This window comes from Bolinopsis microptera, chromosome 12, assembly GCF_026151205.1.
Source record: "Bolinopsis microptera isolate Bmic1 chromosome 12, MBARI_Bmic_1.0, whole genome shotgun sequence".
Classification (NCBI taxonomy): Eukaryota; Metazoa; Ctenophora; class Tentaculata; order Lobata; family Bolinopsidae; genus Bolinopsis; species Bolinopsis microptera.
In genome coordinates, this window is record NC_087083.1 from 11,385,117 (window position 1) to 11,447,495 (window position 62,379).

The 62,379-nt window shown below is 37.8% G+C and overlaps 3 protein-coding genes and 1 long non-coding RNA gene across 4 annotated transcripts; 2 read left to right on the forward strand and 2 right to left on the reverse strand.

Annotated features, from left to right (window-relative positions):
* Nucleotides 1–1,777: 1,777 nt before the first annotated feature.
* On the forward strand, nt 1,778–10,138 carry LOC134823903 (uncharacterized). Its single transcript, XM_063835501.1, has 7 exons — nt 1,778–1,873; nt 6,405–6,544; nt 6,740–6,830; nt 7,048–7,127; nt 7,534–7,639; nt 7,833–7,989; nt 8,947–10,138. Exons 1-7 carry the CDS (start codon nt 1,778–1,780, stop codon nt 9,165–9,167), a joined length of 891 nt encoding a protein of 296 aa, XP_063691571.1. The 3' UTR covers nt 9,168–10,138.
* A 6,656-nt stretch (nt 10,139–16,794) lies between these two features.
* On the reverse strand, nt 16,795–53,305 carry LOC134824574 (uncharacterized). Its single transcript, XM_063836483.1, has 5 exons — nt 53,302–53,305; nt 18,757–18,879; nt 18,033–18,170; nt 17,475–17,535; nt 16,795–17,146 (listed from the first exon to the last, which is right to left on the reverse strand). Exons 2-5 carry the CDS (start codon nt 18,848–18,850, stop codon nt 17,029–17,031), a joined length of 411 nt encoding a protein of 136 aa, XP_063692553.1. The 5' UTR covers nt 18,851–18,879; nt 53,302–53,305; the 3' UTR covers nt 16,795–17,028.
* Nucleotides 24,817–27,416, reverse strand: LOC134823905 (uncharacterized). The gene is made up of 4 exons (XM_063835502.1): nt 27,332–27,416; nt 26,667–27,140; nt 25,515–25,676; nt 24,817–25,238 (listed from the first exon to the last, which is right to left on the reverse strand). Exons 1-4 carry the CDS (start codon nt 27,414–27,416, stop codon nt 25,120–25,122), a joined length of 840 nt encoding a protein of 279 aa, XP_063691572.1. The 3' UTR covers nt 24,817–25,119.
* On the forward strand, nt 30,706–34,813 carry LOC134824421 (uncharacterized). The gene is made up of 4 exons (XR_010161410.1): nt 30,706–30,784; nt 31,602–31,729; nt 33,645–33,796; nt 34,360–34,813. It is a non-coding gene; the product is annotated as an uncharacterized LOC134824421 (long non-coding RNA).
* Nucleotides 53,306–62,379: the final 9,074 nt, after the last annotated feature.

Below are 62,379 nucleotides of genomic sequence, written 5' to 3' on the forward strand. Positions count from 1 at the left end.
CATTTGTTGCCTCGTCTTATTTACTTATCTACATGAGACACCTGCATTTTGTAAAGCTCGTTTCCATGAGTTGCTGACTAATTACTACTACTACTACTACTACTACTACTACTACTACTACTACTACTACTACTACTACTACTACTACTACTACTACTACTACTACTACTACTACTACTACTACTACTACTACTACTACTACTACTACTACTACTACTACTACTACTACTACTACTACTACTACTACTACTACTACTACTACTACTACTACTACTACTACTACTACTACTACTACTACTACTACTACTACTACTACTACTACTACTACTACTACTACTACTACTACTACTACTACTACTACTACTACTACTACTACTACTACTACTACTACTACTACTACTACTACTACTACTACTACTACTACTACTACTACTACTACTACTACTACTACTACTACTACTACTACTACTACTACTACTACTACTACTACTACTACTACTATTACTACTAATCATGTCAAATTTAAGTTTTACGCCTTGTTAGACCTTTAGAGGTTTGACACAGTCACGTGTCAAAAATCTGCATCTCCTCCCCCCAGAATCTACATCTTCAGCTTATACGAAATAAATAGACTTAGTCAGTGTCTCAGAGTATCTATCTGAGTCAACCTTAGGGCTAAGAAAGCGACATTTGCAAAAAATTCCTCTGAGTATTAATACTTGGTCCCTGGATTAATGTACGTGGGGTAACTAACTGGTTTTTTTTATCACCAGAGACTTTTTCAGGTCAAGAATTAATATTTCCCGAAATCAGACAAGGAATGAAATTCCAATTTAATCTTTATAACATTGGTAGAATATTTTCTTAGACTTTACCCTGTTTCTGTCAACTAGGCGAAGGTGTAATTCTGATAAAAAAATTTACACGGTCTGATATTGACATCGGTGGTAAATTCTAGCTGGTGCTCTTCTGGAATCATTGAACTTGGAACACTGATTGTGCTAATTCAACCTGGCAACGCAGTAAAACTTTAAAAACGTACAGAGTCAATTAGTTCAATTTCCCTCTAGTCGAACTGCAATGATGTAGAAAACTTACAAATATAGGGACGTCTAGAATTAGTATTAGAGTATTTATAGGCTAGTTAGGTATGCGTTAGGTACAGAGTAAGTATTAGAAAGAAACTGAACGTTGACACGACTAGGCCACGTCAACTTTGTAAGTTTCAACTTCTTTTCCTCCTCTCCTACACTAACATCTGCTCCTTCATAAATATTAACATCTGGCACAATTCTACAGAATCTTGATAAATTTACTAATGTTTTTCTACAGAATCTTGATAAATTTACTAATGTTTTGTAAACCCCTATAATAGTGCTATAGTGCGAATAAATGTGCTTTAGTTGAGAAGTACATTAAACTTTGGCACTATTTGATGATAGTTGCACCAGTGAAGTGTCTCTGATACTAGTGAAGTGTCAACTGTTGTCCTCTAATTATCAATAGAGGAGATGAAGCTTATAATATCAGTGATATTAGTCATATTCCAGTTGTAAAACTATCATCACGTTTATTTAATGGCCCTGTTAATTCTACAGGTGTCCAACGTAATGTCAGGTTTTCTCGGGGTTTGTCGGTATAAGTGCAACGTTTTTGTCATATCTGGCTCCAAGTAACCTGATCGCATATGATACACCACGCATTTTTGTAGTAGTATAATTGCTGAAGCACAAGATAGTAAACATGTATTATTAAGAAACTAGATAGAAATCTATCAATGAATGTCAGTCTTTGGAGGTCTCTCGTATTGATCGTGTTTCTGATTCCGGTCTTATCTACTAAAGCTATTGGTCAAAGTGATCGCTTCAAGAAGGTAAGTTGGAGAGCAAATTATAACGTGGCACTTTATCATTTCTTTGTATTTTAATTAAATAATTTTTTTAGCCATTATACTTATTTTGAATTACTTGCAAAATCACAATCAAATTCACACGTTGGTGCAAACTAAAATGATTTATCGAATTGTAAGGTTTTTCAATTTGATTTAAAGATTTAACGAACAAATCATATCAGTGATGAGATCAAATAAATTGATAAAATCCCATAATTCATTAAAATTTCAACGATCAGTCAGATGGTTTGTGACATTACAAAGCTGCTGTTAAGTGTTAACTGTAATTCAGTCGCTAATTCGTATCACGTCATCTACAATTAACAGTACTGATACCAATCAGGCGAGATAATTACAATTACCACACTTTAATTATCGAAGGTTAAGAGCAATTTAGTTTCTGTTAGGAAAAACCTGGTTATATCTTTGTAGGCAGTTTTAGTCTTTCGTCAGCGTCTGACGGTTAATTAAGTTAATTATAGGTTAATTACCTTACAAGACATTTTTGTGGCGGACCAATGTGCGACGACCGAAATTTTGGCGGTCCGAAAATATGGCGAAATTGAACAAAAACCGTCACATTTCGGACGTCACAGAAAATAAGGGTATTTTTCATCATTTTGTTTTCTGACACAAAGGAAATTCAAAATTTTCTAAAAATCGGTAAAATCATGTTGAAACAAAATGAAACTTATAAATCGATTTCTTCATCTTCCTCTAAGGGGTCCGGCTCGAATCTTTCAGTTTCACTTATTGAGTTTGGTATTAAATTGTTTATCTTGACTTAGTCTATAAGACGTTTATGTTAGCACATAAATGTAATTTATTGTAAATTTAAAACGTATAACTTGACATTAAATTCATCATGGAATATTGTGTTTATTTGTCCCACCATCATATCACTAACTTTTCAAGAACAAAATGAATCGATGAAGCCACAATTATTGGAATAAGCTAAAAATAATGCGACGGATTCTATTACGACGACCGAAATTTTGGCGGTCCGAAAATATGGCGAAATTTCGGGAAAACCGTCGCATTTCGTACGTTATAAAAATGTCTTGTAAGGTAAGTCTGACAATTATAATTAAGTCTGCACTCCGCAATTTTGTTTCAGTCGATATCTCGCATTTAAATCAAGCAGTCTTTCTACCCGTTCAGTGATATTTAGCGATATGAATTTAAATTCGTCTGAATTGTTATGATTCAAATATGTGTGGTACTGTTAGTCTTGTGTCTTCAAATAGGAAACAGTTCTCTATCTTACAAAAAGAGTGAAGATATTTGGGGATATAATCCTGCTTTCGTAAGTTCCTGCAGCTGGTGTGACATTAGTGTGACATTAGTGTGACATTAGTGTGACATTAGTGTGACATTAGTGTGACATTAGTGTGGCATTAGTGTGACATTAGTGTGACATTAGTGTGACATTAGTGTGACATTAGTGTGACATTAGTGTGACATTAGTGTGACATTAGTGTGACATTAGTGTGACATTAGTGTGACATTAGTGTGACATTAGTGTGACATTAGTGTGACATTAGTGTAACATTAGTGTGACATTAGTGTAACATTAGCTGTGATTAGTGAACATTATGTGACATTAGTAGTAACATTAGGAGACTTATGCACATTAGTGAGATTAGTGTGACATGTAATAAGTAACATTAGTGTGACATTGTGTAACACTTAATGTGACATCAGTGAAATTAGTGTGACATATGCGACTTATGTGACTAGTTGAATTGTGACATTGTCAATTAAGCCGTTCATTCTGTGGTCAAACTAATTTTTTCATAAACCCTATCTTGGTATCCGTTCAATCACTTGTATTCACCAGTTTGGTAACTATTCGAACCTATCGGCCATTATTGACGCATTATTAACCTGGAGGTCTACTCAGGTTAGCTTTGCGTCTCAGACCTTAAAGGTCCCATGTTTAAGTTTAGTATCTTCCACCACGGGATACTGTAGGATATGACAACTTTTAAATGGGGCATGTGTATAAAGCATCTCTGCAGGTGTCCGAGATGAACTGTTTCGGTGTTGAGAAACTTCGCTGTAGAAACTGAATAGAACCAGTAAGGGTGTCAGTCAAACTCTGCTGCTACTAGATGATTGTAGAGCGTCCAGTCACACTTCAATAAAGAGTGTGGCAAAGCTAACCCGGTCCCTGAAAAGTGGTTACTGGAGGAAGAAGTGCCAGGAATTCTCGTTATCAGTGTGTCCTCGTAGTCAGAGTTGAAATCCCTAATTCTGTCTTATCACGAGCCTGTGTCTAGCGTGTGTCAGCCCTTACGCATTAGCTGTCTTAACTGAAAAGACCTGAAAAGTGGTTACTGGAGGGAGAAGTGCCAAGACTACTCATTATCAGTGTGTCCTTGTAGTCAGGATGAGCGAATTGGAATCCCTAGCTCTGTGGTGGGTGACTTCGATGGGACCTGAAAGCTGAAAGAGAATTTCCTGGTGATTTAATAGCTCTTAGAGCTAGGTATCTGTGTCTAACGTATCGTCATTTGTGTGTGAACTATCTTGTAACCTGATATCTGAAAGAGAAATTTCCTGGTGCTTGGTAGCTGTTAGTGTTGACTTCCTGGTTCCTATGGGAACTTTGGGTTGGCAAGTCCCAACCTTAGTACTCAACAAGAGAGCACACCACCCGTTAGTGCCAACCAGGCCACACCACGTGGAGGTTCGGAGAGGATTTCGTGACCCGTCGCTAATTCGTATCACGTCATCTACAATTAACAGTACTGATAGTGATACCAATCAGGCGAGATAATTACAATTACCACACTTTAATTATCGAAGGTTAAGAGCAATTTAGTTTCTGTTAGGAAAAACCTGGTTATATCTTTGTAGGCAGTTTTAGTCTTTCGTCAGCGTCTGACGGTTAATTAAGTTAATTATAGGTTAATTAAGTCTGACAATTATAATTAAGTCTGCACTCCGCAATTTTGTTTCAGTCGATATCTCGCATTTAAATCAAGCAGTCTTTCTACCCGTTCAGTGATATTTAGCGATATGAATTTAAATTCGTCTGAATTGTTATGATTCAAATATGTGTGGTACTGTTAGTCTTGTGTCTTCAAATAGGAAACAGTTCTCTATCTTACAAAAAGAGTGAAGATATTTGGGGATATAATCCTGCTTTCGTAAGTTCCTGCAGCTGGTGTGACATTAGTGTGACATTAGTGTGACATTAGTGTGACATTAGTGTGACATTAGTGTAACATTAGTGTGACATTAGTGTGACATTAGTGTGACATTAGTGTGACATTAGTGTGACATTAGTGTGACATTAGTGTGACATTAGTGTGACATTAGTGTGACATTAGTGTGACATTAGTGTGACATTAGTGTGACATTAGTGTGACATTAGTGTGACATTAGTGTAACATTAGTGTGACATTAGTGTAACATTAGTGTGACATTAGTGTAACATTAGTGTGACATTAGTGCGACATTAGTGTGACATTAGTGTGACTAGTGTGACATAAGTGTAACATTAGTGTGACATTAGTGTAACATTAATGTGACATTAGTGTAACATTAGTGTGACATTAGTGCGACATTAGTGTGACTAGTGTGACATTAGTGTGACATTGTCAAATATATGTGCCGTTCATTTCTGTGGTCAAACTAATTTCTTTCATGATCCCTATCTTGATCCGTTCAATCACAATTTAGTTCAACCAGTTTGGTAACTTTCTGATACCTTATCGGACCTTATTTGAACGGACATTAATTAAACGCTGGAGGTCCTACTCCTAGCGTTCATCTTAATGTCCGTTCAAATAAAGTCCGTCCGTTTAAGGTCCGTCCAAGTTAAAGTCCGTTGAGATTTTTTCCAAAATTATTCCACTGCGAACTCATGTTTAGGATATGACAACTTTTTAATTTCATTTAATTGTAATTTTTATCATCGGATTCGGACTAAACTATATCATTGGATCAACGAAAAACGAGTTATTGTACAATATAAATATTCTAAGTATCACATTATGGCATGATCACTTTCTTGATCTTCGGCTTCCTCGTTCACTTCTTCGGAGTTATTATTTACCTCCACATCTTTTAAAAGTTTACACTGAAATGCAGGACCGAGGTAGTCGAATACAAAATTGTTTTCAAAAAGCAGGTATTACTGATATGATGCTTTAAGCATGGAATATTTAATGCACGATAACCCATATTTGAGGAAGATGACCTGTGATATGATCATCAAATCTGGTCATATTTCGTATCTGTTGTTTATACACAACTTCCATAATCAAATACACTGATCTACAGATATTTTGACATTTTTTACTGCTTAACGACTGCCTTTCTTGCTCATTCATGTATGAAAAATTAATTTACAAATTATCTGCTAAAATTTTAAAAACGCCAAAAAAAATATTCATGGACCCTAAACAGATTTTAATCAAAAATTCAAAACGTTAGATATTTCTTCAGTTTCAGGGCTGTTACTATGTGTGTTACCATGGTTACTATATTTTCTCTATTTCAGGGCATCTTCTGTGAGGCATGCGATTTGTTGAATATGAGATATTGTTACGAACAACGGTGTGACAGGTCCCACTTTTGCTACAAGACAGAAACTGCTAGCGGCTGCAGTAACCCCTATATGCACAAAATACAAGAATGCAGGTGTTTTTTGATCTTTTACTTTAACCATTAACTTATATGCACAAAATACAAGAATGCAGGTGTTTTTTCATCTTTTACTTTAACCATTAACCAATCTTTTACTGTGAACAATTCATGTTTATTGTTGCCAACTTGTATTTTATTAATTTAAAAAAATGAATTATCTGATTGCCTAAGTACAAATTTTCTTTTCAGGAATATGCACAGAGGAGACTGCTGTTTTGCCAGACAGGATCTCCATGGAAAGAGATTTAATACTACGCAATGTGCCCACCATATACCTAAAGTAAATCTAAGCTTTAATGTTGTTACTCTAAAAGTCTTGAATAACGATCTGAAAAGTATCAGGATCCTAAGGATCCTAAGGATCCGATTCTTTAAAAAGTATCCTGCTAGATTCTCAAAAGTTAATTAATTCCACCGTGTTTATAAGAAGATAACACATCATAGCTAATAGCTATTCAGATATTAGTTACCATGGCTACCACATTTTCCCTTATAAGGTCATGTGCCACTCATGCACCAGGATGGGAGGCTGTAAACCAATAAGCTGTGGAACTGGAAACCTCTGTTACGCTAACAGGTGAATACCGTGATACTTGAAGGTGGTCTCAAGCTGCACATGTCGCTCTCAAATCCAACGATAAGCAGTGACTTTCGGAACTTGAAACCCCCTTAATTACTACTGATTTGTTTACCATCGATATTGTTTGATTGTGCCGTAAAAATAAATAACTGTTTTATTATTACTTTATTAGTAGAGGATACAGATAGACACAGATTCTCAGCTATTTCATAGTTATATGTGAACTTTTCTTGGTAACCGGAATTTTAATTGGTCGGACATAAGACATTACGTAGACGCAGAGTTGTCAAATGTCCACGAGAAATGTGATACCTAAAAGGTACCTAAAAAACATACCTAAAACACATACCTAAAACACATACCTAAAACACATACCTTAAAGCTATACAACTCTTATCAACAGGTTTGAAAGTGGCTGCGCTAATACATCCTCCTATGAGGAGTGCAACTTTAAAAACGATAAATGCTGTGAAGGGAGAACTGCTTTAAGAGCTTGGAATGCCACACAGGTTTAAAAAATCTTATTCATGGTATAAATAATGGAAACATGAACTGAACATATTAAAATATTAGAAAACAACCAGTAGAACAGTAGAAGTACATCCATTTATAGCTTAAATAATCACAGAGGTAGAAAACTAACCGAGTACTAACAGCATGATAATAATTTATAGATTTATTTATTCATTAACTCTCCCTCAGTGTCAAGCAGAACCAGCACCAGTCTGTGAAACATGTCCACCCCAGAGAACAACAGGAAGGTTAAAGGACTGCTCCTCTGCGTCCTGCCCGGGGCTGTGTTTTATCAAGCAGTTCAATTTCACCAGAGTGGAGACGTCGAAACCTAATTATACTACAGGTTTATTGAGTGTTTCATTGAGTGTTTTATTGAGTGTTTTATTGAGTGTTTTATTGAGTGTTTTATTGAGTGTTTCATTGAGTGTTTTATTGAGTGTTTTATTGAGTGTTTCATTGAGTGTTTTATTGAGTGTTTTATTGAGTGTTTTATTGAGTGTTTTATTGAGTGTTTTATTGAGTGTTTTATTGAGTGTTTTATTGAGTGTTTTATTGAGTGTTTTATTGAGTGTTTTATTGAGTGTTTTATTGAGTGTTTTATTGAGTGTTTTATTGAGTGTTTTATTGAGTGTTTTATTGAGTGTTTTATTGAGTGTTTCATTGAGTGTTTTATTGAGTGTTTTATTGAGTGTTTTATTGAGTGTTTTATTGAGTGTTTTATTGAGTGTTTTATTGAGTGTTTTATTGAGTGTTTTATTGAGTGTTTTATTGAGTGTTTCATTGAGTGTTTCATTGCGTGTTTTATTGAGTGTTTTATTGAGTGTTTTATTGAGTGTTTTATTGAGTGTTTTATTGAGTGTTTTATTGAGTGTTTTATTGAGTGTTTTATTGAGTGTTTTATTGAGTGTTTTATTGAGTGTTTTATTGAGTGTTTTATTGAGTGTTTTATTGAGTGTTTTATTGAGTGTTTCATTGAGTGTTTCATTGCGTGTTTTATTGAGTGTTTTATTGAGTGTTTTATTGAGTGTTTTATTGAGTGTTTTATTGAGTGTCAATTTTGGTGATGAGTATCGTTTATCTCGTGATCAATGTAAAACAAATTGTAATTGCCAAGTTGTTTTCAGAAAGCAAACATTATTACAGTTGTTTATATTGAAATAACAACAAACCATCCTTCCTCAGAGCCAGAGTACACAAAAGGAATATTGTGACTTTTAGATGTAGTTGACTAAAACAAAAGAAATGACTTGTTTTATTGAAAAAGTTATTTATTTATTTATTAACTAAAGAATCCCATCAGAGTACACAGAAACAGGCTGCAGTCCCTCCCACCTTAACGTACAATCCTGCAACAGCACCCACCAGCAGTGCTGCACTTCACACAACAGCACAGACTGTTACCATAATTACCATCCTAACACTGCCTCAGCCGAAGTGCGATTCTTCATTGCCTTCTTTCTTATACTGGCTATCATGGGGTTCGTGCTGTGCTTGTGCTTCTCGGACAGCGACGACAGATAATATACGACACACGACAGATAATGTACTTACTTTGGGCGATCATCGATCGAAATCCCGTTCACTATCTTCCTCAAAACTTCTCGATCTCACATAGCAGAACAGATGATTTGATACCTGACAAGGAAATGTGTTGTTATTCATGTCATCTATAAACATCAGAAGATAAAGGACATACGGGTTCATTGTATGCGTTCTTTCCGGAATGTTCCAACTGAGACAGAGAGACTAAGACTAGAATCGTGCCCCAACTGTGCTTACCCAAAACATACCCTAACTCAGCCTCAACCACCGCTCAATATTAGTGAAGTTTCGAGTGAAATGTTTTGGGTATCATATTTTGATTCATCATTGATATGCACAGAATGGACATGAAGATAATGGACGTATGGGTTCATTTTATGCGTTCTTTCTTTGGTGGGTACAACATTAGTGAAGTTTCGAGCGAAATATTTTCGAATATTATATTTTCAGCATGGATCAAATTTGAAACGACCTTCAGCTAGCAGGATTAAATCTACTTTTGTCGTTTTAAGGAAGCAGCTCTTTTCAGCGTATAACCATTTAAACGAAGCCGTGAGCGTATTCCTGGCGAATCAGACATTATTATTGAGTTATTGGTGTTTCCAGACGTGTCTCTTTTCGAGCTTCTCGCATTGGTTATTATTACTAATTATTGGTGCTAAAATTGTAGTAAGAGCTATACTGTAGTGTAGCGATTTATAATTGGCGTTATTAAGACATTTTCGATAAGTTCAGCCAATCAATATTCAATATTCGCATGGACACGTTCATTGAAGTTTGAGGATATTGGTAAATATTAGTGGCTCTCTTAAATGGCACGATGAGATAAAATTTGTCACACTATGAAACTATATAAACCCTCAATGGTTAGGATAATCGTCTCATCTTCAAGGTAAACTTTGTCACATAACGATATCTTTATCAAATGGTAAGATATAATCGCTTAAATTGGGCCGGTAGTGTGATGTGAACTTTGTCACACTATAAAAACGTTATCATGACCCCTTACTGCCGCGTTAGACCAAATTTTCGAATTTCCAGTTCATAAGATAGTTCCATATGACTATCATCTACATATTTAAAAAATGTATACGAGGGATGTTATTGACTAATTGACATCCTGACAAGGAATGCCGAATAATCTAGCATTATTTTATGACCTGAATGTGTTGGGAATTGTTAAAATATCTTATTATTAATATTATAAGCAAATAAAAACACAGACGGCACAAATAGGTAAACTTTGTTACATATACTTACTTGATACTTGATAAGGTCTCCTCAATCATTCGAGTGGCCTGCACCAAGGAATTGCCGCTTATGTCGTATCATCTCTCTCCAGTGCTTTCGGTTTCCTGCCAACTCTCGGACCTTATCAAATACAATGTCTGGATCTCCTGTGAATGTTACTGCGTCTTCTAGGACACAGGTTCGCCAATTCTTTCTTGGCCGCCCACGTGATCTTCGGCCGTGAGCAGGGGTCCAATCAAGTAGATACTTTGGTAGCCTGGTGTCCGGCATTCTAGAAACATGTCCAAACCAGCGAAGACGGTTGGCACTGATGTAGGTTATAACCGGGTTTATTCTTGCCCGCTCCAACACTTGAACATTGCTCGTCCGGTGGAACCACTTAATTCGAAGGATTCTCCTCAAACAGTTTTGATGAAAAACTTCGAAGCGATGTAGTTGCTTTGAAGTAGTGTTCCAGACTTCGCTTCCATAAAGTAATATTGTTAGAACCGCTGCAACATATATCCGTATTTTGGTGTTAGTTTGGATATTGCGATTCTTCCAAATATTACCGAGCTGATTGAATGCTCCTGAGGCTTTCTGGATCCGTGCAGACAAGTCCCGGTCAATAGTCCCATCACTTGATATAATCGACCCAAGGTAAGTGAAGTTGCTGACTTGCTGGATAGCCGTGTCTCCTACTGTAATGTCCACTGTTGATGCTTCAGTATATGGCCTCTGTGATGTATTCTTGCCGATGGCCATAACCTCTGTTTTCTTCGCATTGATTCTGAGGCCAGCCTGAGCCGCATACTTGCATAAAAGATCAGTCGTCTCCTGGAGACCGTCCTTGGTGTTGTCCATGATAGCCAAATCATCTGCATAGTCAGTATCCAGGACGACCGTATCCTGACCAGAGCTGGTGGTAGCTCTCTGCAGCACTGCCCCGTGTGACAACACTTTGTTATCCTCAGCCCGCTGCGCAGGCAGGTTGATGCAAACATTAAAGATAGGTGGACCCTGAATATCCCCCTGCCCAGAACCAGATGTAACGTCAAACCACTCAGAGAGCTCGCCATTATGTCTGACAGCGCTGACGGTGCCGCAAAAGAATGCTTGCATTATGCGAATGTATTTACAAGGCAAGCCATAATGACTGAAAGCTTTCCAGATAAACTCCCGATTAAGTGAATCGAATGCCGCTTTAAAGTCAACAAAATTTATGTAAAGGGGGAGATTAAACTCAATGCTGTTGTGAATAATAGTACGGAGCGAATAAATCTGATCTATGCAAGACCTGTTTTTCCTGAACCCGCACTGATTCTCTCGGAGCAGTTCTTCAAGCCCCGCATTCATCCGTCGCAACACTATTATCTGATAGAGTTTTGATGCCGTGGAGCGTAGGGTAATACCCCTGTTGTTCGAGCAGTATGATGTATCACCCTTTTTCGGGACAATAACAATGATACCCTTAACCCAATCCTCTGGCACATTCTCTGTCTCCCATACACGTGCAAACAGTTTCTCAAGCCTGTCTAAAAGACCAGGAGCCCCATACTTCAGCTGTTCGTTGGAAATGTCATCAATTCCAGGGCTCTTGTGATTCTTCAGACTCTTTAAAGCTTCAGAGATCTCTGTTCTACTAGGGGGTATATCACTATCACTCAGATACGGAAAACATGGTGCGACCTCTAGACTGTCTAGGTCTGAAAGGTCCACGTCTCCTATCTGCGGGTTTAGTAGTTCAGCGAAGTGCTCACCCCATCGTTTTCGTTGAGCAGCGGGGTCAGAAATCAACTTCTCGGTTTTATCTCTGACAGCAGTTGACTTCCGACTTTTCTTGCCTGACAAGGACTTGATCATCTGCCAGACCTCTCTCTGCTGACCGTGTGAAGAAGCTGTTTCCAGATCGGCTGCAACCCGTAAAGCCCAGTTCTCATCGTCCTTCTTGCAGCTCTTCTTAATACGCTTATTAGCAAGAGAATACTCAGATCTATTGAATCCATCACTTGGGCATTTCTGCTTGACCTTACTCCGCTCCGTGATGAGATCCTTTGTCTCTTGTGATCCTTTGTCTCTTGTTACATATATTTGTATAATATCTCAACAATCAACATAATATCTCAACATTGTGAAATTGAGCAAATATTGGTATACCACCCTAAACACCCTATATTACGTACTATGGATCAATGAACACTATTGCAACCACGCACCGGTCCAATCGAAGTATGGTTATCATTGCTTCGAAATTGAACCTATTTGATCGAAACGGTTTTTCGCCGATAACTCGCCAGGGGAGCATTCTAACCTTATGTCATGTGGGGTGATTCGGAATCAGCATTAAACAATACATCGATTCATTGATTCAAGTTGGTGGATAATTTCGATTATTAAATGATTTTAGATGATTATAGATGATTTTAAGAAGGCGCAGGTTATATCTCCACCGAAAACTGAAGAACACTCCCCAAATTGCGTGCATTACAGCGTAACTCCTTTCAAACTTCATGAATTGAGATCAAATCTTTTGCAATGTATTTAGAATCAATATATGCACTTATACAAATCAATTTACTTGGAATATTTTTGAAAGAGAATAACAAGCTCAAAAACTGTCTTATTTCTCCGTAAAAATACAGGGTGGGCCAAAAGTTAGTGTACATACGTTAGGTCTTATACCTCCGCCGTGTTTTATATTTGAGAGCTGTTCCTTTGCAGATGGCATACTGTACTTTATACTGGTTCGACTTTGAGGATTCCATCGTCAAAATTTGAAAATTCGAATATTTTAGACCACGCCCATTCAATATTAAAAAACTTATATTGTTTTCTCTGAACATGCTAAACGCCTAAATTTTTCAGAGACGGTAGATTATTAAATGTTGCATATGATGTGAAAACATGAGGCAAAACGGAATAGAAATGACGAAGTTATCAAGCATTTTCTGTATCTCGTTAACAAAATTGACTGGGTGATAATGTGACACCGTGACACGACACCTTAATTGGGCACCTTTAACAATTCCCAAAATGTTTAACGGGGTGGTTAACGGGGTCACCTATCACACGTTATGAATAAACTCGTTACGCTTCATATCTCGGTCATCTGAGAAGCTACAGTTCTAATTTTTTTAGGACAAACGTAATTCGAATGGCCAAACACAATTAAATAAAATTTAGCTCGATCCGACTATCCAAACTATCAAATAAATGCAAAAATGAACCTTCATTCGAAAAGAATGAACTCGAATATTTTTCGATTTGACAAATTCCTCGAACCAGTGGTGGTAGTAAGTCATACCAGGAAGAATTTTTTTCAATTGGGCACTCATTAACTGAGCTATTAAGGCCAACGTATGTCCACTGACTTTTGGCCCACCCTGTATATAATCTGCGATATGGACACGTTTATTGAAGTTTGAGGATATTGGCAAACAAAAAACTAGAGTTTTCGACGATAGTGGCTTAATTTTAGCATCTATTAATCTAGCGTGTTCAGAATCGACACACTGTTACAGTTGAAATGAATCAAACTGAACCTGCAAATTCTACTGTTTGTGTTATCAGGTGTGTGGGAGGACAAAGTATAAATGTGTAATTCTGTAATATATTTTATACTCGATGAACTCTCCCCTTGGAACGGCTAAAAACAAATAAAGAATTTACCAGATAGTGATCAATTTTAGATCGTATGATGGAATTAAAATATCAAGATTTTTAGAAGTTAATTTGGAAAATATTTTTTTGTTTTATATATGTTTCTACAAATATACATGTTTCTACAAATTGTTTTATTCGACTAATCTCTTCAAATTTCATTCTGAAATATGAATATACGTTTTTTTTAAGTCTCTGTTATTCAACTACTTACAAAAATTTTAATGACCTTGAATTGATCAAATACAATGAAACCCCGATTTAATTCGCCCCGATTTACTGCAAACACCGGTTTACCGAGACCATCTCCTTTCCCCCAAATAGCTGGCTTAACATGCATAATGTAGACAAACAAAACCCTGATGTAGACAAACAAAACCCCGATTTACTGCAGATGTTTCCTTTCCCCAAACTCCGTGGTAAATCAGGGTTTAACTGTGCCTAGTTAAAGAAATAGGCTAAATACTTCAGTACAGAACGCTCCAATTGGAAAAAATGTACTTTAATCAACGCACGAGTTAGAATAAAGAGCTGACATTTTGAGTCCTTAACAATAATCCAGTAAAATTAATTAATGATTTTAGATAATTATAGACATGAGTTATTAGAACTTTAGAACAAAATTATAACACATCAAAACAGGGACATTCGATGGTAGTCATCGAGATATGAGTCTTAATTCTTAAACCCCAAGAAACCACGGAGAAGAATATATATTTTGTAGGAAAGACCTTACTAATTACTAGTGAGCTCTCGTGAAATTAGAAGACTACATAACATAAATAGACGGACGAGTTTCGAAAGGTTAAATGAAAAGTAACAATGCTTCTGGACGTGTAAGAATTCAACTGAGCTTCAGACAGTGAAAGACTAGGGATGTTTTGAAAATATAGGAATCTATTTTTCTGTGACTTTCAGTTACTACTATATTATAACTGTTTGGATTATTGCTACCATCTTATTTCCTCGGTTTTTGGTGTTAACACAATAATCAGTTTAATTACAATTTTACCAAGTTTTACCTAGTTTTTTACAAGTTCGTTTAGATTCAATGGGGGGGGGGGGGTTCACCCTGATTTTTGTGAAACTTGGTTTTCGAGATAGCAGTTGACCAACAAACTAGTACCGGGTGACCGAACTTTTGAGGGGTCCAGGACCCCAACCGCGCAAACGGTGCCCGCGGGAAACCACGCCCATATTTGGTCCCCAAATTAGGCCCAATTTTAGCAAATACCCCGAACAAGCCCAAAACCCTGATTTTAAGGTGCTCTACTTGTAGCTCTTAGTGGTCCCCTGAAACTCGTGTATGAATATTCATTCAGATTAGACAAATATGACTTGTTATGAGCTAAACACTAAATATGACCATATTTGGGGCATAACACACCAAATTTATCGATTTTTGTTGGCCATAATTGGTCTAATATCAATATTTTTGAACGAAATCAACTTTTATAATGATAGTAAGCCTAAACTACACATTCTCTATGATTATCAGCTCAATATCTACCTAACTGATGATTTCGGTGTCAAATAATCGCAAAACATTAACAAAATCCCCAGATCGTCAGTTCGCGATATTTGCGAAACTGATTGGCGCTCAAAACAAAAAAACTCAATATAAATAGGGTTTCAATATTTTTCATGATTTTTTATTCAAATGAACGTTGGGGAGAAAAATTGCCTCATGAACTTAAGTTTTGTAGTGGAATTTTAAGTTAGGCCTTTAAAAAAATTGGGCGGCCAAATGCAAATTCTGAAATTTGCCGGGCAGTTTTCAGATTCGATCGCCAAATTTTTTTAAAGGCCTAACTCAACATGAATTGCGCCCGTTGTTTCGTTTTGGCGGACGCTAGATTTCCATGTCACATTTACTATAAATTTAAGTATAAAGCCTCAAATCAGCTCTCTTCAATCCTCATAAATTAATAATGTATAAATTATGCATCAAATACGAAAAAATTCAGTTCAATTGCCTTTAACTTAACTTGTAACTGTAATTCAAGAAATGATCCAGCAAGGTAACATACCGGGTACAAATCAATGCCCTAACGCGTGCCACGTACAAATTGGGCGTATTACCTAATATAATATATACATTACAGCATCAAATACATTAAAACACAGTCGCGCGCGCGCATCATGAATCACAGGCTATCTATACATCACATCTCCGCATAGCAATCCTCCGCGCGCGAAACGATTTCGTTGCTTGTAAACGGACGGAAAGTAAGGAACACGACATAACTCAGACCCCACCTACTGCAATCTCCAAAAATCCACGTTTTTCTGCAAAAACCTCCATCAGTAACCTTTCACTATTTGCTTTTCAAAAGGGTGAAAAGGAAAAAATCGATCAAATTTGGTGCGTATGCCCAAATATGGTCATATAGTTTTTACTTTTTAGCTCATAACTCAGTCAGATCATTTTTGTCCAATCTTATAGAAAATTCAATATACGAGTTTCAGGGACCCACTAGCTACAAGTATAGCACCAAAAAAGCTGGTTTGGGCATGTTCGGGGTTATTTGGCTAAATGGGCCTAATTTGGAACCAAATATAGGGCGAGGCTGCCCCGCGTGGGCACCGTTGGCGGTTGGGGTCCGGGCACCCCCTCAAAAAGTTCGATCACTGCGTCCTAGTGTATCTCGAAAACAAGTTTCACAAAAAATCATGGTGAAACCCCCCCCCCCCCCCCCCCCCCCCCCCCCCCCCCTTAAATTGACACACGCAACAAATGTATGTACCAAAAAATGGGCAATTCGCTTTTCATCTTTTCCTGAATACCAAAATCTTAAAATCATAAGAAAGGTGATTTAAATTATAATAATATTGTTCAAATGTTTAAGTTATAAATGTGTTGTTATCTAAAACACAAAGAAAAATTCCCATTGCATAATGTTAAAGATACTTAAAGATGCAGAATGTTTTATCTACTACGATGTCCTGATCAACTTCCTCTCCTGGAAAAGAGAACAAGGCAGTAAAGACAGAGTGGTATCCCAACAAACACTGCCTGCATAATACGGACCCAGTTGAGTCCTTCAATCTTTGAGTGCTTACCCGGCCTGAAGCGAGCGTGTTTAATTTATTTAATTATTAATTAATTATTATTTATTGTGTCTACAGTTTGAGATTAAGTATGGTAAAATAACACGGATATACCATCCAGCGGTAGTTGAAATAGTTTTGTTGGAATATTCTTCTTACAATATATAATATCAATTATATAGGTCCACTTGAAACATTGCCAGGGAGATCACATAAATATTTACGATAATTTTTGTCGTATTCAATGAACCTCGCTTCTAGTTTCAGTGTTCGATTAAGATTTAATGGTAATCGTTTTAGTGATAATTAATTAATTAACTAATAAAATGCGATGAGTTGACTTACACTACACAATCAAGTGGGGCACTATGTAGGCCCAGTCCCAGACTAAAAGCAATCAGTCCACCTGAAATAGAAATAATTATAATTACAGTTGTCGAAAAAATTCATAAAACACATTGCTTTTGATATCTATATTCTAAATGTGATTTAGTTAATGGGATTTAGTTCTGGGTTTTAACATGACCAACGTGTTCGATCACTTTACACGACTACACTCGAATGTTGAAATTTGTCTAGAGGAGCCCGGGCAGTTTTGACCAACTAGATTATAGACGCAATCATCCTAAATGACACGGACTTGAAATTATTACTGACACGTTATTTCAAAATATTGTTATGATCGCGTGACATTACCACATAATTGTAAGCGATAGGTACAATTTCTCGGTAGGGTTGGGATTCGGGCATATTCTGGGATAAATTATTAGGCTAGGGTTAAGTTTATTGGGCCAGAGTAGAACGTTAAAAGGTAAGGGTCCGTCAGAGTCACATTGGAGTCACGTGTTAATATAGGTCACGTGTTAACAAGTGTAGAGTGCTGAATAAAAACTATCATCTTACCAATGAAAGAGATGAAAATGTCCTTGCAGTCCAAATATTTGGAGACAAAGACGACAACAAACATGGCCAGCAGGAAGAACCAGAGAATAAGTCCTTCACCATTACCTCCAACCTTGCTTACTCCCAGGCACTCACTCCCTGAATTTTAGTTAGGTTACTAAAGTAATTTATGGAGAAATTTAGTTTATATTTTCATTGGAACATTGTCATCATCGAGTCCATTCAGAAAAAAATCTGGAAATTTATTGAAAGAATCATCGGATGAGATTTAATAAAAGTACCACGTCTACATACTTAATCAATTAATTGTTAGTTAGGTTACAAAACCAATTTATGGAGAAATTGCTTGTATAGTTGCAATTAAAACTTGATTATCCTGTAATGGTAAACCGAAATATCGAGTCATCACGAATTCCTAATTTCCCCCTCAAAAATATACCTTTTAAGCTTTATATTATATATATCAAAAGTCCGGTTAAATTCAGATTTTAATTTCTATACTTAATTAGGGAAATCGCTTACTTTTTCCTGCTAATTAGTTTAATAAAATATCAATACACTTCTGGTTAGCTTTACTTAATCCTATATATAACAAAAGGACACTTAATCAAGTGAAAGTGAAGGTGAAAGTGAAAGTGAAAGTGAAAGTGAAAGTGAAAGTGAAAGTGAAAGTGCAAGTGAAAGTGAAAGTGAAAGTGAAAGTGAAATTGAAAGTGGAACTTACCTTTGATACCCAGTATCCGTACGCAAAGAGCATATCCAAGAGTGGAAAGTAAGATGAATATCTCGTCAGGTAGATAATATTTGATCGGTTGCATGATGCTAGTTACGTGACAATATACTATCTAAAGAAATTAAAGTGAAATTATGAAAAGAGACTGGTAAATGAAGAAATGATTACTTCATAATAAACCATAATTGGTAATCGAGGTACCTGTTGCATTTGCAATGGTTGATATAATTTATAATGTTGCGACACCGAAAATATAGTATTCATGAAATTATAAACAGTATTCATAAATTCACATATCGGCAACTTTAACCAGTGCGAAAATCTCAATAAACCGATAACACGAACATAGCGACACTAATTTTTCAGTTTGTATCAAATTTGTGTCGCTTCATCGTATGACGGATAATACTATATAGTTCGTGAACAAGTAGATTGTTTGATTGATCGGGAAGCCAATTAAAGGTTATATTTAGAAAACAATACGAAAGCCGGGCAAGGCTTTTTTCTTTAATTTAAACAATTATGATGGCATTGTTTTCTGATACGAAGGATCACACGCATTTGGGTTTATCTCAACACATGCACAAGTAAGTCTCTTCTAAAATTGGAGAAAAATAGCCAAATAAAATTGCTTTCTCTACAATTAAGACTTTCCTTGACACGCTCCATTCGAAAGAAATAAACAATGTTTCTTCTAATTAGATCACCATATTAGCGACAAAAGAATTGCAATTGTTGGACGTGAGGAGAGTGAAGACTCCTCAAACTAAATTGATCTAATTAAAATAAACATTGTTTTTACTAATGGATTTGTTCCGAGTGCCGAAAGGAATCAGAGTGGCGCCGACTAATACATGAATGGAGTAAAGAGTATACTGAAAGACGGGACGTTCCTTTTGCTACACCTCGAGATAAAAATAATAGTATGTTACTACGACTAGCTTACAATCTCACAAGATCAAAAGCGCTGATCCAAAGCGCTGGAATAGGTAGTTGTCCCATCCCAGCGCTAGTTGTCAGCGGTTGATATCGCAAAAGAACCAGTCTATGTAGATAAGCGCCATGTTGAGTTGGCCAAAAGTTTTCAATAAATTTGAATAAAAAATAATTCCTACCTTGTAGCAATTTCGTTAGCAATTTAACCTGAACACAAGGTGTGAAAGTATAAACAAAACTACATACATACATGTTACATGCGAGATCTCCATCCAAAAGGATAGTCCCCCCCCCTGCGTCATCTGCGTCATACTTGTATTATACAACTTCGCGGGTAATATTTTCTCCATCCTTTCGATCGCAGCCAATCTTCTCATACATTCAATCGTGATCCATTACATCCAATCTCTGCTCAGCCATCTTCCAATAAATACATCATTTAAGCTCTCCTAGGCTGGCCTCTTGAATCCGTTTCCCATCTTGGGTTTCCATTCAAGTAGAGTATATTAGGTAACCATCTTCAGCATCACTGAGCGATGTCCAACCAACGTAGCCGTTTTGTTGCTTATTATGCAGTAAGAGCAGTTATTGAAGCCCTCTTTAAAACATCTTCATTCTTATCGATGGAACCACCTCACTCTCAGGATCTGCGTAAGCTTACCTGATGAAAGACTCTAATCTCTTGTCTGCACTTGAGTCGTGTTCCATAATCTCACTCCATAGGTCAAATTGGTAAGAAACAGCTCGTATGTAGATTCGCACTTTGTTGTTAATGCTTTTTGGTTCTTATTCTTCCAAATGTTATTGAGTTGGGTTAAAACTCCTGTTGCTTTTCCAATCCTACACTTATTTCATTATCGATCGTGCCATCCGATGTAATTTTGGCACCCAAATAAGTTGAATTGAGGTGACACTGCTTTGCAAGTTTACATCGGAAAGTAATATCTAATGGTCCTATTCTCTGTGATTGGGTGCCTGCGACGTATCTTTCCCAATTACCATGATCTCTTGTTTTCTTTTGCGTCATCTTAAAAACCCCCAACCACACAGTATTTCGCAATATATTGTCCGTTGTTTCTTCTGCAGTCCCTTCGACAGTGTCATCCATGCCTGCTATGTCATCATTAAATGTCCCAAATCACTGCACAATTTTTTTTTTCCGGTTGTCTGGAACTTTGTCTGCACTGAAGATAAAACCACGCATATATTTTTAAACCTTCTCGTCAAGTTCTAATACCAGATTAAGTACAATGTTTGAAAAAATTGTTTTTACTAATGGATTTGTTCCCGAAGTGCCGGAAATGGAATCAGAGTGGCGCCGTACTAATACCATGAAGTGGTAGTAAAGAGTATACTGAAAGACAGGACCGTTCTTTTGCTACATCCTCAGGATAAAAATAATAGTATGTACTACGACTAGCTTACTAGCTCACAAGATCAAAAGCGCTGGATCAAAAGCGCTGGATAGCGCTAGTTGTCGCCATCCAGCGCTAGTTGTCGCGTTTTGACTATCGCAAAAGAACCAGTCTATGTAATAAGCGCCATGAGTTGGCCAAAAGTTTTCAAATAAATTTGAATAAAATAATTCCACCATGTAGCAATTTTCGTTAGCAATTTAACCTGAACACAAGGTGTGAAATTTTAAACAAAAATGTGGTCCTTAAATATTATAATTTTGGTACCAAAAGTTGCGTCTGACTAAGCTTATTAGTAATATTACGATCCTGTAAAAATTATTTCAAAATATTTAGAAGTTATAGGCATTTTAAGCAAATCTGTTTAATCCGTTTAATCCGTTTAATCCGTTTAATCCGTTTAATCCGTTTAATCCGTTTAATCCGTTTAATAAAGCTCGACGTTATCGTGCTACACGGTGAATTTGCATTATTCACACTTAGATGTTAGAGGCAACTTTAAATGGTACCAAATTTATCAAAATCAGAAACCAAAAATTCTGTGCTAGCTCATAGCACTTATTACTTCTGGTACCAAATTTATCAAAATCAGAAACAAAGAATTCTGTGCTAGCTCATATATGACGCTTATTACATAGACTAACTACACTTACAGAAATAAAAGGACCCGACAATCCGCAATTTAAGCCGTACTATGAAGTGGTATTACAGAGTTTACTCCCCTGGCGAGATATTAAAATAATACAGCGTGAGGCATCCTGACATGACCTCTTCTCGCGATATTGGTTTGCTTCAATCACCTTTACCGTATATATTACTATACCTGACAATCTCCGGAATAAGATTGGGATCCGAGGAGATTACAATCTGATCATAAGGTAAAACACTTTGTCTAAAACAAAGATTACGCTTTTGTCTCGGTATCATTTTGCATTTGCGCATGGTTATTCAAATTAATATCATTTCCTTTTGTTTGGGAAAGAGAGACACTGGCAGCCAGGGACAAAAGGATTTCGCGGCATGTACGAAACCGCGAAATTTCCCATTCTCCGCGACAAATCGCGATTTTTTACGTTTTCCGCGACAGATCGCGAAATTTCCCATTCTCCGCGACAAATCGCGATTTTTTCAGTCCTCCGCGAAAAATCGCGCATTTTCCTTTAAATCTGAAGACCAAATTTGCGCATTTTCCTTTAAATCTGAGGAGCAAGTTTGCGTATTTTCCATAAAATCTGTCACGTTTTCTACAAGTATTAAGTATATGAAACTAATCACATTTACAGCCTTTCGTGAGTACCGATTGTAGGTACATTCTCGATACGTACCTCTGAAGGCAGAGCTTCCGGAGCTTCCGAGCTCGTATTGCGAAGGGGAGGCCTGCCTTCCGAGATCGCATTACAAGGGGAGCCCTCGAGTCCAAAATCGTGTATCGAAGGGTATGTGTGAACTTTGAAAACCGAAAAAATATTTTCGGCTCATAATGATCAGGGTAGCATGAAACATGAACAAAAGTAGTTTCCAGAAAAACTTTGAAAAATTTTGACTTAGAAAATTTTCTGTCCGAGTCATTCTCGATACGTACCTCTGAAGGCGGAGCTCCCGCTTCCGAGCTTGTATTGCGAAGGGGAGGTCTGCCTTCCGAGATCGTATATGGAAGTTGACCAGTAGACATATAAAACTTGACCAGACGACATAAAGTTGACCAGTAGACATATAAAACTTGACCAGACGACATAAAGTTGACCAAATGACATATAAAACTTGACCAAACGACATAAAGTTGACCAGACGACATAAAGTTGACCAGTAGACATAAAAAACTTGACCAAACGACATAAAGTTGACCAGAAGACATACAATGGATTATCATTAAGAAATCGAACAGTATGTTAAATCAGTGTTGTTATTGAATCGTCACTAGTCAGATATTTCGTCATCGTTATTCGCTTGGTATTGTATTCGCTTGTTATAATGGTGAGCGCCTCCGTTATCTGCTTTTGCGTGGAGTTATCAGGTTGATATTTTTCTTTTTTGTCCAGAAATGCTGCTAGTTTTGGGGTGCCGCTCACATAGACAGCCTGTCTTTCTTCGTCATCTAGCTTCCTTTTTTTGGTGGCTTGGTTCGCGATGTCTCTCTCCTGCATAGCCTACCTATAATCTTCAGCGTGCTTGGTCTTCAGGTGGGTCCATAAAGGGTTAGACGACCAAGTTTTCCTGTTTCCTTCCTTTCCACGCTTAATCTTCATCGAGCACTTCTTGCAGCTTGCAAAAGGGGTCCCATTTTCTTCTGAGTAGAACAACCAGACGGATGATGTTTTAGATTTACTACTAGACATTGTTTAAACAAGCAGTACGTAGCAGACAAAATGTAACAAGAGTAGACACGAGTCACGACACTAGACGAGTAATTATCAGAAATGATATCTAATTGGCATATGCTGCAGAGCCCTGATTGAGCGTGTTAGTGCGAATTCCCTTTTTTTCATGCAGGTCTGCACGTGACTTACAACCAGCGGTGCCTAATAGGGTTGTTCGCAAGTCACGTGATTGCAGTAATGAGCTAATTACATAGCTACCCTGAACACGCGTGACCTTCATATTTCGTCACAATCAGAAGCACAACTGTACCCTGATTCACAGGAGTTTGCTGAATGCTGTATGCACAAAACTGGATCATAATATCAATAATAAAACGTGATAAAGATAAATACTAGAGCTACTGTTCGTAATAAGGTTCAGTTTTCCTCTAATTTAATACTGCCAAGGTTGCGATTATAGCCGGGGGCTAGCCCAGGGAGGTGGCCGAAAATATTTTTTCGGTTTTTTCTTTGTCCGAACCTACCCCTCGATACATAATTCTGGACTCGAGGTTTCCCCCGGTAATTCGATCTCGAAAATCACTTTTTTAAACAATTAATGCTACTTTATTCATTATTAGCCACAATTTTTTCCAGCCGGAGCCGGAACCGGATTTTGAAGCCGGATATCCGGCCGGAACCGGATTCAGCCGGATTTCCGGTCGGTTCCTAGTATCGATAACGAGATATGTCATACAGTACGTATGACATTGCAACATTTGATATCATGTCAAAAGTTATGGCAGCTCTTGTTGTTATGGACCCCCATCAGCCTGTATCAGATCATATGATGAGATCACATCCTCATGGGACATGAGCCGATCAAATAGAATAGTCAAAGAATATGTGAACTCTAACTAAGCACTGTAAATACATTATTTTTTGCCGCGAATTCGCCGCGATTTTTCGATTTTTTTGCCGCGAATATGCCGCGATTTTCGAAATTCCCGCCGCGAATTAGCCGCGAATTAGCCTAGTTTGGCTTGTCGCGGTGCCGCGATTTTTGGCCAAAATAACCGCGAAATCCTTTTGTCCCTGCTGGCAGCGGTCCACTCTACCCATGAGTATGAGTTTTTATCAAATACCCAATCGATTTCTCGGGACAGTTAACAATCAAATGTCGTAACGCGATTTATTTAATTTCATTTTAAATTGTTGGCACTGTTGGCACAGCAATTAAATTTATTGTTTTATTAGAAATATCTTTGAAAGAATCATCAGCAGTTTGGAATCTAAACAAATTCCTAAAAATAATTCACTTTTTATATTGGGCCAGACATTATCATATAATTTGACTTTTGAATCGTTTAAACCGTTTAATCCGTTTAGAGAAAACGATTTGTGGCGCTAAAAAATCAAAAAAATAATATTATATATAGAAGAACATTTTGATTTGCAATTGTGAAAGTGAATTTGACAAGCGTGTTAAAGTAAATTAAATTGGGCATCTAAAATAGAAAAAGCTATCAGAAATCGGACGTTGGTGGCGGGGTTTTAATTTAAAAATCAGCCTGGTCGGCCGTTCTAATTTATGGATAGATATATATATATGAAATATTCATATCGCATGCTTAAAAGTTTGAGTTCATGTTTTTCTAACGTAATGCATTGTCGTTCAACCATCCCTCATGCAGTCCGCAACAAGTTTAGATGTTCATGTTTAAAGCAAACAGGAGAACAACAAGAAGAGCGCTCAATTTGTGGGCAACTGATTGAGAGTAGTTGTGTTCAGACTCAGTCTCGTCTCCGTCTGTCTCGTCTCCGTCTGTAGAAGTAAATAATTTATTAAATTCAGTAAAATATAACACAGGCAATAACAGCTATAATTTGGGCTAAAATGTTTAAAAACATCTGAGCTATAACTATACCTATAAGGTCATGCAGTAGGGGATTAGCTAAATTAAACGGCTTAGCCCTTAGGTCGCATCTGACAGTGTGATGCCAACTTTCTACAGTAGGTACGAACATTCCATTTGTCATTTGCTTCATTGTGTAACACAACAACAAGGGAATGAAACCCAAATAACTAAAATGAACTTACTCTCTGTGCAGTCACTTTCAGCTAATCCCAACCCTGCGCCCACGTGAGTTCCTGCTGGACAAGGTGTGCAGGCAGTATCGCCGGCGTCTGCACTCCAATGATCTGCAGGACACTCTTGGCAATCAGCATCAGCATCCAAGTAATAGCCCCAATAGCATGAATCTGAAAATTTGGAATTTATAATTGTTTAACATAATATGTTAAAGCATAAAAATATATGGTATGTACTATTTTACTGTGTATACCCAATACCCATACCCTGTACTCACTACTTATTAATATGATAGCCATGATCTAGCATACAATCATAGTATACATGTATAGTATTTAATCCCGTTCATGATGAGAAATGACTTGATTTGTAATAAATTCTCCTTTCATTGCTCACTTTACTGCCAGTGACTGTTACTTGCACACAGTGGGATGAAAGTAAATCAACAAGTTTGGTAGACATGACTTAACAAATTCCTATGTCCTCCAGGGCCGGATTGCATTGAATCATTATTCAATTTAACCTCACACTCTTATAGAATTATATAGGAACGTGGTAGACTGATCAAATTGCAGTAAACCAAATTTTCAATTTTGCAAGAATAGCTATTATATCGCAAAAATGCTCCGCTGAAAGTAGCCTTGTTATTGTTCCAGAATCCAGAATGTCCTAGCAACACTGGCATAAAGATTGACTTAATCAGTCCTATAATTTGTCTGGTCCTAGTTTGGCAAACTTGTCAGTTTGGTTCTGCTCTACGGATCAGAGGCTTCAAAGAGAAAGGTCCTAACAAGCCAAAATTAGTTTCTTTATTTCCTTGACAGAGTTGATGGGCATACAAATTGCTCAGTTAAGCAATTACAATAAATCGGGATATTGCTATAAAAAGGTTGTAGGTTTATAACCTACCAGGCCGGACGCGCGCCGAGTTGGACTCGTCGACGCGGTCCTGTTTAATATTTGAAACAAATATTTTACGAGTATCACCCGTTAATAAAAAGGCAGAGACCCTTATATAATATATATTACTGGTAGTTCTGAAGCTTCACTCCCACACCACCCCTCCACCCCCACCCCACCCCATTCCCACACCTACCCCACACCCTAGAGTTAAATTATTAGGTATAAGGTGCCACCTATACCTAATTTACAATATCTACCTAGATGGTAACCGAGAAACGCGCTCTGCCATGAGTTAAATCTCAGTAGTTCAATCTCTTGTGTCCAGAAATTTCTCCAGTTTGGGTAATCACATGTATCGTCTGTGAGGAGTAAGTTGATCACTTCCACTCCGTTGACCTGGACTTTAAAAGACGGATTTGCTCCTGTGGTCGCAAGAATACTCCACAATTTCTCAGCTTCAGTGGGCATGTTCTCGGGAAATAAGCTGTTTTTATTCTTGCAATTTTTTATCAAGTAATCATCTGGTTTATTATACGTATCTGAAGGAAAGTTCACGGTTAACCCCCCTAGTCTTTCTTTATCCGCATAGAAATCCACGTCGAGTTGCTCAAAATAGTCTTCGACCTCATTGTCAGTTTTGAATTGTATTGCAGTTCTATCGAAGCTGTGGGGAATACCGGTTTGCTGTTGTGACAGGTCTTCATTTAGCTTGACTGTTTTCCATTGTATCTCTGTAAAAATGAATCTGTTTAGTTGATTTAGAGAGGGACTCATGGTACTACAGACTGCCCACCGGCAAAACTCTTTAAAAGACAAAAGTACGTACGTGCAATTATACAATTGTTTGAATCTGGTTTTATCGAGAGACCAAGAAACTCAAGTTAAGGACTCAGGGCCTTAGATACTGGGTAAAATTTGATACCTGATTTCACTGTGTCGAGTGATGCGAAAATAAGAATTACTGCTATTGGATAGATCATCTCAGCTTCTTTGCCGATACCTAACATTAGTATTACAATATTGATTCATGTCAATTTCAGAAAAAAATTAAAATAATTATGGTTAAAATTGTATCAATTATGAAGATAAAAGTGAATCGTAGAAAAGAATTTGCAATATCAGCTGTAGACAGCAATCAGATAAATCAAAAATTAACAACGCTTTTGCAATCAATGTTTCTTATGGGCATTTTCTGCTCCGGATCCCGATCAGGGTCCGAAGGAAGTTTTGGAATTTCTCAACCTGTGTATATCTAACATTATAGTTATACTGTATTTTAAACTTGAAGAAATCCCCCTGGCAACGGGGACAAAACACTGATAATCGACCTAAAAATGACCCTCTGGTGTCACCAATTTCAGCTCGCAAATGGAGTTGAAACCTCGCCATTTTTAACAGGGTTGTGAAAAAGGATAGGAATTATATTTATAGTCACTATATAGCATTCTTAGAATTTTGATTAGGGCTTTAGATTTTCTATAATAAACGTCAGAAGTGAGTTACAATAAACGTTATATTATTAGAATAATGTTGTTATTTTAGCAAAGGTAAATGGCGTCGTTTCTTAGCAACATCTATTGAGATTGCACGCGTGCGAGCAAAAACAAAAAACAGATTAGCAACGCGCGTTGCCATGCTTTATGATACGTCATAATATAATGTATAAACTTCACAACTAGACAACTTGCAACTGACAACTAGCTCACATTTACGTTTACGCTATGACTATATAATTATTCATAAATTTGGTTGTGATTAATATTTTTCGATGCGGTAGAAAGTGTTTTTTAGGGAATTTGAATATTAAGACTTTGTCGTCATTGTCAGAATCAAATAAAATCCATGATTTCTACAGTATAACTTATAGTTATATAACAGAGCTTTATGATAAAAATAAATTAAAACATAACTGATTTTTAAAAGTTCCTCGAACAAAGTTTTCGACTTGCGGGTTTCTAGTAAAAATATAATACATGCGGGAAAAATTATTTTCGAACTGTGAAAAATAAGTGAGAAGATCAACGAAGCTAAAGCATAAAGACACGACACACATCACCAGTACCACTAACCAATTACGAGAAGAGCTAGCAGTTATCTAGGGAACCAGACACGAAATATGAAATAGCAGACCATCTATAAGTATAAATTGCTAAATTGGTCTGTGAAAGCTCTATACCAATTATTGGTACCTTCAAAGCTTCAAGAAAACCTTGTTAGTTTGTCTATACTATAAAACAGACATGAACTATAATAGAATTTCGTGTCCTCTTGTTTGTGACCTTATTATTACTGTTAGGTAGGTTAACTATTATTATATAGGTTTATATTGCAGTTCCAGATGAACTTATAGACTTATAGAGTTAAACTTAAGGAGTTATAGACAGCTAGCTTGACACAAAAACCGGAACTAGGCAATTGCCTTACTTCGGCCTGATAATTGGTTTAGAGCTCATACAATATTAATTATAAACCCCAAATTTTTCTGCAAATGTTTGATAACTCCCTTTTCTTGTTGAGCTGATTGCCGTTCCCTGACAAAAGGCATTAAGTCACATCGATGTTATTTTGAGAAAATGGGAGAAACGTGTTTGTCGTTTTTTAGGTAATTTTACTCGCATAAAAGGGGTTAACTTTGACATTTATGCGTAAATAAATTATTGTCGTATGTCCTAAACAGTAAACATGTTTAAAACTTTGAAAGCTTAAATAAAAATTCACCAACACTGATAGATTTAGACTTACTGCCTTTTATCAGGATCGATTTCAACCGATTCTTCTTTATTATATATATAGAAATTGCTCTATCCAGAGCCCTTGCGCTTGCAGTAGCGCGCGCCCGCCTCACTTGACTTGTGAAACAAGCGCGCCCGAAGTGGCGCGAAAGCACATGGTTAGGTGAAATATAGAAAGGCAGTAAGTCCATTTTTCCTCAGATAATCATAAAGTTTAATTGACGATGTCAATTCATCGCAGCTCGGCGCGGCACAACAGCGCATCTCGCCGATCTAGCGAGGAGCCTCATTGAGTGCGCGGCGCGGCACACCCAGCAAATCCTACCGGCTGGGGTATATCTCCAAAAGTAAAATAAATAGAACCTTCCGGTTTTCAACAAAATTTCCGTCTCGTAAATTTAAAGTTAGCTCCCCAGGAGCAAAATTTGAGACAACTTAGATTCTGAATTAAATCGTGCACGATAAAATAAACTTGCTACAAATTTTTTGTACCACTGTTTTTTAGAGACTGTGAGAATTTTCACAATTCAAAATTTGTCATACCTTTTTGGAAAAATCAGTGAGTTTCGCCTAGGTGCCATATTTGATGCTGCGCGGCTTTTGTCATGTATTGGAGCAAAAATTGCTGTAAAAGTCGCGTAATTTGACCAAATTCGTTGATTTTTGTCGTATTATTCGGATATATTTTCGGTTCCTTGAATGAAATCATTCTGAAAATTGGCGACGACCTTCCAATAGGGCTTTCACAACTGTCCGAAAAATTTGGTGGATATCGGAGTTGATATAGTGATCAAAATGGGGCAAAATACGCTGCTTTAAGCTGTAACATAATGTTTGATGGTTAGATATGCTTTAAATTTTTCGGACACTTTCCTTGTAAGTCTTTGAGTAAGCTTACCAATTTGTTGCAATCAGAGGTCGGGAAGGATACTCAATATTTATTTGTTTGAAGAAAATTGTGCTGGCCGAAATTAGCGCTAAAAAACCATCCTACAGTCGGCACGCGCGGCTCACTGTTGATGGCGCACTTAATTCACCGCTGCGCGCAGTGTTGTGACCGCTCTTCGTCTTATTTTACACATATTTGGACGTTGCCAATTCATTCCATTGATAATTTTGAAGTTTTAACATTTTTATACTAAATTCTTTTTTAATTTGGTTCTAAAACGATTAGGCTTGCTTTCTATGAAACTTTAATGTACTTTCGTAAAATAATTTTGATGTGGCAGCGATTTGAAAAAGAAATTATTTAAAAATGATACAAAAAAATCGGACATTTTTTGATATTAAAACATATATAACTTGGGCTGTGTTGACAGTAGAAAAATTAATTAACCTCTATCCGACAGCTTTAAAAATTTTCTAGGCGCCGCGCAAATCCACGCGCGCATTTTAGCGTGTCAAAATCGTTTAAAACTATAATTAGTTGATGAAGGAGCATAATGCAGATCATACGTTGTACGTGTACGTGGTGTGATCATTATAATTTCGCGCTATTTCTTGTTTCTGCACTCGCTTTGAACTTTAGCTTTAACAGCAGTTATCGACTTAGCTGTATTACACAGTGTACTTGGTACATAATTGATCAAAAGGGCTCGTGTTACTTTAACATCACTTTTGAATTTCACGAAAGCAGATAAAAGGTAGGTTTTCGTTGAATCAAAGTAAACTAATATCAATTAGAACGAGTATAATTGTTTTACTTTAAAACATCGCTTGGTACTGTCAGCCTATTTTATAGCTAACGACATTCTGGATGATGATTAATCACTCTACACTCGACTGTCACGTGACTTTTTAAACACGTTCTCTTGGTGGCCCTGAATGACTATTCGAAATCATAGCCCTCTAATCTGATGCCAACCTTAACCCTAACCCAATCCCTAACAAAAGCATATGCTGAAACCCTAACCCTACTAGAAATTCGACCAACTTCCTTATACGGTCATATCACGTGATCAAGACAGTTTTTCGCAAATATCTCGGCAGGGGAGCATTTTAACCCTATGTCATGGGGGTGATTCGGAATCAGCGGCGGAAAATACATCGATTTAAGCTGGTTTCAACTGTCGGGGGCCCTTTTAGAACAATCTCGAAGATCGACTGTAGAGTGATTTAGCACGCTCGACATTCTCGCTTTAGGTTATTTTATATAAAACAGTTTTACCACTGTGAGTTGTTCAAGCATTGCACTAGTTTATTACAAAGATTATCAAAACCTTGCGGTAAAATTATTATTATACAAGCACCCATAAATGACAAAAGTCACTTAATTTCAACATTGCTTTTGTAATTTCCTACAGCTCTTACTTGCAGGTCGCCCCGTGGTGGTTCATGGAATTGGAGGCGTCTAAAAAAACTGACTGAACTATACACTATAATCTAATTTATATGATTAGTGCTTATTAACCTCTTCGAGCCTTTTATTAAATCTACAAATGAACTTGCAATGTTTTGCAGTTTTAGTGACGCTGCAGAAAATAGATTGAAGAAACTCCGGAATACTCAATACTGTGGATTGGGAGGAGGAGAAAGTGATAATCCTGTTATATGGACTGTTTCTAGGACACGATAAACTTCCTAATAAGGTATGTGTTTAGGATACGATAAACTTCTTGTGAGAATCGTGTTAAGAGTTCAATTTTGAGATATACCCTCCTGAGGATGAAAGTTTGGTTACCAAGTGAGATGACACAGTCAGTTACTTAGATACCGTGGTTTTAAAAAGGTGTAAATAGTTGGATAAGTGTAACTGTAAAACACGTTATTTGGCCGTTTAAGATCCTGAAATGAGTGCCAGGAGTCAGTTTTGTGGGTTATATTGCTGACTTTAAAGGGGTTTTAAAAAGGTGTAAATATTTGGATAAGTGTAAAACACATTGTCTGGCCGTTTAAGATCCTGAAATGAGTGCCAGGAGTCAGTTTTGTGGATTATATTGCTGACTTTAAAGGGGTTTTAAAAAGGTGTAAATAGTTGAATGAGTGTAAAACACGTTATTTGGCCGTTTAAGATCCTGAAATGAGTGCCAGGAGTCAGTTTTGTGGATTATATTGCTGACTTTAAAGGGGTTTTAAAAAGGTGTAAATAGTTGAATAAGTGTAAAACACGTTATTTGGCTGTTTAAGATCCTGAAATGAGTGCCAGGAGTCAGTTTTGTGGGTTATATTACTGGCTTTAAAGGGGTTTTAAAAAGGTGTAAATAGTTGGATAAGTGTAAAACACATTGTCTGGCCGTTTAAGATCCTGAAATGAGTGCCAGGAGTCAGTTTTGTGGATTATATTGCTGACTTTAAAGGGGGTTTAAAAAGGTGTAAATAGTTGGATAAGTGTAAAACACATTGTCTGGCCGTTTAAGATCCTGAAATGAGTGCCAGGATTCAGTTTTGTGGATTATATTGCTGACTTTAAAGGGGTTTTAAAAAGGTGTAAATAGTTGGATAAGTGTAAAACACATTGTCTGGCCGTTTAAGATCCTGAAATGAGTGCCAGGAGTCAGTTTTGTGGATTATATTGCTGACTTTAAAGGGGTTTTAAAAAGGTGTAAATAGTTGAATAAGTGTAAAACACGTTATTTGGCCGTTTAAGATCCTGAAATGAGTGCCAGGAGTCAGTTTTGTGGGTTATATTACTGACTTTAAAGGGGTTTTAAAAAGGTGTAAATAGTTGGATAAGTGTAAAACACATTATTTGGCCGTTTAAGATCCTGAAATGAGTGCCAGGAGTCAGTTTTGTGGATTATATTGCTGACTTTAAAGGGGTTTTAAAAAGGTGTAAATAGTTGAATAAGTGTAAAACACGTTATTTGGCCGTTTAAGATCCTGAAATGAGTGCCAGGAGTCAGTTTTGTGGGTTATATTACTGACTTTAAAGGGGTTTTAAAAAGGTGTAAATAGTTGAATAAGTGTAAAACACGTTATTTGGCCGTTTAAGATCCTGAAATGAGTGCCAGGAGTCAGTTTTGTGGGTTATATTACTGACTTTAAAGGGGTTTTAAAAAGGTGTAAATAGTTGGATAAGTGTAAAACACATTGTCTGGCCGTTTAAGATCCTGAAATGAGTGCCAGGAGTCAGTTTTGTGGATTATATTGCTGACTTTAAAGGGGTTTTAAAAAGGTGTAAATAGTTGGATAAGTGTAAAACACATTGTCTGGCCGTTTAAGATCCTGAAATGAGTGCCAGGATTCAGTTTTGTGGATTATATTGCTGACTTAAAGGGGTTTAAAAAAGTGTAAATAGTTGGATAAGTGTAAAACACATTGTTTGGCCGTTTAAGATCCTGAAATGAGTGCCAGGAGTCAGTTTTGTGGATTATATTACTGGCTTTAAAGGGGTTTTAAAAAGGTGTAAATAGTTGGATTAGTGTAAAACACATTGTCTGGCCGTTTAAGAACCTGAAATGAGTGCCAGGAGTCAGTTTTGTGGGTTATATTACTGGCTTTAAACTTTCAGAAATACTAAGTTTGACCCAGATTTAAAGGTCGCTACTGAATGTAATATTTCAGTTAACAACTCTACCTCGATTCGATGCAGTGGGAGAGGTTGAAGTTGACGTTTAAGCAGTCACCCTGCCGAACAAAAAATCTTTCAGGCCAAGAGGCTAGGTGACTAGAAACTCAATCACTATATCCGTGAAACTTGTCTGGAGCACTGTTATGTGGGTTATTTTACCTTCTAATTTCCAATGACCATGAAAATTACCCAGGTTCATGGAATGCACAAAAATGAACAAAAATTGATATTCTCCTAAAAGTGGTGAGAACGGTTCAAAACTGGCCGGAAAGCGTTTAGATTGGTCCTAGGACCACTCAAACCAAGTTTGGGAATCACTACATGTCTACAACCTATGTAACCAATGTTCCAAAATGTTCCAATTTTGTCCCAATAATTCGTTCACCGCCTACCTCGCGTTCACCAGCATGCGCTGTGACCATCATGGTCACAGCGCAAGATGCGCGCATTTTAAAATTGCGGGAACACATTTTAATTGCCATTGTACATTGTACTTGTAGTGCATAGTGGAGTGTGTGGTCTGATAGTAGACAGAGGATTTATTTGAAACATTCCCGGTGCCTTCAACTGTTCTTTGCACTGACTATTTGATTGCTTAAACGAATAGGCGAGCCTTCAAAAACATTAGTTTCAATGTTTTCATAGTTTTATGATGCAAATATGATTTTTCCATTTACATAACTGATAATACCCCCAATATCTTTTCAGGTGTGGAGGTCGGACCGAAACTAATCAGACACTAAACATTAACGAGGACCAATTATTTTACTCCTTTAATGATGAATAATTATAAAGATCGCTGATTGCTTTTACTAATATATAGTGTTAAAATGAAAGAGAAACTGTTGAGACAAAAGAGAAAAACGCACTCATTTATTTATAGTTTTATGTCTTAACAATGTTATTCGAAAGCTAATTTTAAAAGCTGGCTCTAATTCCTTGCTAAATGATTTGGGAAGGTGTAAGGGCTAAACATGCCTGTAGACATCATTTTCAGTGGGTTTTATGAAGTTTATGATTAGGGTATATTTTGGGACTGAAATAAGCGCAAGACCTTCGACGTTTCTATTCCTACTGTTTTTTTAATTTAGCAAATATACCAAAAAAAATTATACTGTCGTAAAGATAAAATGTTTAGTTATCGGATAGATACTATAAAATTAAGTATTAAAATAACCGAGCTAAGATATTCAATGTTAAACTCAAAAATGTTCACGCGTTTATGAAGAAATATTTAATTCTGCGCGTAGTTTTTTGGTCACAACTATGGCAAATTTTTACCAATTTTGTTCATAATTTCAAAATGTTATTTAGTAGACAAATTACTTTCGGACTAAATCCATATTGTTTATTCAAATCTAAAAGAAACAACATTTATTTGACTTCAAAATTGTTCAATCTGAATACGAGCTAATTACGACGAAGGGAGGTCACAACACTGCGCGCAGGAGTGTAATTGACGATGTCAATTCATGGCAGCTCGGCGCGCGGCACAGTAGCGCATTTCGCCGATCTAGCCAGAGAAGCCTCATTGAGTGCGCGGCGCGGCACAGTAACGCATCGCGCTAAAATGGCGCACTACCTACTATAAATAAAATTAAAAAAATAAAATATTTGAGAATTACAACTATCGTGTACTCAATAAGTCAATAAAGTAATTATCACTTTTGTATCCTTGTTGTATCCTTGTATCCTTGTTGTGCGAGTTATAGAGTCATTATTAATACTTCTCTGTCTCGACCAGGTGATAAGGTGATATGACCAAGGAATTGTTATAGTATACTAGTTTCTCGTATGGGTTAGGGTTTCAGCATATGCGTTTGTTAGGGATTGGGCTAGGGTCCCGGTTAGGGATTAGATTAGAGGGTTATACTTTCGAATAGTCATTCAGGGCCACCTAGAGAACGGGTTAAAAAAGTCACGTGACAGTCGAGTGTAGAGTGATATTAATCATCATATCCGCCGTACTATGAAGAGTTTACTGAGAGACAGTGTTACTATACCTATCTTGCTAGTCTATATTATTATAAGTATATTGGTCACTATTCTCACGTATAATGCGAGAAAAGAGCGCCCGGTATTGGGATTGGCGTGCCAGTTAAAAGATAAAACTGTACTACTCGAACTGACGACCTTTGATCTGAGGCTGATATTAAATAAGCTACTGAGAGGTGGCAGCGACAAGTGTGACTGAAGACATACTACTATATACCTATAATATCTGTATCAGCCTGTATCTTGGATCCAGATAACCCCCGATACAGGGAGCAGTAGGGCAAAAGTTGATTGACGATGTCAACCCTTCCAGATCGTTGCTCTGCGAAGCAAGAATGCTAGTTTGCGCGGCGCGTCGAAGCGGCGAAGTCCTCCAACATCCAAGGTAAAAGTAGCTGCTTTCTAGATGCAGAGAGCCGCACTGACAGGGAATGTCCCCGTGTATACTGTATAGGGTTAACAGTTAACAGGGTTTATATAGCTAGGTAGTGCGCCATCGACAGTGAGCCGCGCGTGCCGACTGTAGGATGGTTTTTTAGCGCTAATTTCGGCCAGCACAATTTTCTTCAAACAAATAGATATTGAGTATCCTTCCCGACTTCCGATTGCAACAAAAATTGGTAAGCTTACTCATAGACTTACAAGGAAGGTGTCCGAAAAGTTTAAAGCATATCCAACCATCCGACATAATGTTACAGCTAAAAGCAGCGTATTTTGCCCCATTTTGATCACTATATCAACTCCGATATCCACCAAATTTTTCGGACAGTTGTGAAAGCCCTATTGGAAGGTCGTCGCCAATTTTCAGAATGATCTCATTCAAGGAACTGAAGATATATCCAAATAATACGACAAAAATCAACGAATTTGGTCAAATTTGGTCAAATTTGGTCAAATTACGCGACTTTTACAGCTAATTTTGCTCCAAAAGCCGCGCACCATCAAATATGGCACCTAGGCGACACTCACTGATCTTTCCAAAAATTTATGACAAATTTGGTATTGTGAAAATTCTCACAGTCTCTAGAAAACAATGGTACAAAAATTTTTAAAATCCGAGCAAGTTTATTTTTATGGTGCACCCCCTAATATAGCTGATTATAGGCAGGGTGCATTGTTACAACATCTACACGGGTTGTGACAGGAACGAGTAATTCTACAGTACGGAATTCAATTTATGCAATTATATTATCACTAGAAAGCCCGTGGTAACAGGAAGGAAGAAAGTAGTATTTTTTTGAAATAAAATTTTAATCACAAACAAAAATATTCATCTCAACCGAGGATACAGCCAATTTAAATATAATACACTTTAAACAAAAAGTGATAACCACAAAACCGATCAAAATTACGTTAAAACAATCACTGCACATGCATGCGCGCGTTTCAACACCGTTACCATGGTTACTACTTACTATGCAATCTTTTGCTTTGTGCCTAATTTGAACGTGAACGGTCGTACATACAGACAGACAGAAAGAAATTATAATATTGACTAGATATAAAAGGCCCGTGGTCACAGGGAGGAAGCTAAAAGTATTTTTTGATAGTCATGTTTTTATCTCATCAAAAAATATTCATCCTGACCGAAAATACAGCCGATTAGAATGTAAAACATTACAAACATGAACGTAACAATAATGTAACAAAAAAGCCGATCATAATGATATCTAAAATCTTTGCGCGTGCGAGACGCGCGTAGCAACCAGGCCTGGGCGTTTGTACATACAAACAGAAAGCCCGTGGTCACACTCACAGCTAGGGAGGAAGTCTGAGGTTCCGGTGGTCTACAAGTGTTTCACCAGCTGTTTGGTCAAATCTAGCCCGTTACTTGGAATAGTAACGGGGGAACTGACAGTGTTAATAGTTTAAACTTTGTTCTATAACTGGACCTCAGGAAAGAGACATCTGGCAATGCCAGGGAGTGAGTAGCTCTTGCCGGCAGCCATCCATTGGACTGCTGCCGTTACCGACCACGCTAGGGTGCTAACCACGAGTATCAGCAACGGACCCATTACTCACTAGCTCCGGTGTTCTGAGCGGGGCCTTATTATTATTATAATTATTATTATTATTGTTTAAGACAAAATGCTTGTATTGCACGCCTCGGCCGGCATAAAACCAAATATGCTTAAATAGTTGCGCCATGCTAAAATTATTCTGTTTTAAATCTTCATATGCTTTTTTGTTCAACAATGGAACAAAGAGCGAAAACTCAACAGAAAATTGGGATTCTACAACCTCATCAAGGCAAGCTTCGGTGGCGAAACATACCTGTCGATCAACCTACGGCCACAGCAGACTAGGAGACTTGCGCAATTCAGAACAAGCTCGCATCAATACAACATCGAAACAGGAAGACACGGCATGCATCGCCATAAACTTTCGAATAGGGCATGCAAACACTGTTCTACTACAGATATGGAGTCACTCAACCTTATTCTAGAGCTTCCGAAGATGAGCTTCATGTATTGCGCACTAATTGCCCTCTTTATGAAGATTTTCGTCACTGTTTGTCCCCACAATGTAAAACATTACTCTTCTCTGATATTGGACAGATCTTCGCACACCCTACAACCATCGGAGACCTAGGGCCGGAAGTTCCTTACCAAAGCTCATGTACGAAGATTCCCTAGAGCATCCTCTCAACAAATTCCTAACAATAACAATATTGCCTAATGTAAGAATCGGAACACATTTATAAGAGTTCATTTAAATTATTAGAAAAATAAATCTCATTCTGAAGTTTTTCGGGGATTATTTCTTTGTTTATTATAGTGGTTGCAATTTTATTCTCATTCTCTTGTATATATACTTTTTGACTTTTGGGTAAATTTAGTTTTTATAGCGGGTCAGACATTACCATTGTAATTTGACTTTTGAATCGTTTAATCCGTTTATGCAATTTTTGAGTTTTTTCGGAAAAGCTGAATACCATACGTGTAAACACTTTTTTACTCAGTCTTTTATATGTGTTTAATGTTTCGTGAATAAACTAATCGTTTGATTGATTAATTCCTCAAGTAACATCAAATATTTATACCATACCTGTAAAAATGGACCTAAAGGCTTATTGTAATTTTGCAAGTTATACCATATGGTATTAGTTCCACGATAACAATGAACCTACTGGTTCATTTTTTTGTTATCAGTTTTGTTATTTTTCTAATCCACAAATGTATTTTACAATTCAGTAAATGCACAGCTGCAAGTTAAGAAATTGGCAATATATTTTTAGAAGCAATTACGGACTCACGCTCAGAGTTAATCAATAATAAAGAGCGATCCAAATGTTCATTAATAGGTGTAAAACCATGTGGTGTGTCACGTGACACTAAAATCTCTTAACTTGGTCAAGTTAAGCCAGGTCCGACAAATCACGCGACTCGTGTATCCTGATTGGCACTTGTCATGTGACCATGTTCTTCTGTCATATATCTACCGTGTGCACGTGCGAGAACACTCGTGCACGTGCGGCAACATTACCCTGTCACGTGTAAGCTACGTATTATCACTATTGTAATACACATTTGAAATTGTAATTGGATTGATTCACACGCTATCTCGTCTCACAAATGTATTTCTCATTTTCTGCAGTACCTCATAGTTTCCAGGGTCCTGCACTAGTTAGTACTTTAGTAGCTTAATGATCATTTCCTTATTGGTCCAATTTTCCAATTGTCAGCATTAATATGAACGATTGACATTTATAAATTGTCCCTTAAATATGGTAACTAGGCTGCCGTTTTCTCAGAAAAGGCAGTAAGTCCAATTTTTCGAAATATGGCAATATTGGTATCAAAATTTTCAGTAGAAAATTCTCTACAACATGAGCTACATATTAATGTATAGAAACGTTGTTGCATGCAATTCCTAAGGAAGTAAGTCCAAGTTGAGAAACATTATGTTCGGTTTCGGCCAATTATTTTCTGAGAGAAGGACGTAAGTCCGGACTTACTGCCTTTTCTGAGAAAATCTTGAAAATTTTCTGAGATAAGGAAGTATTTCCGTGGACTTACTGCCTTTTCTGAGATAAATTATCTGTGATAGGAAGAAGTAGCTGGACTTACTTCCTATAAAACCATGCTAAAAACAGAATTTTAGAAAGCGATTTCCCAAAAAGAACATAACTTTACTGCCGATTGATATTTTCGCTTGAAATTTTCAGAATCGATGTATAATTACATTTCAACCTTACGTAAGTGATCAAAATTTTCATTTAGGCCTCAAAAAAAATTTGGTGGCCGATTTTCAAAAACGCTGGATGTATTTTAGTCGCAAAACATAAACATACGAGCAGTCATTGAGCTGTTATAATCGCAGAGAATGTTTAGTTTAGGTATATCTTTTAGATCAAGTTTATCTTCATCAAAATATCGATAAGATATCATTTGATGCACTTAAATCTTTCAAAATTGGCGAGTTTGCCTAAATAAGGGCATACTATTATTCAAAAACATTTATCATATGATATGGAGCAATTTAGATTTACCTAATTGTTTATATTTTACAATATAATCCAAAATACATAGATCCCAACCTCAAAAATTTGGTAAAAAGCTTGGACTTACTTCCTTCTCAGAAAAATATTGAACAGAGATTTTTCTCAGAAAAGGAAGTAAGTCCAAGTTTTCTCAGAAAAGGCAGTAAGTCCATCCAGTATGAAAAATTAGCTCGATTATTTGGCATAAAAATGGTTATATCTAAGCTTATGGACGGCTCAAAGCTTTAATTTTTTTGACAAATTATAATTTGACTAATTATTGATAACTCAGCGTGTTTACTTTCGATCTTACGCAAAAAATAAGCGAAGAAAAAACCATAAACGCAAAAGTCGCAATATCTCGAAATGGTAAATATGGACTTACTGCCTTTTCTGAGAAAACGGCAGCAGTAGTGTAACTATGGTAACTAGTAGTGTAACTAACATGAATCCTTTGTGAAGGCCTTCTCCGTAGCAGTAATTTGTAAAACAGTAAAAATTTAGATATCATTGGAATAATACAATTATAAACCGTTACATGTCTTTTGATTGCCCTATTGTTCCCTCATGGTATACTTATAGAATCTTTCGTTACAAGTGTCTGTATTCGTTTAATTACAACCTCCAGTTCACGTGAATGTACTGTCTATTATAAAATTATTACTAGTGTAACCCGTGCCTTTGAGAGAGAGAGAGAGAGAGAGAGAGAGAGAGAAAGAGAGAGAGAGAGAGAGAGAGAGAGCGAGAGAGAGAGAGAGAGAGAGAGAGAGAGAGAGAGAGAGAGAGAGAGAGAGAGAGAGAGAGAGAGAGAGAGAGAGAGAGAGAGAGAGGGAGAGAGAGAGAGAGAGAGGTGACCAGTACTATAGTGGTAACCACTACCACCAGTACTTGGTCACTAATCACGTGACTACTATAACAACTACCACCAGTAGTTGGTCACTAATCACGTGAACACTACAATCACGTGACCACCAGTAGTTGGTCACTAATCAAGTGACCACTATAATCACGTGACCACCAGTATTTGGTCACTAATCAAGTGACCACTATAACCACTGCCTCCAGTATTTGGTCACTAATCACTTGACCACTATAACCACTCAGGTGGGACCATCAGGTTATGATATTTTTTTTTTGTAAGTTAAACTCCTTTGTGGTCCAATCAAGCAGTGCATGGCTAATTTGCCTAAACATGCACGTTAAGCTTTTCCTCAAAAACATATCCCACCATGATAATCTGCCATCTAAGCGAAGGCGAGACTCCTCCCAACTTCAAACTTGTAATTCATCATGATACATGATCTTCACCTAACATGGGGCATTCCGTGCCACTGCCGTGCGCTTGGTGTTCTCAAGCGGGGGTCTTGATTAATGGTTTTTGTAGTCAAACTCCTTTGGGTCCAATTTTGCCCCCAAAAGGCAGGGCATGGCTAATTGTTGATTATTAAACACTAACAGTGCACGTTTAATATAAAGTTTTTTCCTTGAAACATAACACATCCATGACTTTAAGTAGCCAAATGCTAAGTCAATCCAAGAATTTTTGTTGATCTTGTTAATTATGTTTGTCATGGGGCCAGCACAGGGAGGACTACTTTGTCATTGAGGCCGTCTTGTAGTTGTTGAAAGATCACATCCCAGTTTATGCACGCTGAAGACAGATACTACTTGAGCAATCATTTTTATCTAAGAAGATTTATTTCCTACAGTCACTTTCTACTTAAAGCTGGTACCCAGCTAGATAAACATTGTAATGGCAAAAAAATTGGAAATGTGTTTTCTTCTTAAAAATGTGGTTTTCCGTATTACAGTTAATTAACCGGATTTACTGCGAGATTTTGGGAGAAAGGGAACAGTTGCAGTTATCGAGGGTTTTGTGGTAAATCAGGGTTGTTGATTGGGTTTCATGACGTATGTTAAGCACTATTTTGGGGGAAGGGAAAGCTGCAGGTTTTTGCGATAATCAGGGTTTTACTAATCAAGTTGATATGCTCGACCTACTTATCCCCTTGCCTTGCAAACTTACAGCCACAGATTTATAATGGCTATGTTCTATTACTCGCCAAAGATGGTTTCCTCTAGTCAATCGTAGAGAAGAGTAAGATTTACAACCAAATTAAGGTGGCTGCATTTTGTTTTGTTTTTTATCAGTGTCCTTGGATTTTTCCTTTTGTCTTAAAGTTTTAACTTTTAAGATAACTCGTCCTTAATATTATTGTAATGCAGACACTCAGATAAGTTTATACCGAGGAAAATTAAACGAAGACACAGACTCTGGCCCAAAAAAGGGCAAGAATTGTTCCAATTATGTAACTGTTAAGTATTATTATTATATGGGTCTCAATTAGAGGTCTCGACGGCCTAGGCATCAATCCTTGGCTATCGGTATTTTCCTCTGGCCCGGAGTCAGCTGACCCGGGGACCAAGATAAAGACGGAGAGACTGTGTGTAGCATACAAAAGTGGATGTTTTTACAAGAGACAGGGCTTGCTATGCAAGGGAAGAAATGGGCGAAACATCATAAAAGTGTATATTATTATTATATCCGGGTCTCTAATACGAGTCCTCGTACTTGCTATAGGCACAAACCTTGGCAATCGTTAATTTTCCTCCTCCTGGCCCGGAGTCACTGACCCTAGGGACCAAGGGCAAACAGGGCTGCAATGCAAGGGAAGAAAAATGGGTCGAAACAAACATAAAGAGTATATTATATGAATTACCAAATAAATTTATATGAAATTAACAAAATTCTTCTCTAATCATGAATATTTAGCAAAAAACTCATGATAGCATTAGTGATGTTGAGAAGGGACCCCCAATAAGAGCCAGAGGTTCCTGGTGGCTACAGGTGTTTCCACCAGCTGTTAGGTCAAGTTCTAAGCCCTTACTTGGACTATAACGGGAAAACTATACAGGGTTAATAGTTTAAACTTTGTGCTATAACGGAACCTCTGTTGTTGTTTTGTTGTGTTGTGGGAGTGGGGGGGGGAGGGGGGGGGGGGACAGCGGGCCAAATGCCAGGGAGTGAGTAACGCTAGCCGGCAGCCTTCCTATGGACTGCTGGCCCGTTTACCGACCCCGGGGGTGCGGACCACGGAGTATTAGCCTCGGACCCACTACTCACTAGCTCTGGTGTTCTGAGCGGGGGCCCTTAATTATTATTATTTAGTACTGTATATTAACTTATCCCCAATTAACAGATGGAATAAAAGGGAAAGGCAGTCCACGACATAAAAGAAACAGAATTGGATGTATTCTGCAGCAAACCCCTCAACGATTTGTATAGGAAACATCCTGTATTGTTTTTGGCTACCTTGCCGAGAAATTAATAAGCATGCGACATAGCCATCCATCAAAACTTATTTCTGGATATGAGTGAAATCATTTCATGATATATCAACTAGTCCCATTTGAAGCAACATCTTGTGCATAATCATGAGGAAAATATCTGATAGTGCGACATGTGGATTCAATAGCACTGAAGATACAATGAATTAGATGAAATTAAAAAGCCATCAACGAGGCATTGCAGGTTTACCAGAATTAGAACAAGTGCCCGTTGGACATACAAAAATTGAAATCACTAGATGTATCCCTTCTGGAATGAAGCCTATCTGTGTCATCAGCAATATTAAAATCCAGTGCAAAGACTTCAGAAGTTATCCATGTGGAATTTTATTTCGCAGCATATATGGTAAAGGTCTGAAAATGCCAACACACGGATTGTTTCCCACCTTACAGTGGCAAGAGTGGTCAAGTAAGAGATAATAGTCCATCCTTAGCTGTGTGGCCCCATAACTGGAATTGTCATATAGAAAAGTAATGAAAATTCCTTGAGTCAATTTTACAGAGCTGTCGAAGAAAGCTGAAAAAAAGCAGCAACCTTGTGTGTCACCAAATGGTGCGTTTAACGTATGCATTGTGATAAACCGGAGCAGATGTTAGAGCGTGTCAAGGAAGCTATAACTGAGTGAGAGATAGTTCCTGGATCTGACTTTCTTCTTTGTCCTGGAACGTCCTTGCATCGATTTTCATTCCTGAAGTTGTTCCTGGTCAGGGGATAGGCCAAAAAGGTGACGGTAACAACAAATCGATTTTATTTTAAGAATTTGTAAGTTATGTTTACACATATCTTACGTGTAAACCATCTTAATTCTTATGTGTTTCTCTGTGTTTAGATTCTTGAAGTGGTCACGTCTTAATGTCTTTTCACAGAGACTTTTAAAACCTGATTAAAAAAATAAACACAGAGGAACTGGCACACAAATTGTCCCCTGATAGTGTCTTTTCACCTATATTGATTCCCAGTTTCTGATTATTGGGAATAGGATTGGTGCTACGAAATATTTCAATTCTTTCATAACAAGGTAGGCGGTAAAAAAGCAGAAAAGGCAGAAAAAAAGTGTTGTGCCAGTGGTAAAAGATGATATGGTACCTGCGTCCTGCAATCGGCAATCGGCATGAAGAATAAATCATCCCCATTAATCAATATAATCAAAACTTAGAAATAAAATATGATTTTTAGATATTGTTATAATGAGATGTTAGATTTCGATTACACGAACTATATGAGTAGTGACTGGTCTTGCACAATATCAGCATGTACAGTATGAAGTTTTTAAAGCTTTTGGCTCTTAGAAAGAAAACTTGCATGCTGTAATGACGTATTTTTCTGTCAAATTAGTTGCGCTAAATATGTTGCTATGTGGCTGATATATAATGATCGTATCTTGTTTTCAGTTGCTATCGATTTGCTTCGGGCTTGTTGATGAATGACTGTTGCTGGGGGGGGAAAAGTCGTCAAAGCATAATTTGAACTGCAAATGATGTATGTCATCTGTTCACAGTTTATCTGGACTTTATAGTAATTGGTGGAGCTGGTAATGTTGTTTAGTTTTTAAAATAACAGTTTCAGAGTCAGAGTACTCGAGAACACAGGTACGACTGTTTGAAGGCAACTCAAACCAACTGAAGACGTTGGTGATTTCTTGGAAGGTTTGGTTGGAAAGAAAGACATTAGGGGTTTAGTGGATCCATTTCATCCATGAAGTGTGTAATTGTTATGTTTATTTAAAGGAGATTACACTTTAAAATAATTGGTAAAATGTACTAGACCGGAAATTGTAAATAATTTACAATTCCACCTTGGTAAAATGATTCTTTCTCTTTCAGGGATTTAGATCGCATTCTTTTCTCCTCAGTATGTTGAAGGATACGAGTGTTAGCAAAGAAAGATAAGTTCACAATGTCTTCGCGTCTCTCGTGACAACAACCACATTCCTCGAACGTAATTCAAACTGAACACAACCATCACCCACTCCGTCGCACAACTCCAGGAACGGGACCCGACCAGCGTCTGTCCAGAACCTGTTTACGAGGTAGGAGAGACCATGATACTGTCGCAGAGATCGGCCCTGGTTTAGTGGGGTTGGTTTGTTGTTTGTTGTTCGTGAGGCTTCCGAGGGAGCTGAGGGAAGCTATTAACCAAAGTGTCCATAGTTATGTACCACAGAAGGAAGAACACAGAACGTGTTGAGCAGCGGGGTATTTAATGAAGGTGTCCCCAGAGGAGACAGGTCCTAACAAGAACAGTGATGCTTGAGAGTGACCAAGGAAGTGTGTTCAAAATCTGTACACTGTAAATGGAGTGACTGTTTTTCTTGCATTTTCGTCGTAAAATTAGTTATTTTGCCAAACAGCACGGAGCCAAATAAAGTTAAATATTTTTTTTGTGACAAATTGTCAAATTTTTTAACCCTGTTTCAGGGGTTGAAATTTTGCCAATGTTTAACATATCACACTGCCATATAAAAGTTAATGACCGCGTATGGTTGAAATATTGTTAATTTGATCCAATAGTACGTAATATAGGTGTTTAAGTTGGTATACTAATATTAACATCAATTTCACACATGTTTTGAGATATCATCCAAATTTATGTGACTAAATTTACCTATTTTCAGCCTACCTGTATTTGTATTTGCCTATAACAAATGAAATAAAGGTGAACATTTCCAAACACATTCGCTATCAAAACAATGCTAGATATCGCATTGTCTTGTCAGGAGCATAAACATCCCCATATAAATTTTCTTATATGTGTATCGGAGTTTTAACATGGTGCGAACCTTTAACGAAAACAGTCGCTAATTATGTAGATAATAGTCATATAGGGCAACTATATCGCGTATAATGGAAATTCGAACATTGGTCAACACGGCTACAAGGTCCCATATAGAAACTCTGTCACTATTTAGAGTGTGACAAAGGTTACAACGGCTCTGCCGGCCGGCATTTATAGACGAGAGCTTATTCGTCTGATATATATATCGTTATGCGAACAAAGTTATCTAGAGGATAAACGATAATCCGAAACATTGAGGGTTTATATAGTTTTAATAAGTGTACCACAATTTTACATCATCGTGCGCATTAGTAGGTCGCTAAATCACAGAGTTACCAATAATCCTCAAACTTCCATGAACGTGTCCATAATATATATATTTCCGTGCTAAGCACGATGTCCTTTCTCTTATGGTCCTAATAAAAATGTCCTATTTTACACAAGGGCTATTTTACACTACTTTTAAACGCAAGCCGAGTGTCAGAAATGAGGGACGCAAAACGGATTGGGGCTAACAATGTCAATTAAGAAACCATGCGTTGTTGAGCGACATGTGGGACCAAACAGTAATGATATTGTTTTTTTGTAGTCAAACTACTTTGTGGTCCAATCAGCTGGGCATGGCTAATTGCTAATCAGTGCACCGTTAAAGCTTTCCTCAAAAACATATCCCACTCATGTAAAGTCACCATTCTAAGCGTAAGGCGAACGTCCTCCAACTTCAAGACTTGTAATTCTAATCATGTTACAGTATCTTCACCTCACCATGGTGCTTTCGTGCCACGCCGTGCCGATGGTTGTTTTTCGAAGGCGGGAGGGTCATGATTAATGTTTTGTAGTCAAACTCCTTTGGGGGTCCCTAATCATAGCAGTAGGCATGCTAATTGTTGATTATTAAACACTAAACTGTGCACGTGTAAATATAAGTTTTCCTTGGAACATATCACATCCATGCTTAAGTCAGCCAAAGCTAAAGTCAGCCCAAGATTTTTGTTGATCTTTTTATTATGTTTGTCAGTGGGTCAGCCAGGGAGGAACTACTTTGTCATTGAGGGCCCTTCTTGTAGTTGGTGAAACAGCTCATTCCCAGGTTTATGCAACGCTGACAGAACAGATCCGACTAGACAATCATTTTTAATCTAAAGATTTATCCTACAGTCACTTTCTACTTAACTGGACCGAGCTAGATAAACATTGGAATGGGCAAAAAATTTGGAATTTTGGTTTCTTTAAATGTTGTTTTCCCTAATACAGTAATACCTGATTTACTGCAGAGTTTGGAGAAAGGGAACAGTTGCATTATTCAGGGATTGGTGGTCAAGCATGTTTTGATTGTTTTCATGTCTATGTTTAAGCACTATTTGGGGGAAAGAAAAGCGGCAGGTTTGCGATAATCAGGGCGTTTGTTACTATCAAGTTGAGTATTCTCGACCTACTTAGTCCCGCTTGCTTGCAAACTTACAGCACAGTATTTATAATGGACTAAGTTCCTCAACTCGCAATAGATGATGGTTCCGCTAGGCAATCGTAGGAGAAGAGAAAGATTGACATCAATAAGGTGGCTGCATTTGTTTGATATTAGCAGGTCCTTGTATTTATCCACTTTTGTCTTAAAGGTTTGTAACTTAAGATACACTCTCCTGAAATTATTTTAAGGCGGTCACTCAGATAAGTTTATTCCAGGACACTTTAACCGAAGAAACATTACTCTCACGCACCCCACAATAAGGGCCCATAATTGTGTCAATTTATGTAACTGATAATAAATATTAGTAGATCGGTCTCATTAAGAGTTCTCGACCTGCCTAGCTATCAAAACCTTGCAATCGGAAAGTTTCCTCCTGGCCCGGAGTCAGCTGACCGCCTGAGGGACCAGAGGATAAAGACGTTAGAGACTGTGTGTATCTACAAAAGTGGATGTTTTTATTTTACAAGAGACAAGGGCTTGCAAGGCAAGGTTATAAAAAATGGGCGAAACAATCATAAAGTGTATTAAATTTATTAATTATATCGGGTCTCAATAAGAGGTCTCGACTGACCCTATAGGCCCACCCCAACCTTGGCAATCGTAATTTTCCTCCTCTGGCCCGATTCAGCTGACCCTAGGGACCAGAGGGTCAGAACAGGGCTTGCAATGCAAGTGGAAGATAAATGACGAAAACAATCATAAAAGTGTATATTATATGAATTAACAAATAGAAATTTAATATGAATTAACAAAATTCTTCCTCCTAAACAGGAATAATTTAGCAAAATCCCTGTTAGCATTAGTATTTCTGAAGAAGGGACATAAGAGCCTGAGGTTCTGCGGTCTACAGGGGGTTCACCAGCTGTTAAGTAAGTCTAGGCCCGTACTTGGACTAGTAACGGGGAACTAACAGTGTTAATAGTTTAAACTTTGTGCGATAACGGAACCTCAGGAAGACAAGACATCTGGCAAATGCCAGGGAGTGAGTATTCTCTACCGGGCAGGCCATCCAATGGACTTCTGCCGTTAAACCCGACCCCGGGGTGCTGACCCACGAGTATTAGCCTCGAACCCACTACTCATTAGCCTGGTGTCTCTGAGCGGGGGCCTTATTATTATTAATTATTACTGTATATTAACTAAACCCCAATTAACAGATGGATGAAAAGGGAAAGGCAGTCACGTACATAAAAGAACACAGAATTGATGTTAGTTCTGCAGCAAACCCCTCAACGATTTGTATAGGAAACATTCCTGGTAATGTTTTTGCTACCTTGCAGAGGAAATTAGATAAGCAGGCGACATAGCCATCCATCAAAACTATTTCTAGATATGGAGTGAAATCAAGGCATGATGATATCAACAGAGGCCACCATTGAAGTCAACATGTCTTGTGCATAATCATGAGGAAATATCTGATAGTGCTAACATGTGGATTCATAGCACGGAATACAATGCAATGAATTTAGATGAATTAAAAGCCATCAACGATGCATTGCATGGTTTACCAGCATTAGAACAAGAGCCAGTGGACACAAAATTGTAATCACTAAGGTAATCTTCTGGAAATGAAGCTATCTGTGTCATCAGCAATATTAAATCCAGTGCAAGACCTTCAGAAGTTATTCCATGTTGGATTTAATCAGCAGCATATAGTGGTAAAGGACTGAAAATGCCAACACCGATTGTCCCTCCTTAACAGTGGGCAAGAGTGGTCCAGGTAGAATAATATGTACATCCTGAGCTGCTGTGTGCCCAAAACTGGGATGTCATATGAGAAAAGTATGAAATTCTTGAGTCAATTACAAGGCGTCGAGAAATGCTGAAGAAAAAGCAGCAACCTTGTGTGTCACCAAATGGGGCGTTTTATACTTATCATGTGATAAACCGAGCAGATGATAGAAGCTTGTCAAGAAGCTAAAAACGGAGTTAGAGATAGTTCCTGGATCTGACTCTTCTTTGCCTGGATCGGCCTTGCATCTGATTTTCATTTCTGAAGTGTCCTGGTCAGGGATCTGCAAAAAGGGACAGGTTACAACAAATCGATTTTTATTTTAGAATTTGTAAGTTATTTTACACAGAATCTTACGTGTAACATCGTATCTGATTGTTTTTCTCTGTGTTTATATTCTTGAAAGTGTCACGTCTAATTTCTTGTTTCACAGAGACTTTAAAACCGCTTAAGAAAACATAAACACAGAGGAACTGGCACCTCACAAATTTCTGATAGTGTTTTTCACCTATATGAGTTCCCCGTTTCTGATTATTGGATAGGATTGGTCGTAACGAAAATATTTCAAGTCTTTCCATGGAACAAAGAAAGGCGGTAAAAAGCAGAAAATGCAGAAATATAAGTGTTGCAAGTGGTAAGAAATAGTGATTAGATGGTACTGCGTCCATCAATCGGCAATCCGCATGAAGAAATATCATCCATCATCCCCAATAATCAATATAATCATAAACTTATAATTATAATAATGATTTTTAGATAATGTAAATGAGATGGTAGATTATCGATTAACATCGAACTATTAGTGAGTAGGTGACTGGTATTGCACAATATCAGCAGGTACAGGAATGAAGGTTAAAGCTTTTTTAGCTCTTAAAAGGTATCGAGCTTGCCTGTGATGACGTATTTTTCTGTCAATTGTTGCGCTAAATATGTGTTGCCTATGTGTCTGATATATAATGATCGTATCTTGTTTTCACAGTTGCTAGCTATTTGCTGGGTGCCCGTTGATGACATGGACCGTGATGCTTGAAAAGGTCCGTCTCAAATCATATATTGAACTTCAAATATTATGTTTCATCTTTCACATTTTATTCTGAACTTTTAAAGTAATTGGTGGAGCTGGAATGGTTTTGAGTTTTAAAATAAACATTTTTCAAGTCAGAGTAACTCGAGACAACAGGTACACTAGGTTTGAAGGGCAAACTCAAACCACTGAAGACTTTTGTGATTTCTTGGAAATAGGTTTTTTTGGTGAAAGTGAAGACATTAGTGCTTGTAGTGGATCCATTTCATCATGAGGTGTGTAATGTTTGTTATTTAAAGGAGATAACACTTATAATAATTGTAATTTACGATACCGGAAATGTAAAATAATTTACAATTCCACCTTGGTAAAAATTATCTTTCTCTTTCCGGTTGATTTTATCGCATTCATTTTTCTCCTCAGGATGTTGAAGGAGTACGAAATGTTAGCAAAGAAGATAAGTTCAAAAATGTCCTTCTCTTTGCTCTCTCGCGTGAAGCGACACCACAGTCCTCGAACGTATTCCAGACTGGAACACAACCAACACCCTCTCCGTCGCACAACCCCAGAACGGGACCGACCAGCACTGTCCTAGAAGCAGCTGTGTTTACGAGAAGAGGAGACCCATGATTGCGATCAGGCCCTGGTTGTGGGGTGGGTTTGTTATGTTCGGAGGCTTCCGAGGGATCAGAGGGGAAGCTTTATAACCAGGTGTCCAAGATATACAACAGAAGGGACCGACACAGAACGTTGGAGCCTGGGGGGAATTAAAGATGTTGTCCAGAGGAGGACAGTCCTGAACAAGAACAGTGATGCTTGAGGAGGACCCAAGCGACGTGGTTCGAAAATCGTACACTGTCAGCATTAGTGACTTGTTTTTCTTGCATTTGTCGGAAAATTAGTTATTTTGCCAACCACGAAGCAAATAAAGTTATAATTGTTTGTTCTGTGACGAAAGTGTACAAAATTTGTACCATGCCCCCCCCTGTTCAGTGTTGAAATTTGCCAATTTAACATATCCATGCCATAAAATAAAGTATATGAACCGGCGTCTGGTTGAAATATTGGTAATTGAACCATAGTAACTAATATTGGGTGTTTAAGTTGGTATACTAATCATTTACTCAATTCACACAGCGGTGAGAGATCATCAAATTTATTTGACTAAATTTACCTATTTCTGCCTTCTGGTATTTAGTATTTGCCCTATAACAATGAAATCATGGTGAACATTTTCCAACACATTCAGCTAACAAAACACATGCTAGACATTCGGCATTCTTGACAGGATGCCATAAACATGCCCCTCATATAAATTTCTTAAATGTGTGAACGGAGTTTACATGGTGCTACCATTTAACGAAAAAAGTCGCTAAATATTAGATAATCGTCATATGCATCTCTCCAATAAATTTGAATTCGAAAATTTGGTCAAACAAGGCAACAAGGGGGCCATATAAACTCTGTCACATTTTTTATAGTGGTGACAAAGGTTACAACTCATGCCGGCCGCATTTAAGCGATAGCTTATCGTCTGATAAATTATCGTGTATGCGACAAAGTTTTTCTAAGGATGAAACGATTATCCTAACCATTGAGGGTTTATATAGTTTGATAGTGTGACACATTTTACATCATCGTGCCATGTTAGTAGGGTCACTAATATTTAACCCAATATCCTCAACAAACTTTCAATGAACGTGTCATATTATATATGACCCGTGCTAATCTCGAGGGGCTTTCTCTAATGTTCAAGAAAAAATGTCGATTTTACAACTATGCCATTTTTACACTACTTTACGCAATGCCGAGGGTCCAGGAAATGAGGGGACCAATAACGATTGGGGGCTTACAATGGTCAATTTAAAACCATTTCTTGTTGGCGACATGTGGGACCATCAGGTTATATTTGTGTTTGTAGTTAATAAACTCCTTTGGGGTCCAATCAAGCAGGGCATGGCATAATTGGCTAAACAGTGCACGGTAAGACTTTCCTCAAGAAACATATCCCACTCATGAAAAGTCAGCACTATCGAAGCGTAAAGCCGACGTCCTCAACTACTTCAAACTTGTAATTCTATCAGAGACATATCTTCACCTAACCAGGTGCTTTCGGCCACTGCCGGTGCGCTTGTTTTTCTCTCAGCGGGGGGTCCATGATTAATGTTTTTGTAGTCAAACTCCTTGGGGTCCAATCAAGCAGGGCATGGCATAAGTGTTGATTAATTAAACATCTAAACAGGCACGTTTAATATAAGGTTTTCCTTGGAAACATATCACATCCAGCTTAAGTCAGCCAAATGCTACAGTCATCCAAGGCGATTTTTTTGATCTTTTTATTATGTTTTTGTCAGGGGGGTCACGCCAGGAGACGTACTTTTGTCATTGAAAAAAAAGGGCCTCTTCTTGAAGTGTATGAAAAAAGCATCACATCTCAGGTTATGCAACGCTGAAGACAGATCCTCTAGAGCATCAATTGTTATCTAAGAAGATTTATGTTCTACAGTCACGTTCTACTTAACTGGAACCCAGCTAGATTAAGCATCATTGTATGCAAAAAAATTGGAATTTTGTTTTCTTTAAAATGTGTTTGTTTTCCCTTAATACATAATACATGATTTTACTGGCAGAGTTTTGGGAGAAAGGGAACAGTTTGCAAGTTAATCAGGGTTGTGGTAAATCAGGGATTTGATTGGTTGTTTCATGTCGTATGTAAGCACTATTTGGGGGGGAAGAAAAGCCTGCAGGTTGCGATAATCAGGGCTTTACTGATCAAGTTGAGTATTCTCGACCTACTTAGTCCCCTTGCCTTGCAAACTTACAGCAAATTATTTTATAATGGGCCTAATTCCTAATACTCGCCAAAGATGGTTCCTCTAGTCAATCTGTAGTAGAAGAGAAAGAATTGACAAACAAATTAGGGTGCTGCCATTTTTGTTTTGAATTTAACAGGTCCTTGGTATTTATCCCGTTTGTCTATAGTTTTTAACTTTAAGATAACCCGTCTTATATTATTCTTATGCAGTCACTCAGATAAGATTATACCGAAAAGGTCACATTAACGACGACACATACTCTCCCCACAATAAGGGGCCATAATTGTTTCAATTAATGTGTAACTGTATAATATTATTATTATATCGGGTCCATAAGAGTCTCGAACAGCCCTAGGCATCAAAACCTTGGCACTCGGTAATTTTCCTCTGGCCCGGAGTCAGCTGACCCTAGGGACCAGAGGAGAAAGACGTAGAGACTGTGTGTATCTACAAAAGTGGATGTTTTTACAGAGACAAGGAGGCTTTGCAATGCAAGTGAGAAGAAAAATGGGCAAACATCTTAAAGTGTATATTATTGATATATCGGCGCAATCAAGGTCTCGACTGCCTATCGGCATCTAACCTTGGCAATCGTAATTTTTCCTCTGGCCCGGAGTCAGTCTGGACCCTAGGGACCAAGGGTCAAACAGGGCTTGCAATGCAAGGGAAGAAAAATGGGCGAACAATCATAAAGTGTATATTATATGAATTAAACAAATAGAATTTTATAATGAATTAAACAAAAATTCGTCCTCCTAAACATGAATATTTAGCAAACATCGCAATCTATGCATTAGTGTTGTGAGAAGTGGACATAAGATGCCGGAGGTTCGGTGGTCTACAGGTTTTCCACCAGCTGTTAGGTCAAGTTCTAGCCCGTGAACTTGGACTAGTAACGGGGAACTAACAGTGTTAATAGTTTTAAGACTTTGGGCTATAACGTGAACCTCAGGAAAAGACTCTGCAATGCCTGGGAGGGAGTAGCTCTATCCCGGCCTCCATCCAACTGGACTGCGTCCGTTACCAACCGACCCCGGGGGTGCCTGACCACGAGTATTAGCCTCGGACCCACTACTCCCTAGCTCTGTATTTCTGAGCGGGGCCTTATTATTATTAATATACTGTATAGTTCACTGATCCCCAATTAACAGATGCGAAAAGGGGAAAGGCAGTCCACTACATGAAAAGAAACCCACAGAATTGAATGTTAATTCTGCAGCAAAACCCTCACGATTTGTTAGTAGAAACATCCGGGTAATGTTTATGGCTACTCTGCAGAGGAATTAGATAAGCATGCGACAAGCCATCCATCAAAACTATTTCGTGGATATGGAGTGAAATCATTTCATGATGATATCAACAGCTTCCCAACCATTTGAAGCACAATGTCTTGTGGCATAATCATAGGAAAAGATCTGATATGCTACATGTGGATTCAATAGCACTGAAGATACAATGAATTTAATGAATTAAAAGCCATCAACGAGTGCATTGCAAGTGGTTTTCCAGCATGAGAACAAGAGCAGGTGGACACAAATTTGAAATCACTAGATGATCTTTCTGGAATGAAGCTATCTGTAGGATGCTACATCAGCAAATATAAAAGCCAGTGCAAGACTTCAGAAGTTAGCACATGGGTTGGATTTTAATAGTTCGAGCAGCAGTATATGGTAAAGGACTGAAAAGTGCCAACTGACCGATTGTTTTCCTTCCCCTCCTTAAACATGCAAGAGTGGTCCAGGTAAGAATAATAGTCATCCTTAGCTGTGTGGCCCAAAACTGGGATTGTCATTGAGAAAAGTATGAAAATTCATGAGTCAATTTACATGGCTCGAAGAAAATGCTGAAGAAAAAGCAGCAACCTTGTTGTGCACCAAATGGGTGCGTTTACGATCACTGTGATAAACCGGAGCATATGATAAGCTTGTCATGAACTATAAAACTGAGTTAGAGAGAGTTCCTGGATACTGACTTCTTCTTTGTCCTGGAGTCCATGCATCTGATTTTCATTCTGAAGTTTGTTCCTGGTCAGGATCTGACAAAAAGGGACAGGTAACAACAAATCGATTTTTATTATAAGAATTTTTTTGGAAGTTATTTTACACAGTATCTTACTGTAAACATCTTATCTAGTGTTTTCTCTGTGTTTATATACTTGAAGTGACACGTCTTAATGTCTTTGTCACAGAGACTTTAAAACCGCTTACAAAAAAACAACACAGAGGAAACCCTGGCACAATTCAAATTTCGGATAGTGTCTTTTCACCTAGTATTGAGTTCCCGCCCAGTTTCTGATTATTGGGATAAGGATTGGTGCGTCGAATAAGTTCAATTCTTTCCATACCAAGGTAGGGCGGTAAAAAGGCGGAAAAGCGAGAAAAAATAAGTGTTGCAAGTGGTAAAAGATGATATGGGACCTGCGTCCTGCAATCGCAATCTCATGAAAGAATATCTCCCCAATAATCAATATAATCATAAACTTATAAATAGAATAATGATTTTAGATAATGTTATAATGAGATGTTAGATTTCGATTACATCGAACTATTATGAGTATTGACTGGTCCTTTTGCACAATAGCAGCATGTACAGTATGAAGTTTTAAAAGCTTTTGCTCTTAGAATGACACTTGCTTGCTGTAGGACGTAGTTTTCTTCAAATAGGTTTGGCCTACTGATTTCTATTGTCCTGATATATAATAGCGTATTCTTGTTTCAGTTGCTATCTAATTTTCTGGTGCTGTTGATGATGACCTGATGCTGAAAAGGTCGTCCAAATCATAACTTGATACTTTCACATATGATGTAATTGTTCATCATTTCAACATTTTAATCGAACTTTATAATAATTGGTGGAGCTGGTATTTTTAGTTTTTAAAATAATCATTTTCAGAGTCAGAGTAACTCGCACAACAGGTACGACAGGTTTGTAGGGCTACTCTAACCAACTGAAGACGTTTGTGATTTCTTGGAAAGGTTTGGTGGAAATGAAGACATTATTGGTTTAGTGGATCCATTTCTTCATGAGGTGGGTAATTGTTTTTTGTTTAATTTAAAGGAGATAACAACTTAAAATATTGTAAATTGACTATACGGAAATTGTAAATAATTTACAATTCCACTTTGGGAAATGAATCTTTCTCTTTCAGGTTGATTTAATCGCTTTCTTTTCCTCCTCAGGATGTTGAAGATACAAATGTTAGCATAGAAATAAGTTTTCAAATGTCCTTCCCTCTTCTCGCGGTGTAAATCAGCAACACCACTTCCTCGAACGTATTCATACGGAACACACATCCACCACGTCCGGTCGCAACAACTCCAGAACTGGACGACAGCGACTGTCCTAAAGCAGCGTTTACGAGGAAGGAGAGGACCCAAGATTGCAGATCTGGCCTCTGTTAGTGGAGGTTGGTTTTGTTATGTTCGACGCGTCCGAGGGATCAGAGGGAAGCTTTATAACCTAGATGTCCCAAGTTATAACAACAGAAAGGTCCGACACTGAACGTGTTGAGCAGCTGGGGATTTAAAGATGTGGTTCCCAGAGGAGACAGTCCCCCAGAACAAAGAACGTGATTGCTTGAGAGTGGACAAGGAAGTGTGTTCGAAAATCTGTACACTGGACATAGTGACTGTTTTTCTTGCTTTTTTTCGTAAATTAGTTATTGTGGTGCACACGGAGCAAATAAAGTTTATAATTTTTTTTGTGACGAAATTTACAAATTTTTACCCTGTTTCAGGGTGTTGAAATTTTGCCAATGGTTAACATATCACGTGCCATAGATAATAATTATATACCGGCGAAGGGTTGAAATATTGTTAATGGCTCCATATACGTAATTATAGGGTGTTTTAAGTTGGTATACGCCTATTTACTCAATTTCACACATGTTTTAGACTCATAACACAGTTATGTGACTAAACTTTACCTATTTCTTTCCGCTCCAGCCGTTCTGTATTTGTATTTTTGCCTATAACAAGTGAAATATGTGATCATTTCCAAACACATTCAGCTAACAAAACATGCTAGACTATTCGGCATTTTTCGTGTCAGACTGCCATAAACAGCCTCATTATAACTTTCTTAAATGTTGACGGAGTTTACAGTGGTGCAACCATTTAACGAAAAAAGGTCGCTAAATATGTAGATAATAGTCATATGCAACTAGCCTATAAATTTGAAATATCGAAAATGTGGTCAAACACTGGCAACAAGGGGTCCATATAAACTCTGTCACATTGTTTTATAGTGTGACAAAGTTTTACAACCCACTGCCCGCCACCGCCTTTAAGCGATATCGTAGAGTCTGATAAATATACGTTATGCACAAAAGTTTTTCTAGGAGGATGAAACGCATTATCCTAACCATTGGGGTTTATATAGTTTTATAGTGTGACACATTTTACATCCCATTCGTGCCATTTAGTAGGGTCACTAATATTTACCATATCCTCAACCTTCAATGAACGTGGTCCATATATTATATATTACCGTGCAATCACGAATGGACTTCCTAATGGTCTAATAAAAATGTCTATTTTACACTATGCCTATTTTTACACTACTTTACGCAATGCCCGATGTCAGGAATGAGGGACCAAAACGAGTGGGCTAACTATGGCCAAGTTAGAAACCATTCTTTGTTGCGACAGGTGGGACCATCAGGTTATGATATTGATTTGTAGTTAAACACCATTGTGGTCCAATCTAGCAGGGCATGGCTAATTGCCTAAACATTGCACGTTTAAGCTTTCCTCAAAAAACATATCCCACTCAATGATAAAGTCACCATTCGAAGCGTAAGGCGACGTCCTCCAACTTCAACATGTAATTCTATGCATGTACATATCGTTTCACCTAACCATGGTGCTTTCGTGCCATGCCGTGCGCTTGGTTTCGCAAGCGGGGTCCTGATTAAATGGTTTTGTATTCATACTCCTTTGGGGTCCATCATGCAGGGCATGGCTAAATTGTTTGATTATTAAACACTAAACAGTGCACGTTTAATATAAGTTTTTCCTTGGGAAACACTATCACATCCTATGCTTAAGTCAGCCAAAATGCTAAAGAAGTCATCCCAAGATTTTTGTTGATCTTTTATATGTTTGTCATGGTTTCAGCCAAGGGAGGACTACTTTGCGATTGAGGGCCTTCCTTTGTAGTTGTTGAAAGCATCACATCCCAGGTTTATGCAACGCTGAAGAACAGTCCACTAGAGCAAACTCCCATTTTTAATCTAGAATGATTTATTTCCTACAGTCTCTGTCTACTTAACTGTACCAGCTAGATAAACATTTGTAATGGCAAAAAAATTGGAATATTGTTTTTCATTTAATACTGTTGTCTTTTCCTTATACAGTACATACCTGATTTACTGCAGAGTTTGGGAGAAAGGGGAACAAGTTGCAGTTAAATCAGGGTTTGTGGGAAATCGCCAGGGTTTTTGAGTGTTTTCATGTCTATGTGAACACTATTTGGGGGAAGGAAAAGCTGCAGGTTTGCGATAATCAGGGTTTAACTATCAAGTTGAGTATTCGCGACCTACTAGGTCCCCAGCCTTGCAAAACCTTTACACCACAGTATGTATGAGAATGGTCTAAGTTCCTAATACTCGGCCAAAGATGGTTCCTCTAGTGCAATCGTAAAGAGAAAGAAAGATTTACAACAAATAGGGCTGCTTTTTGTTTTGATTTTTATCAGGTCCTTGTATTATCCCGTTTGTCTTAAAGTTTAACTTTAAGATAACTCTCCTTAAAGTATTTTTAATGCAGTCATCAGATAAGTTTTATACCAGGGACACTTTCAAACGAAGACACATACTCTCCCCGACAAAAGAGGGCCATAATTGGTCTCTCAATTCTTAGGGAACTGTATAGAATTATTATTATATCGGGTCTCCAATAAGAGGTCCTCGGACTGCCTAGCATCAAACCTTGGCAATCGTAATTTTCCTCTGGCCCGGAGTCAGCTGCACCCTAGGACCAGAGGAGAAAGACGGTAGAGACTGTGGTGGTATCTACAAAAGTTTGGGGGGGGAAATGTTTTTACAATGAGAACAGGGCTTGCAATGCAAGGGAAGAAAAATGGGCGAAACAATCATAAAGTGTATAATATGTATTCGCTCGGTCTCAATAAAGTCGTCGACTCCTATTAGTCATCAAAACCTCTTGGCCGCGCGAACTCGGTAAATGTCTCTTTCTGGCCTACTCTGACCGCGGTCGGAGGCAATCGACCGCGGCTAGCGAGACACTAATTCCACAGGGAGACCAGACAGAGGTCTCAGACACAAGGAAGGGCGGCGTCACTACTTCAGTGGCTAGGGCACAAGGCGCGTAGAATCGAACACAAACGAGAGACTGGCGAAACCGATGCCATCAAATGTATATGTGTTATACTTGATACGTTGGAAAGTAGACAAATCTAAAGAGGAAATTATGTGACATATGAAGATGGTTTCGACTCAAAATTGACTCTACCTCCGATACAAGAATATTTCTCAGCAAAATCTCATGATAGCATTAAGTGATTGTTGAAGAAGGGGACATAAAGAGCCCTCGAGTTGCTGGTGGCTACAAGGTGTTTCACCAGCTGTTTAGGTCAAGTTTCTAGCCGTTACTTGGACAATAACGGGGGAACTAACAGTGTTAATTAGTTTAAAAACTTTGTGCTATAACTGAACCTCAGAAGAAGACACTGGCAATGCCAGGAGTTGAGTACTCTAGAACGGCAGCTTCCAATGGACTGCTGCCGTTACCGACCCGGGGGTGCCTGACCACGAGTATTTGCCTCGGACCCTCTACACACTAACACTGGGTGTTCTGAGGCTGGGGCCTTCTTATTATTATATTACTGGATAAACGTTATCCCCAATTAACAATGGATAAAAGGAAAGGCAGTCCCACTACATAAAAGAACACAGAATTTATGTTATTTCTGCAGCACACCCTCACGATTTTATAGGAAACTCCTGGTAATGTTTTTGTGGCTACCTTGCAGAGGAATGGATAACATGGAGACAAAGCATCCATCAAAACTTTTTCTGGATATGGAGTGAAATCATTTCAAGATGATACAACAGAGTCACCAAAGAAGCAACATGTCTCTGTGCATGAATCATGAGGAAACTAGCTGTAGTGCTCACATGTGGATATCAATAGCACTGAAGATACAATAATTTAGATGACTTAAAAGCCATCAACGAGGCATTGCATGGTTTACCCAGGGCCCCCATTAGAAACAAGAGCCAGTGGACCACAAAATTGAAATCACTAGATGTATCTTCTGGAATGAAAGTCTATCTGTGTCATCAGCCAATATTTAAATCCAGTGCAAAGACTTCAGAATGACCATGGGGTATTGGATTTAATTCAGCAGCAGTATCGTGGTAATGGACGAAAATGCCAACACCGATTGTTTCCCCCTCCTTAACAGTGGGCAAGAGTGGTCCAGGTAAAGAATATATGTCATCCTTAGCTGTGGCCCAAAACTGGGATTGTCATATGAGAAAAGTATAAAAGTCTTGAGTCCATTTAACAAGGCTTGTCGAAGAAATGCTGCACGAAAAAGCACAACCTTGTGTGGCACCAAATGGTGCGTTTAACGTATCATTGATAAAACCGGAGCAGAGATAGAGCTTGTCAAGGAAGCCTATAACGAGTTAGAGATAGTTCCTGATCTGACTTCTTTCTTTGCCGGACGTCCTTGCTTCTTGATTTTTCATTCTGAAAGTTGTTCCCTGGTCAGGGACTTGCCAAAAAGGGAACGAGGTAACAACAATCGATTTTTATTTTAAGAATTGAAAGTTATTTTATTACACAGGTATCTACGTGAAACATCTTACTTATGTTTTTCCCGTCTGTGTTTATCTTACTGAAGTGGTCCACGGCATCCTCTATTGAGTCTTTTTTCACTGAGACCTTAAAACAAACCGCATTACCAAGAAAATAATACACAGAGGAACTGGCACAGGACAAATTTCTGAAGTGTCCTTGATTGCACACCTAATTAGAGTTCCCACGGATTTCTCTGAATTAGTGGGAATACGAGGAGTGTTGGTGACGTACGAAAATATTATTCAAATGTCTCTTATATTCCCAAACCATGTTAGGTCGGTAACAAGCAGAAAAAGCATAAAATTAAGTGTTGCTAGTCGGTAAGAATATGATATGGTAACTGCGTCCTGCAATCGCAATCTGCATGAAGAATATCTTCCCCGAAAAAAAAAATAAGAAAAAATAATCAATATAATCATAAACTTAAAATATAATAAAGATGGTAGATCAATGTTCTATAATAATGCGATGTTAGATTTCGATTACACGAACTATATGATAGGTGACTGGTCATATGCTCAATATCAGCATGTACAGTATAAGTTGTAAAGCTTTTGCTCTTAGAATGAAACTCTGGTTGGCTTTGGCGTAATGACGTATTTTTCTGTCAAATAGTTAAGTATTGCGCTAATAGTTCTATGTGTCTGATATATAATGACGTATCTGGTGGGTGGGAGGTGGGGGGGGGTGGGGGGGGGGGGGGGGTGGGCGGGGGGGGAGGGGGGGTTTGCTAGCTATGTTGGTGCTTGGTGCCGTGAGTTGGGGAGTTGGATGATGATTGGAGCGCTAAATGGCGGGGTTAAGAGGGGGGGGGGGGGTCATCAAATCAGAAATTTATGAGGATTGGTGGGAGGGGGCAGCGGGGATCTGGTTGAGCGGTACAGGGATGTAGGAATCGGGGTAGCTGGAAGGTGGAATTTATTGGAAAATAATTCTTTTCAGAGGTCAGAGTAACTCGAGACTCAGGTACAGACTGGTTTGGAAGGCAACTCAAACACAACTGAAGACTTTTGTGATTCTTGGAGTTTGGGGGGAAAGTGAAACATTATTGGTTTAGTGGATCCATTTTCAACAGGCGGTGTGTAATTGGTGTGGTTATTTTAAAGGAGATAACACGTGAATATAAGTGTAAATTTACTAGACCGGGAAATTGTAAAGAATTTAACAATTTCCACCTTGGAAAATTATCTTTCTCTTTCAGGTTGATTTAATCGCATTCTTTTTCCCTCAGGATGTTGAAGGATACGTAAATTGTTA

Bases quoted from the DNA above. Each gene is read 5' to 3' on its own strand.
- LOC134824574 (XM_063836483.1), bottom strand. From the start codon at position 18,850: ATGCAACCGATCAAATATTATCTACCTGACGAGATATTCATCTTACTT. The intron at 17,536-18,032 runs GTAAGATGATAG...TTTCTATTTCAG, and splicing joins CATTTTCATCTCTTTCATTG to GTGGACTGATTGCTTTTAGT. The intron at 17,147-17,474 runs GTAAGTCAACTC...CGCTCGCTTCAG, and splicing joins GCCCCACTTGATTGTGTAGT to GCCGGGTAAGCACTCAAAGA.
- LOC134823905 (XM_063835502.1), bottom strand. From the start codon at position 27,416: ATGTTAGGTATCGGCAAAGAAGCTGAGATGATCTATCCAATAGCAGTA. The intron at 25,677-26,666 runs GTAGATATTGTA...CCAAATTTTCAG, and splicing joins GTTTCTCGGTTACCATCTAG to ATTCATGCTATTGGGGCTAT. The intron at 25,239-25,514 runs GTAAGTTCATTT...TTACTTCTACAG, and splicing joins TGAAAGTGACTGCACAGAGA to ACGGAGACGAGACAGACGGA.
- LOC134823903 (XM_063835501.1), top strand. From the start codon at position 1,778: ATGAATGTCAGTCTTTGGAGGTCTCTCGTATTGATCGTGTTTCTGATT. The intron at 7,128-7,533 runs GTGAATACCGTG...TCTTATCAACAG, and splicing joins AACCTCTGTTACGCTAACAG to GTTTGAAAGTGGCTGCGCTA. The intron at 7,990-8,946 runs GTTTATTGAGTG...GAATCCCATCAG, and splicing joins GAAACCTAATTATACTACAG to AGTACACAGAAACAGGCTGC.